Source organism: Triticum aestivum, chromosome 1D, assembly GCF_018294505.1.
Source record: "Triticum aestivum cultivar Chinese Spring chromosome 1D, IWGSC CS RefSeq v2.1, whole genome shotgun sequence".
NCBI classification, from domain to species: Eukaryota; Viridiplantae; Streptophyta; class Magnoliopsida; order Poales; family Poaceae; genus Triticum; species Triticum aestivum.
In genome coordinates this window covers 260,808,022-260,880,110 of record NC_057796.1, presented here as the reverse complement: position 1 = coordinate 260,880,110, position 72,089 = coordinate 260,808,022, and positions in this window count along the sequence as shown.

Sequence of the window (72,089 nt, the reverse complement as noted above, 5' to 3'; positions counted from 1 at the left end):
CAAGGTATCGGGATACCGACGATCGAATCTCGGGCAAGTAACATACCGATAGACAAAGGGAATTGCATACGGGATTGATTGAATCCCCGACATCGTGGTTCATCCGATGAGATCATCGTGGAACATGTGGGAGCCAACATGGGTATCCAGATCCCGCTGTTGGTTATTGACCGGAGAACGTCTCGGTCATGTCTGCATGGTTCCCGAACCCGTAGGGTCTACACACTTAAGGTTCAATGACGCTAGGGTTATAGGGAAAGTATGTACGTGGTTACCGAATGTTGTTCGGAGTCCCGGATGAGATCCCGGACATCACGAGGAGTTCCGGAATGGTCCGGAGGTAAAGATTTATATATGGGAAGTCCTGTTTTGGTCACCGGAAAAGTTTCGGGTGTTATCGGTAATGTACCGGGACCACCGGGAGGGTCCCGGGGTTCCACCAAGTGGGGCCACCGGCCCTAGAGGGCTGCATGGGCCAAGTGTGGGAGGGGACCAGCCCCAGGTGGGCTGGTGCCCCCCCACAAGAGGCCCAAGGCGCCTAGGGTTTGGGGAGGGGGCGCCTCCACCTTGCTTGGGGGGCAAGTTTCCCCCTCTCCCCTTTGGCCGCCGCCCTAGATGGGTTTTGGGGCTGCCGCACCCCTTGGGGTGGAAACCCTAGAGGGGGCGCAGCCCCCTCCCTCTCCCCTATATATAGTTGAGGTATTGGGGGCTGCAAACACGTGAGTTTTCCTCTCCCTAGCGCAGCCCTACCTCTCCCTCCTTCTCTCCCGCGGTGCTTGGCGAAGCCCTGCGGGATTGCCACGCTCCTCCACCACCACCACGCCGTCGTGCTGCTGCTGGACGGAGTCTTCCCCAACCTCTCCCTCTCTCCTTGCTGGATCAAGGCGTGGGAGACGTCACCGGGCTGCACGTGTGTTGAACGCGGAGGCACCGTTCTTCGGTGCTTAGATCGAAATCAACCGCGATCTGAATCGCTACGAGTACGACTCCTTCATCCGCGTTCTTGCAACGCTTCCGCATCCCGATCTACAATGGTATGTAGATGCACTCCCCTTCCCCTCGTTGCTAGATTACTCCATAGATTGATCTTGGTGATGCGTAGAATTTTTTTGAATTTCTGCTACGTTCCCCAACATAGGGGATATCATTCAAGACAGAGAAGCCAAAGGTCGGGTAGCCAAGTGGGCCATTGAGCTTGGGCCTCATGGTTTAAAGTATGTGCCTCGTACAACCATACAATCTCAAGCACTTGTGGATTTTATCAATGACTGGACAGAATTGCAGATGCCTGAGGAGAAGCCGGATAACACATATTGGACTATTCACTTTGATGGGTCCAGGCAGTTGGAAGGCTCGGGGGCTGGAGTTGTATTAACTTCCCCACGAGGTGATAAATTTTCTTATGTTCTCCGGCTGATGTTTCCTTGTACTAACAATGCAGCTGAGTATGAGGCCTTGCTCCATGGTCTTCGGATGGCTAAGGCGATGAGTTTAAGCCGGGTGAGGTGTTTCGGCGACTCAGATCTGGTGGCTCAGCAAGTTTCTTACACTTGGATTCCAAGGATCCACTCATGGCGGCTTATCGACGAGAGGTTGATGCTATCGCGGGTCACTTTAAGGGTTATCAAGTTGAGCATGTTGATCGCAGGAAAAATGAGGCGGCTGATGCTTTAAGCCGGTTAGGGTCTCAGCGTAAGCCGGTGCCACCTAACACTTTCCTGGATATTCTACATAACCCTTTTGTTAAATTGCCTACAGAGGAAGATCTGGCTATTCCTGACCCCGAAGCACAATTGGTGGCAGCTCTTCATGCGATTCCTAATTGGACAGTTCCATATTTGGCTTATATGACCCGGGGCGAGTTACCTGAGGATGAAACTTTGGCTAGGCAGATAACCCGGCGGTCCAAGTCAATGACTATCGTTCATGGGGAGTTGCATCACCGAAATGTCACAGGGGCGTTCCAACGTTGTGTTTCTTCAGAGGAGGGCCGTGAGACGGCGCGGAGACCAAGTTACACTGGAGATGTTGGCACCACGCCTGTGTTTAGTAACCGGTTTGTAAAGATGCTGTAAAATCAGTTCGACAAATGCCTTGATTTTCTCATTGTACGTCGAGGATGGGGTGCCTCTGGGTTACTTCTAGCATAGTTTCTAGCTTCCCAAATATGCCATAGTCAATGCCAGCACAGTACAATTCTAATCCGAGGATGAAAGTGCGTTATATCGACTAGAGGGGGGTGAATAGGAGATTTTTTATGAATTCTTCACTGAGGAATTTGCGGGTGAGGAAATTCCTTAGCGAATAACTACTTGCAGCGGAATAAGTACTCAAAAGTAAACATAACAGAACACAAGCATAGTCATCATGATGAAATGAAGACAAGCACAGAGTACATAAAGCGTAAGCACAGGATAACACAGGATGAAGACAAACAGACTGAAGAAATTGAACTGAGGAAATTGAGAAAGTCTTCAGTCAAGGTCTTCAAACACAGATATGAATAAGTGCACAACACATTTATGAGGAAATGAAAGAGTTGAGGAAATAGAACCAGTTGGCTTGGTGAAGACAATGATTTGGTAGACCAGTTCCAACTGCTGTCTCAGTTGTACATCTGGTTGGAGCGGCTAGGTATTTAAACCTGAGGACACACAGTCCCGGACACACAGTCCTCATAGTATTCTCCTTGAGCTAAGGTCACACAGACCTCGCCCAATCACTCGTGGTAAGTCTTCAGGTGACTTCCGAACCTTCACAAACTCGGTCACTCGGCGATCCACAATTCCTCTTGGATGCTCTAGACCATGACGCCTAACCGTCTGGAAGAAGCACAGTCTTCAAAGGTAACAAGCATCGGATCCACGCAGGATCAATCTCTTCAGTGATGCTCAATCACTTTGGGTTTGTAGGTGTTTGGGTTTGGGTTTTCCTCACTCGATGATTTTCGCTCAAAGTCCTCGGAGGATGGGATGCTCTCAAATGACAAGTGTCAGTTTCTCTCGGAGCAGCCAACCAGCTAGTGGTTGTAGGGGGCGGCTATTTATAGCCTAGGGAGCAGCCCGACATGATAAGACATAAATGCCCTTCAATGATATGACCGTTAGGTGGGTAGATATTTTGGGACAGCTGGCGCATAGCACAGCAACGGTCGGAAATTTGAGGCTCAAATTCCTCAGGGCTATCATGTTCCTCACTGTGTAGGCAATCCGCACTGGCGAATTCCTAACTCCTCAGTCAGAACAAATTCCTCAGAGACCAGAAGAACTTCGTCTCTGTCACTGAAGAATATGACTGAACTGTATGAGATTTCCAATGGCTTCACTCGAAGGGATTGGTAGGTGTAGGATTTTGAGTTGAGCATCACATGGAAATTTTTCCTTAGTATTTCCTCGACCCCCTTTAACAGTACGGTGTTTCCTATGACTCAAGAAAGAGAAAATGAAACTACGAAAACAAAAGTCTTCACGCTTCATGTTCCTCAAATGAATACCAAGTCTTCAAGGTCACACCAATTTCTTCACTTTCAAAGTCTTCAGAAAGTCTTCAGAAATCCAAAGTCTTCAGTCGAAGAACTTCATTTTTAGGGGTCGACTTTCTCTGTAAATATCAAACTCCTCATAGACTTATAGACCTGTGTACACTCATAAACACATTAGTCCCTTAACCTATAAGTCTTCAATACACCAAAATCACTAAGGGGCACTAGATGCACTTACAATCTCCCCCTTTTTGGTGATTGATGACAATATAGGTTAAGTTTTCAACGGGGATAAACATATGAAGTGTAAATACTGATATTGAGGAATTTGATTGCAAGATATAGAAGAACCCCCCTGAAGATGTGCACAGTGAGGAATTTGCTTTTGAAGCAATGCACACTTGAAGAGTTGAATCATGGAGATCTCCCCCTATATCTTGTAATTCATACACGCACAAGAATTTGAAATGCATGATGAAATATGGTGACTGATGTAATTCAGCATGCGTGCTATAACATTAACGAGGAATAAGCATGCAGAAGAACATAGCAAAAGTATCAGACCATCATCGGGTTTAAGTTTACAACTCGATCAGCAAAGTCATCAGAAGAACGAGAGTTGTAACTTAAAAAAACGCCCATATAAGATAGACCCGCTTGAAGACTAACTCAAATTTCTCCCCCTTTGTCATCGAATGACCAAAAGGATCGAAAATGAGGACTAACGCCCCTGAAGAATATCAAGTTGATGAAGGAGCGCCAGCGTTGTTGGGGTCGTTTGTCGATGTAGGGCCTGCTGCAGTGTCGTCCAAATCTTCATGCTCATCGGTGTCACGCGATGAAGAATAGGAGATGGCCACCAAGGAAGGAACCTTGACCTTCTTGTATTTCTTCGGTGGAGGTGCAGACCAGTCAAAATCCTCCTTGAGACCCATGTTCTTCAGATCTTCTTCACCATATACATGAGACAGAATAGCCCAGGTGCGATCGAAGACTTCATGGAGGTAGTAATGGTTTTTCTTCACTGCATTATGTGTAGCAGTCATGTTGTGAAGAATTGAACCAAACTGACGCTTAACCCATTTATGGTTTCGATCCACCTTCTGGTGAAGACTTAGCAGAAGCTCACGGTCAGTCATCACACGAGGAGCAGTGGCTTGAGGATTTGGCTTGGAGGCATGGGCAGCAGAATCATGAGTGGCAGAGTCATCATTGGTGGAATAAGATGCAGCTTTGCGAAACTGACCATCCAATGGACGAATGCCTTCATCAATAACAGCTGGTGCCTTGCCCTTTTCATCAGCTGAGGAATAGGTCCGCTTGAGGACTTCAATCGGGGGCAAGTAGCTGAGGTGATTCTGAAAATCAGCCTTGTAGTTGAGTGAAGACCTTGTCCTGAGGAATCTCATAATCCAAGGTGCATAAGGCTTCAGCTCAAACGGAGAAAGTGCAACATTTGCCAGAGTCCTCATGAAGAAATCATGATAGTTGACGGGTATGCCATGAATGATGTTGAATACCAGATTCTTCATGATGCCAACAATTTCCTCATCAGATGAGTCGTGGCCTTTGATTGGACTCATAGTCTTCGTCAGAATGCGATAGACTGTCCTTGGTACATACTGCAATTCCTTCACGAGGAATTTTGTCCTTGAGGCTTGACCAGGTTTCAATGGCTTCATCAGCACTTGCATATAGTGATCTGTAAGCTCAGGCTCTTGGTACATGCAACGAGCTCCTTCAGGTGGAGGACTGATGGGCAGGGCGTGAAGTAATTCAGAGGCCGGTGCTTTGTAGTGAGTGTTTTCGGTCATCCAGTCCAAAACCCAGGAGTTCACATCGTCAGCATCTCCTGTGATGTGCAGTGTTGCGTAGAATTGAAGAATGAGCTCTTCATTCCAATCAACTATGTCTGTGCAAAAGTTGAGGAGGCCTGTGTCATGAAGCACACTGAGGACAGGTGTGAAGCATGGCAGTGATTCCATGTCCACATGAGGAATATGCTCGTGGTCGAAGACTTTGTCCTTGTTGAAGAGCACTGAGGAATAGAAGTTGGCCTGGCTGGCGGTCCAGAAGCGCTTCCTTCTAAGACGAGCAGAATCATAGGGATTGTAGTCAGTGAAGAACACGTGCTCGCCGAAGAAATCATCAGCCTTGAATTTCTGCTTCTTTGAGAATGGATCCTTTGGCTTGGGCTGAGGAGTGTCAGTCAACTGCATAATCACCTCAGGAATCGCAATCTCAGGTTCTTCAGGCTGAGGAATTTCAGCTTCTTCTCCAGTGACAGTCTGGGTCTTCAATTCTTCATTTATATTTTCTTTAGCACTAGTGGCTGGAATTTCTTCATGGACAGACGGTGTGGCATGTGGTTCATCAGATCCCATTTGAACTGTAGTTACTGGGGACTGAGGAATTTGTTGCAATGGTGTGAAGAGTGGAGAGTTGGGGTGCTGACTTTCCCAAAAGTCATCATTTAGCACGGGTGTGGTACAACCAATGTCCACATCTTCATCTTCCATTTCTTCAACGCCGGCCTCTTCAGCAGTAAACTGAGGCATAGGCGAGGAAACAACTGGAGTTGAAGGGATTTCATCCACTTCAATTTCTTCATCCAACTGCTCTGACGAAGCATCAGAAGGATTTTCTTCATCGGATTCGCTAGGAATCACATATTCTTCATCATAAGGAACAATGTCCTTTGATGGCATGGTTGAGATAGGAACAACATCAATGGGGTTTGTAAATGAGCTGGTCAGAGACTTCATCTTCTTCGGAGCTGAGGAATCTGATGAAGTTGATGCCTTCCTTTTCTTCACTGCTGCACGCTCTGCAGCCTTAGTTTTCTTCACATCTGAAGCAGATGGAAGGATCGGAGTTGGGGTAGGCGCAGGAGGAGCAGAGGAATGTGGTTGATTTTCTTCAGGCACAACTGATGTAGTTGCCCTGACCTCTTCATTTTCTTCAGGCGCACCACTAGTGGATGCTCTGGCAATATCATCAGAGGCTGGAATGTAGTCATCAGCCCTGGAACTCACATTTTCTTCAGCAGCCTAAATGTCATCAGCGGTGCTGGCATGTTCTTCAGTCGGCTGAGCAGATGCTTCAGCCTGAGGAATTTCTAGTTGCGATGGAGCTGCAACATTTGGAGTGAACTTTTCTGTCAACTTCACAAAACGGACTTTGGCTCCAAGCCAGTCAGCGCGATATACGTCAAATTCATCACTGAGTTTCTTGATCTCAGATTGAATATTGACAAGTTCTTCAGTTGTCATAGAGACAACATGTTTCTTCAAAAACCGCTCCTTCTTGTACTGCGCTTTCTTGAGCTGCCTGGCCTTCTCATATTTCCATTTTTCTTCTTGGATGAAGGCAGTCAGCATATGACTTTGGCCAGGAGTCAACTTGAAATCAGGCATAGGAGTGTTTGGGTCCTTGTGCCAGAGATCAATGTAGTCGAGGATCAACTTTGGATCCAAAAGCAGGGGCACATTTGTGCCCTTGGCTCTAGCGGCCCTGACTTGCCTATCTCTGATGATTTCAACAAGTTACTCATCATCAGCTTCGTCTTCATCAGACGGCACTTGGAAGGCGACCTGCTTCTTGTGAGGACTTGGGCAAGAACCTCGTCCAGCAGTGGCCTTTGTCTTCAGCAGAGAGGGTCCCGTTGAAGAGTTTGGTGCAGCTGAGGAACTAGCAGAAGCTCCTGAGGCAATAGAGATGTCTGTAGTCCTTTGGCACGTGGCAAGATGCACAGGTGCTGAGGACTTGGTCAGAGCAGCTGAGGACTTTGGAGGAGGAGCTGAGGACTTTGGAGGAGTAGGAGCAGCGTGAGGAATTGGCCGTGAGGGCTTTGAGGATTCTGGCCGTGAGGGCTTTGAGGATTCTGGCCGTGAGGGCATAGCTGAGGAACTTGGCCTTGAGGACATTGATGGCGAAGCACTTGGCTTGTGCGCAGGCTTCTTTGACATGGCCTTCTTAGGCTCGACAGAGGCCTCAGCAGCAGCAGCAGAGTCTTCGTTGAATTTCCTCACTGCTTCTCTGGCTTGTCTAGCCAACTTGGCCTGGCGCTTGGCCCATTCATCAGGATAATCCTCACCACGCTTGAGGCTGGTGGGATCAGCTATTTGGCCAGGTGCCAATGGAGGTCTTGGGCATGGAGGATTGAGTGCGAATTTCTTCATGTATTTGGGAGTAACATATCTGTACTCCCTCCACTCTCTTGCCCATCTCCTCTCTATCCTCTGTATGCGCACCTTGCGCTGATTCTTGTCCTCCTTACCAAACTTGGCCTCATCAGGAGTGCAATAGTCTTTGTATATGTCATCAGGGATCTCAAAGGCAGTGTTGATTTCAGGCCTCTTTCCTCCTTTCTGTGGCTTCTTACCATCAGCCATTTTCTTCAGTTGAGGAATTTGAACAATTGAATTCTCTGAAGAAGTATGCAACTTTTCTTCGAGGAACGCTGCAAATGAGTTAAGTTGATGAGAACCTAGTGATTCAGCAGCGGACATGAGTACCTGTGAACAGAGTATAGTTGCGAGGAATTTAGAGAGGTCATATGCATTCTCAGAAGGTTTTGTAAAAAGAACAAGTTTGAGGAATTTGACCAGATGAGTCTTGAAGAATTTCACTAAGCGTTCTTTGTCTTAGGTTCCAGAGTTGTATAGATCGAAGATCCACACAATTGAGGAATCTTGAAGAAAAATTATTGCTTAGAGAAACGAATCAAGAACAGATGACATGTGAGGTGTTTAGTGTGTGAGGATTTGAAGAAAAACACCTTTGAAGATTTTGTAGTAATCATTTGAATCAAAGAGGGCAGTAAAAGTAACTTTTAATTACCCTGGACGAAGAACACGACGAACTGTGAGGTAGAGATGAGAAGTTTGTCTGTGCAGATCTTCCACACCCTAACTCGGCGGAGGAAGACAGCTACGGCGGCGGCAGAGGGAAGAAATCTGCGGCCGGCGCGAGTACGACGGCGACGAGGTCGAGGCAGTGAAGCTCTTCCTCACCGGCGACGATGAAGTAGCGGCGGCGCTAGGGTTTGAGAAGCTCGAGCTGGAGAGAGGTCGAGCGGAGTAAAGGAAGTGAGGAAGGGGAGGGGGGTATTTATAGCCACGGTGAAAAACTGTTCGCCCGAAGAATTTGGATGAATGTGCCCATGACCCTTCTCATTTGCTTGACATGTGTCACCCACGTACTGAGAAGTGGAGATCGTGGGTGAATAGATAAGTATTTCGTGGGATGCGGAACGGTTTGAGCGGCAATGCCAAAAATTTGGATAAGATAAGTTAAAAGTTCCGTTTGCAAATTCTTCAGCTGACAAGGACACAGTGAAGATTTTGAACGAGTTTCAAATAGAACGCACATGAAGAATTTGTGAATAGATTGGGTTGAGTTTAGCATAGAGGGGGAAGGGTCCGATCACATTCACTTAGCAGAAAAAGCAACTTGAAGAATTAGCCATAAGTGAATGCTGTAGAGGACATAAACTCATATATATATATATAGCCAATGAAGAAAAACGACGGAAACAGTGAAGACAATGCAAAGTTGAAGAAAATGAACAACTGAGGAATTTCAAAACTGAGGAAAAACTCAAATTGAAGATTTTCAACTTTTGGTGGTGGCATGTCCCACCGTATAAGAATGATGATTTCAGACACCACGTACAATTGTCGTAGGGTTTTGAGAATCAAATTCTTCGTTAATTTCTTCACACTTAGAGTGTTATTCTTCTTTCATTGAAGAAAAACGTTTCTTCATGTGTTGCACATCTAAGTCATCAATTTTGCATAAGTGTTAGGATGAGTGTCCTTTTCAAAGAACATTCGAAGATTCTAAGATATTTAGCTCACACCGCAACTTGCTAAATCTCTTCTCATCCAAGGGCTTTGTGAAGATATCGGCTAGCTGTTCTTCAGTCTTCACATGCTCAATAGAAATGTCGCCCTTCAACACATGATCACGAAGAAAATGATGACGAATCTGAATGTGCTTTGTCTTCGAGTGCTGAACTGGGTTGTGAGCAATCTTGATGGCACTCTCATTGTCACAGAAGAGAGGCACATTCTTCACGTTGACGCCGTAGTCCTTGAGAGTTTGCTTCATCCACAGCAATTGAGCACAGCAAGAACCAGCAGCAATGTACTCAGCTTCAGCAGTAGACAGTGATACGCAGTTCTGTTTCTTCGAGGACCAACAGACCAAAGATCGTCCGAGGAAATGACATGTACCAGATGTTGACTTGCGGTCCACACGATCACCAGCATAGTCAGAGTCAGAATATCCAATGAGATCAAAAGCCGAGCCCTTGGGGTACCATAATCCAAGTGTTGGTGTGTGAGCTAGATATCGAAGAATATGCTTCACAGCCTTATGGTGTGATTCCTTCGGTGTAGCTTGAAATCGGGCACACATGCAAACACTAAGCATTATATCTGGCCTAGATGCACATAAGTACAATAAAGAACCAATCATGGAGCGGTATACCTTATGATCGAAGTCAATACCATTTTCATCAGTGCACAGATGGCCATTTGTGGGCATAGGAATTTTGACGCCTTTGCAATCTTGCATGCCGAATTTCCTCAGTACATCCTTGAGGTATTTCTCCTGAGATATGAATATGCCATTGCGTTGTTGACGAATTTGAAGACCTAAGAAGAATTTCAATTCTCCCATCATAGACATTTGATATTCTTCACTCATCATATAGGCAAATTCATCACTATAACGTTGGTCAGTACAGCCAAAGATAATATCATCAACATATATTTGGCACACAAACAGTTCACCATCATAAGATTTAGTGAAAAGAGTAGGGTCGAGTGAACCGGGTTTGAAGCCTTTCTTCATGAGGAATTCCTTCAAAGTATCATACCACGCCCGAGGGGCCTGCTTGAGGCCATAGAGGGCCTTATTGAGTCTGAAGACTTTGTCAGGATGCTTTGGATCTTCAAAACCTGGGGGTTGAGCAACATATACTTCTTCCTCAAGCTTACCATTGAGGAATGCACTTTTCACATCCATTTGATATAAAGTGATATCATGATGGTTAGCATAAGCAAGTAATATGCGAATAGCCTCAAGTCTAGCAACAGGTGCAAAAGTTTCATCGAAATCAATTCCTTCAACCTGTGTGTAGCCTTGAGCTACAAGCCGTGCCTTATTCCTCACCACAAGGCCATTTTCATCTTGCTTGTTGCGGTAGATCCACTTTGTGCCAATGATATTGTGCTTGCGAGGATCTGGACGTTTGACCAGTTCCCAGACGTTGTTGAGCTCGAACTGATGTAATTCTTCTTGCATGGCCTGAATCCACTCAGGCTCCAGAAATGCTTCATCTACCTTAGTGGGCTCTGTGATAGAGACAAAAGCATAGTGCCCACAAAAGTTAGATAAATGTGAAGCTTTTGAGCGTGTGAGAGGACCTGGTGCTTCAATGTCATCGATGATCTTTTCAACTTGCACTTCTTTTGCAACGCGAGGATGAGCTGGTTGTCGTCGAGGAATTTGATCAGCATTTTCTTCAGCACCATTTTCTTCAGCATTTTCTTCAGGTGCATTAGCTCGACGTTCTTCACGTTCTGGAATGAATTCTTCAGCAGATTCTTCGGTAGGAATGACATCCTCAGTAGCCTTGAACTTGATAGTTTCCTCAGGTGCTGGTTCATCTATCACAGAAGGTAGGTGCTCTCTTTGCGAGCCATTAGTTTCATCGAACCGCACATCTACAGTTTCAACAACCTTGTGAAGAACGTTGTTGAAGACTCTGTAGGTGTGCGAGTCCTTTCCGTAACCAAGCATAAAACCTTCATGTGCTTTCGGTGCAAATTTAGAGTTGTGATGAGGATCTCTAATCCAACATTTAGCACCGAAGACTTTGAAATAACTCACATTGGGTTTCTTGTCAGTGAGGAGTTCATAGGCAGTCTTCTTGAAGAATTTGTGAAGATATACTCTGTTGATGATGTGGCACGCAGTATCAATTGCATCAATCCAGAAACGACGAGGCGTTTTGTATTCATCAAGCATAGTGCGAGCCATCTCAGCAAGAGTCCTGTTCTTGCGCTCCACGACGCCATTCTGCTGAGGAGTATAAGGAGCAGATAACTCATGAGTAATACCAAGTTCATCAAGATAGTCATCAAGACCAGAATTCTTGAACTCAGTTCCATTGTCACTTCTGATGTGCTTGATCTTCACACCAAAGTTGGTTGAAGCCCTCGAGGAAAATCGTTTGAAGACTTCCTGCACTTCATGTTTGTAAGTAACAATGTGTACCCATGTGTATCGAGAGTAATCATCAACAATAACAAAGCCATATTGAGATGCATCATTTGAAACTTCAGAATAATGGTTGGGACCGAAGAGATCCATGTGAAGCAATTCAAATGGTCGAGTAGTGGTCATGATAGTCTTCGCTGGATGCTTAGCCTTTGTCATCTTCCCAGCTTCACAGGCTCCGCATAAGTGATCCTTGAGGAATTTGACATTCTCAATGCCAATGACATGCTTCTTCTTCGCAAGCGTGTGCAAATTCCTCATGCCTGCATGACCAAGTCGTCGATGCCATAGCCAGCCTTCTGAAGCTTTTGCAAGTAGGCACACGGCTGGTTGTGGTCCTGTAGAGAAATCAACAATATACAAGTCTCCTCTCCTAAAGCCTTCGAAGACTTTGGAATTGTCAGCTTCCATAACCACAACACAATGATACTTGCCAAAGACAACAACCATATCAAGATCACAAAGCATTGAGACAGACATGAGGTTGTATCCTAAGGACTCGACAAGCATGACTTTGTCCATGTGTCGATCCTTTGTGATCGCAACCTTACCTAGACCTAATACCTGACTTTTGCCTTTGTCAGCGAAGATGATATGCTTCAGATGCGATGGAGATAAGGGAGCATCCATCAATAGATTCTTGTCACCAGTCATGTGATTTGTACATCCACTATCGAGGACCCACTCAGTGGCTTTGGGTTGATCATCCTGCAGATGAATTAGTGCAGCTTACGAACTCATATACTTCATCAGTGAAGAATATGACATCAATTCATCAGATCAATTTCATCAAGCAATAGAACAGATAAAGCAGTAGGAGGACGTGAGAAATGAAAGTTCATTTCTTCATGATTAGCCTGCGTCCTTTCAGGCACTTTTCAGGTCTCCAGCAAATTCTTCAGACGTTTACGCACGTCTGGAGACCTGACCCTGCAGAAGAGATTAGTTCTTTTTCTTCACCACCCACATCTGAAGGGGTGGCAAAGAGTTCATCACTCTGCGAGCTCCATACGAGAAAGGTGGCATAGAAGCCAATCCATTTCGTTTCACATAAGAGGAGTTAGGGTAAGCATATGAATAAGCAGAGAAATTCTTCGAGGACTTATGAACATAATGATTAGAAGAATAATGCTCATATTCATAGCCCTTAGCTCTTCCCTGCGAAACAGAGTTGTTAGCACGATGATATTCATATGAGGACTTTGATCCTTTTGAGGAATTTGATCCACGTGAGGAATTTGGTCCGTATGAGGACTTGGATCCATATGAAGAATTGGTCATGAAATTTGATCTGGGGTTCCTATTCTTCACAGGTGGTGTCATGAGGACATTCACCTGAAGACTTTCAAGGCACCTTTTGGGAACCCAGATTTTCTTCATAGGGGAACCGTTCCTGCAGTTAGTGCCAACATATCTAGCAAATACTTCACCATTCTGATTTTTGAACAGTTTATAGTTGGAGTCAAATGACTCATCAGAAGAATGAGAAGATTCACATGTAAAGCCAGATAAATTAGATGGATCAACTGGAGGTCCCTTTGCAGCAACCCATGAGGTTTTGGGGTACTGCTCAGGCTTCCAATATGTACCATCAGCATTGAGTTTCCTCTCAAAGGCAATACCCTCTTTCCTAGGGTTCCTGTTGAGGATCTGCTTTTTAAGCACATCACAAAGAGTCTGATGCCCTTTGAGGCTTTTGTACATGCCTGTCATGTACAATTCCTTCAGCCCTGCATCGTCAGTGATACTAGCAATGTCCTCAGATGAGGAATTAGTGATAGCAGAGGCAGGTGAAGAATTTGTAACATTAGAAGCATTTGAACATTCAGGTGAAGAATTAGCAGATTCACGTTCAATGCATTTCAAACATGGAGGAACAAATTCTTCCTGAGAAGCGCTGATTTGTTGAGCAAGTAATGAATCGCGCTCCTTCTGAAGATCTTCATAACTCACTCTTAGCTTTTCAAGATCTTGCTTTCTTTGAAGAAATTCATAAGAAAGCTTCTCATGATCAGATAAGAGAGTGTTATGATGACCTTGAAGGTTGTCAAACCTAGTCTGAAGTCTCTGAAGATTTTCAGTCAAGGTTTTAGTGCGATCCATTTCTTCACCCAACATATCATCACTTTTGTCTAGCATGTTTTGAACCTTTTCAAAAGCCCTTTGTTGTTTCACAGCAATCTTAGCAAGTTTAGAATAGCTGGGCTTGAGGTTTTCATCAGATTCATTCTCACTTGATTCAGAGGAGGTATATTTGAGTACCTTGGCACCCTTTGCCATGAAGCAATAGGTGGGAGCGTAGTCATCATTGCCTTCATCAGCCTTGTTGGTGAGGTCATTTTCTTCAGAGTTGAAGATAGATTTGCTGACGAATGCAGTAGCGAGAGCTAGGCTCGCCACACCGGATTCGGACTCCTCAAATGCCTCCTCTTCCTCATTTTCTTCAGATTCAGCTTCAGAGTCCATTTCCTTGCCAATGAATGCCCGAGCCTTCTTGGAGCTGCTCTTCTTGTGAGATGAAGACTTTGAGGATTTTGATGATGAAGACTTTGAGGATTTCTTCTTTTTCTTCGCATCATCAGAACTGTAATCCTTGTATTTCTTCTTCTTTGATTCCTTTTCCCACTGAGGACAATCTTGAATGTAGTGTCCAGGTTTCTTGCATCTGTGACAAAGCCTCTTCTTGTAGTCACTGGATGAGGAATCATTGCTCCTTGAGGGTCTTCCAAAGCGACCACGTCTTGAGAACTTCTGGAATTTCTTCACGAGCAGTGCTAGTTCATGGCTCAGTTCTTCAGGATCACCAAGGCTGCTGCCAGAGTCTTCATCTTCAGACTCAGAAACTGCCTTGGCCTTCAGTGCACGTGATCTGCCATAGCTCGAACCATAGAGATCTCTCTTTTCAGCAAGCTGGAACTCATGAGTATTTAGCCTCTCGAGGATATCAGCGGGATCAAGTGACTTGTAATCAGCACGTTCTTGTATCATCAATGCCAGAGTATCAAATGAGGAATCAAGCGATCTCAGCAATTTCTTCACCACCTCATGGTCGGTGATGTCAGTGGCACCAAGCGCTTGAAGCTCATTTGAGATGTCAGTGAGGCGATCGAAGGTTTGTTGAACATTTTCATTGTCGAGTCTTTTGAAGCGGTTGAAGAGATTGCGAAGAACATCAACTCGAGAGTCACGCTGTGTTGAGACTCCTTCATTCACTTTGGACAGCCTATCCCAGATAAGCTTAGCAGTTTCCAAAGCACTCACTCTTCCATACTGTCCTTTGCTCAGATGGCCACATATGATATTCTTCGCTTGAGAATCGAGTTGCTTGAATCTCTTCACATCAGCAGCATTCAGAGAAGGTGTGACTGAGGGAACACCATTTTCCACAACATACCAGAGATCGTTATCAATTGCCTCAAGATGCATTCGCATCTTATTCTTCCAGTAGGGGTAGTCCGTCCCATCGAAGGTAGGACACCCAGCAGAGACCTTGATCATACCTGCGGTCGACATAACTAAAACTCCAGGCGGTTAAACCAAAATCACACAGAACAAGGGAGTACCTTGCTCTGATACCAATTGAAAGTGCGTTATATCGACTAGAGGGGGGTGAATAGGCGATTTTTATGAATTCTTCACTGAGGAATTTGCGGGTGAGGAAATTCCTTAGCGAAGAACTACTTGCAGCGGAATAAGTACTCAAAGTAAACATAACAGAACACAAGCATGGTCATCATGATGAAATGAAGACAAGCACAGAGTACAGAAAGCGTAAACACAGGATAACACAGGATGAAGACAAACAGACTGAAGAAATTGAACTGAGGAAATTGAGAAAGTCTTCAGTCAAAGTCTTCAAACACAGATATGAACAAGCACACAACACAGTTATGAGGAAATGAAAGAGTTGAGGAAATAGAACCAGTAGGCTTGGTGAAGACAATGATTTGGTAGACCAGTTCCAACTGCTGTCTCAGTTGTACATCTGGTTGGAGCGGCTAGGTATTTAAACCTGAGGACACACAGTCCGGACACACAGTCCTCACCGTATTCTCCTTGAGCTAAGGTCACACAGACCTCGCCCAATCACTCGTGGTAAGTCTTCAGGTGACTTCCGAACCTTCACAAACTCGGTCACTCGGCGATCCACAATTCCTCTTGGATGCTCTAGACCATGACGCCTAACCGTCTGGAAGAAGCACAGTCTTCAAAGGTAACAAGCGTCGGATCCACGCAGGATCAATCTCTTCAGTGATGCTCAATCACTTTGGGTTTGTAGGTGTTTGGGTTTGGGTTTTCCTCACTCGATGATTTTCGCTCAAAGTCCTCGGAGGATGGGATGCTCTCAAATGACAAGTGTCAGTTTCTCTCGGAGCAGCCAACCAGCTAGTGGTTGTAGGGGGCGGCTATTTATAGCCTAGGGAGCAGCCCGACATGATAAGACATAAATGCCCTTCAATGATATGACCGTTAGGTGGGTAGATATTTTGGGACAGCTGGCGCATAGCACAGCAACGGTCGGAAATTTGAGTATCAAATTCCTCAGGGCTATCATGTTCCTCACTGTGTAGGCAATCCGCACTGGCGAATTCCTAACTCCTCAGTCAGAACAAATTCCTCAGAGACCAGAAGAACTTCGTCTCTGTCACTGAAGAATATGACTGAACTGTATGAGATTTCCAATGGCTTCACTCGAAGGGATTGGTAGGTGTAGGATTTTGAGTTGAGCATCACATGGAAATTTTTCCTTAGTATTTCCTCGACCCCCTTTAACAGTACGGTGTTTCCTATGACTCAAGAAAGAGAAAATGAAACTACGAAAACAAAAGTCTTCACGCTTCATGTTCCTCAAGTGAATACCAAGTCTTCAAGGTCACACCAATTTCTTCACTTTCAAAGTCTTCAGAAAGTCTTCAGAAATCCAAAGTCTTCAGTCGAAGAACTTCATTTTTAGGGGCGACTTTCTCTGTAAATATCAAACTCCTCATAGACATATAGACCTGTGTACACTTATAAACACATTAGTCCCTTAACCTATAAGTCTTCAATACACCAAAATCACTAAGGGGCACTAGATGCACTTACAGAGGATTGACCAATAAAATCAAAAAGACGTTCTTTAAAGGATATAAAATTATGGCGTTGTAAACAGATCCCATAAGTATCCTTGATTACATCTCAAACATCTCTAGTATGAGGACAAAAGAGAAGAGCATGCTACACAGATTCTAATCTATTGCAAAAGAGAGCAAAGTACTTAAAAAGAATGTAAGGTTCTTATTTTATCTTTCTTCCCACCACCCCTCTGTCCAAACTTTCATGTATATAATAATCAATCATCTTAATTTACTTACCTCTCGAGCCAATTTCACTTTAGTTTACTTACCAAACTTCTAACCAAAACATAATGTAATTCACGGTCAAAATTTGATAAACATTTATTTACACAAACACATTTTTTAGCACAGTACAGACGCAAGCGCTCAAACATACGCGCATACACTCACCCCTATGAACACACACACGCACACCCTACCCCTATGAGCACCTTTGAGAGACTGAGCCGGGATATCATCTTGAGATTTACGAAGTCACCGTAGGCACCTCGTCGTCGACGGGAACGTCTATTAACAGGTAAATCACAAGCTAACGTACTAGAATGTTTATATCCCATTGCAACGCACGGGCATTGTTCTAGTTTAAGTTATAAGGAAATCTGATCTAAAATACTAAGTCACATCAGGAAAATTTGATCAAGTTAAGAAATGTATGGTTCAAGACACGCCCAAGTTAAAATTCCATTCGTGAGAAATAAGGCTCCGTCATGCACATCAAAAATGGCAAAAATTCATAAGGTAGCCCACAATATTCCTAAGATATTAAGCACCTGAGATTATGCAAATATGGCAAAGATAACCTATGTTAAAAAGTTGTCAAACTATATCAACACGGGATCTATTTTCGAAGATAGCTCATGTGACGGTGCGACGGTGAAAACGATTTGTAGTATGATCACTCGGTCAAAAGATATTTTTATTTACTAGCAAGATGCCCGTGCATTGCACAGAACATCAAGATGCATTTTTTTTACAAAACACCTGTTGTGATTGACCCATGCGGGAGTAATCCCATGTGTAAAAACTAATGATATCTCGAGAAAGAGGAGAGATAAGGTGAGGAGGAGTGGGGCGTGGTGGTGATTGGTGGTCAGACTGAGTGGGGACATGAGGATGGACGACGCCGGCAGCGGCCACCATGCCAGATTGTTCCAGAGACTTCCCTTTTTAATTGCTCAACAATGAGGTTGTGGGAGATAAGTATGAACAAGGAAAGGTGATGTAGGGTGGAAACCCTAGGGCCGATCTTTCACGAAATGGAGGGGATCCTACGAAGAACACGAGGGAATTCACGAGGGGAAACAGGAGAAATCACTCAAACCAACAAGAACGATCACACATGCGCTAGATCCTCGAAACACAAAATGATACACGATCCACGATCAACAAGGGACGATACAAGCAGCAAGTTCTTCTCCGTGAGGAGGTCTTGAAGAGTCTTCCCGTTAGGGGTCTTGAATCCGCTTGGGGGATCTTCTCCAAAGAGGCCGTGGACTCCAATGGAGAAGTAACCAAGTGGATGAGCAAAGATCTATCTCTAAATGAGCTAAACATATGCTAAACCCTAAAAGAGGATGGTGGGGGAGTATTTATAGTCTATGTGGATGAAGGGGTACATGGGCCTCGAGCCAACTCACAGTCAACTCGCAGGCGTCGGACGTCCGACCGTTACTGGTCGTCCGGTGACTCACGGGGGCTCGGTCGTCTAGTACGTGTCAGACTTCCGATGTTTTGGTACTGATGTGCTTTGGTCGGACGTTCGGTCGGCATCGGTCATCCGGAGATCTCTATACTTTTGTTGTTTTGGTGTTGTGATGGTGGTGCCGGTCGTCCGGAGGGGCTCGGTCGTCCGGGCGCTGGAGGTGTCGGACATCCGGTCGCTGTCGGCCGTTCGGCTGCTGGAGCGTGTGCAGGCTGGGGCTTGGATGGCCGGCTGGTGCCTCCAGGCATCAGACGTCCGACGTGCCTTAGTCGTCCGGTGGCTGTAGTTTTTCTGGCAGCTCTTCTTCTTGTCCTTGGAACTTGGTGTCCACGTCGTCTTGTCCGTTGGAGATAGCTGTCCCCTGGCTTCCCTCCAAGTACCTGATCATGCATAGTGTTTCCGCTTGAGGTAGTAGCCATGTCTCATAGGTGGAAAGTGGTAGTTCGGAGAGGAGCGAGTTCACTTTAGTTTCAACAACCCTTGCTCGAGCTCTTGTCATTGGTCCAAGTGGTGTCGTGGGAGACGTAGGTAGGTCCATGGGGATGACCGTGGGATGCTCCGCATCATCTCCCTCCCTGGGAAAGATCCAACCTCAGATCGAAAGCCTCATCACCATGGTAGATAGAGGTCTTTGACGTTGAAGATGTCGCTAACGGAGTACTTGTCACGCGGGATGTCGATCTTGTAGGCGTTGTTGTTGTAGCATGCTAGCACCTTGAAGGGTCCGCCGGCTCGCGGTAGAAGTTTGGACTTGCGTTCGTTGGGGAAGCATTCCTTGCGAAGGTGTAGCCACACAAGATCTCCGATGTTGAACATCATGGGTTGCTTGTTGAGGTTGAGCTTGGTCGCGAGTCGTTGTACTTGGCGCTAGATGGTGTGCCTTGTATCTTCATGCATCTTCTTGAGGTAGCTCACTCATGCACTCGCGTCCATGTTGATGCGCTCTTGTAGTGGTAGAGGAAGAATGCCCAATGGGGACAACGGGTTGAAGCCGTAGACGACCTCGAAGGGGGACTTGCCGGTAGTCGAATGTCTTGCGCGGTTGTAGGCATACTCAGCGATGGGTAGACACTCCTCCCACTCCTTGATGTTCTTCTTTATCAACACACGTAGGAGAGTGGAGAGCATCCGGTTCGTGACCTCCGTTTGCCCTCGGTTTGTGGATGGTATGCCGAAGAGAACAAGAGCTTGATTTCAAGCTTGGCGCATAAGGTCTTCCAAAAGTAACTTAGGAACTTGACGTTGCGGTCTGAGACAATCGTCTTTGGCACTCCATGTAGGCGCAATATTTCCCTGCAAAAAAGATGTGCAACATGTGAAGCATCGTCTATCTTGTTGCATGCACTATTGCAGGATGCTGCTAACGCGACACTACGATCAGAGACCCTTTGACAAAACTGTGTGCGATGCATTAATCACAAACAGGGATGTAAAAAACCCATCAAAAAAGGTGCAAAACGTTTGCGATGGCGGAGCCATCAAACACGGTTCAGATTTTAGTTGCGTGTGCGATTTAGGGCACACAGTTAACCCGTTCGAACTGTTTGGGATGAGGCAGAACAATAGAAACGGGCAGCCATGTCAATGTGTGTGCGATATACGGCATATAGTTCGCTTCGATGAACTGTTTGCTATTAAGGTGTGTGTGATATAGGACATACGGTTCACTCGGATGAACTGTTTTCGATTAACGAACACAACAGAAACGGTTCAACTTAACAAGATGTGTGTGATACGTGGCAAACAATCAACTCGGATGAACTGTTTGCGATGAGAAATTACAACACAGACGGTTAATACAGTTAGTTCGTGTGCGATTCTGTGTGTACAAAAAACTTTGAAAAATGCAAACTAGTTGCTTGCGGTGGCTAGGAGTATCGCACACAATGCGTCTGCGAGTACTCGTGTGCGATGATTAGTAAGTTACACATACGCTTCCTTATGTTAACACTTGTGTGATAAATAACACGTGGCACCGGATATGGTATTTGGGTTGTGTGTGTGCTCCAGTTAGTCTTCCCGTGCTCCGCATGGGTGAATTGTAAAATCCACGCCTCTTCCCTCACCGGTTTCCCGCTACCAGCTAACGTCTTGCTACATATAACCCAGGCGGCACCGCACCGCCGCGACACTCTGTGCAGTTCTAGTCCTCACCCATCTACCATTAGTTATTCCAAGCATGCCAGGCAACGACCAAAGCTTCGACGTCGACGCCTACCTGCGTTACATCTTCGGCGAGGAGAACGAGTCGGAGCAGGTCGGGGAGCAAGAGCTTCATCGGCCGGTGCAGGCACCATGGCCCATCGGCAGCGATATCGGTGTGACAGTCCTTGGGAGCACAATCGACATATTGCAGAGGAGGTGTGATGAGCAGTTTGCCATCCACCGTGCAAAAGATCCAGAGCTGCTCGGCGGCATGATCGACGACCCACCCGAAGAGCCGCCGTCACCAGTGCTCATCGAGAGACTGATGCCCCGTAAGGAATGGGCAGAGGACCTCTGCGATTCAGTCAAGACACAGGCAGCCTGCGGCTTCATCATTGCACGCGGCGGCCGTGTCAACCTCGATCCCAATGATGTGGTGGCCAGGCTCGAGCGCATCCTTGGCGGAGTTGACGTCCCCGACGAAGTAGAACATCGCCAACGTGATATATTGAGGATGCAGGTGATGGACGGAATTTTCTACCAGGCCAGAGACATGGAAATGGAGCGGTTCCGCGGAGTTGTCATGCGCGCGATTGCACGCTGTCAAGCTCTTCTGGAAGAGGCCCAACAGCCCCAAGAGCTTCCCAGCGCCAGCAGCTCCGTAGGCGGAGGCGGGTCGGGACACTTGGAGTGAACGGCCACAAGGGTGCTATGTTGATCATGGAGTCCGAGAAGAGCATCATCGGTAGGCCGCCAGCTCAGCCTTTTAGCTTATATTTTATTATAATTGTTTGCATATGTAGGTCGTGAGTATTCTGGGCCTTGCCGCATGTGGCATTTTAAATTATCCTGAATATGTAAGACAATTATTAAGAATTATTAACCGTTGCCATTGTAAATTTGCCTCAACAGCGAGCAGAGCACGCGCAGGGACGCCAGAGCGGAGCGCGCCGCGGCCGCCTCAACGGCAAGCAACCACATGGTCAACCTTCTGCCATCAATAAATTTTGACCTTGTTTCTCATCACATTGCAGATTACAACGCAATAAGTAATTGCAAATCTGTTCAGACCTATCAAACTAATATGTGCTCACACTTAGCACCGGGCTATAAAAACTACCCACTCGAAAATTATTTCACAGTTCCTCTCCTCATCACCCACAAAACTGGTCTTTCTTGTCAAGTCGTTCCACCATGACCGGTAGGAGGAGTTTAGGGTGGAAATGTAATCAGGCAGCAAAGACCAAGGCCGCGGAAGTACTAGAGAGGTCCCGCCGTGAAGCCGCAGCCGCAGCTGAGATGTCCCGGCGCGCCGTGGAGCCCTCGAACGAGCTCTCACGGGCACGCGAGGGCTCTCACAAGCACATTCGCGGCGTCGGCCATCGCGACAAGCCGGTGTTCCTGAAGTCCTTCGCCGGTGATGACGACATTCTCGCTGGCGTCAGTACGCAGCAGGAGCTGGTCGACGGCTTGATGAAGCTGCTTAAGATCAACGATGCCTCGGTTGACAAGGCGACCGGCCTCGTCGAGCAACTCATGGGTGACAATGCGAAGCTCCTCAAGTTGGTCGCCGAGAAGGAGGAGGAGGCCGTCGGCTGGAAGACTGCATGAGCAGAGCAGTGCCTCAGAGATGACGCTGAAAGCGGTCGTCGAGGAACTGATGGGTGGCTTGAGGAAGCTCCGGATCGAGTGCGAGCAGGAGGTGGAGGAATCCATGGCTGCTTTCAAGCAAAGTCGTGAGGAATTGAAGAAGGAGCTGGAGTATTTCGTCGCCCGGCGATCTATCGACGAGTAGAGACAGTAGCGACCCAGATCGTTGTCTGCAATTTCCTTCTTCTCTTGCCCCCGTGTCTTCCGGACTTTGCCGCATGTGGCATTTTAAATTATCCGGAATATGTAAGACAATTATTATCTGCGCCATTATAAATTTGTCATCGTATTATCCATTGCCATTTTATTTGTGGTCGTATTATCCGTTGCCCTATGTGGCAATTTAAATTAGAGCGTAATACGAGTTGAAAACACGAACAAAGCAAATGCTGCCATGGGATCACAAGCAAACACCCTCCGTCCAGGTGCTTTAATTAACCCATTAATGGAGAAGTTGTGAGCGAGGCGGGCGGCGGCTGGTGCATGGAGGTCAAAGAGCTCGCTTCCCGGTGAGCATGGACGGCCTTGCTGCTCGCACGTGTCCCGTCGAGCCTGCGAGGTGGACAGGATGCACGCGTCCCGTCGAGCCTACACAGCGGACTGCTTGCACGCGTCCCATCGAACCTGCACGGCGGACTTCTCGCGCTCGTCCCATCTAATCAAACAGCTGCACGCACGCCACCGAGTATGGTTAAATTTCGACATGGTTAATATAATACAACCGTTTGCGATATTAATGTGTCAGCTTTTTGTTTCAAAGAGGACTTCGTTGGCTACTAATGTGTGCGCATCTTCTCAAACTGGACGATTTTTTTTACCACGACATATATGTGCCATGTCATGAAACCATGCCAAGTTTTATGTTTTTTGGGTGACTTTTTGATTTACTGGGATTTAAAAATCGAGATTTTCGATGTTTCAGGATGACGACAAGTTTGTAATTCATTCCCATTCCTTAAATGAGACCTAAACATGCACCCAATGGCACATGTACGATTTCCCACCCATTTTGCTTCACTGGAGCATGTGCTTGTAGTTCAAATTTGAATTATGGACTACATTCATAGAAAACTTAGTAATTAGTAATATATACAATGGCTAAACGAAACCCTGAACAGTTTCAAATTTCAGCCCGACACTCCTGTTATTCTATGTTGCCTGTAGAAAACAAAGTTCAAGGCGAGAAGAGGCAGCGATTATTGTTTTGCCCACAAGAGGGGCATGTTTCCCTACTGGAACCACTAGGGTTGCGACAGGCTCCGGTTTGTAAGAGGCTTGTAATATAGCTTCACCCAAATTGGACAATTATATGTACCATGTAGTGACACCATGCCAAGTTTCATGATTTCCTGGTGAGTTTTGGATTTATAGAGATTTAAAAACCGAGATTCGCAATGTTTGTGGCCAAGCCAGGACGGCGAGACGGTTGAATTCGTTCCCATTCGTTCCATGGGACCTAAACATGCACCCCAAGGAAGCATGTACGTTTTTTCAGCCATTTTGGTGCACTGGAGCATGTATTTGTAGTTCGGATTTGAATTATGGACATTAAATGCCTAGAAAACTCAATTAATGAATAAAAAAGGTCAAACGAACCCTGAATAATTTCAAAGTTCAGCGCGAATCTCCCGTTGTTTCGTGTTGCATGTAGAAGAAAATACGAGGCTAGAAGAGGGAGCGATTATCGTTTGGCCCACAAGGGGACACGTTTCCCTATCGAAACCACCAGGGTTCTTGCGATAGGCTCCGGTTTGTAAGAGGTTTGTAATAAAGCTTGGCCCAAATTGGCAATGTTTTTATCATGACATATATGTGCCATGACGTGACACCATGCCACCTTTGATGACTTTCTGGTGAGTTTTGGATTTATGGGGATTTAAAAACTGAGATTCAAAATGTTTGAGGTGTTGGGGATCGTAGCAGAATTTTAAAATTTCCTACGCATCACCAAGATCCATCTATGGAGTATACTAGCAACGAGGGGAAAGGAGTGCATCTACATACCCTTGTAGATCGCGAGCGGAAGCGTTCTAATGAACGGGGTTGATGGAGTCGTACTCGCCGTGATCCAAATCACCGATGACCGAGTGCCGAACGGACGGCACCTCCGCGTTCAACGCACGTATGGAGCAGCGACGTCTCCTCCTTCTTGATCCAGCAAGGGGGAAGGAGAGGTTGATGGAGATCCAGCAACACGACGGCGTGGTGGTGGAAGTAGCGGGATCCCGGCAGGGCTTCGCCAAGCACAAGCGGGAGGGAGAGGTGTTGCAGGGGGAGAGGGAGGCGCCATGGGCTAGGGTACAGCAGCCCTCCCTCCCCCCTTTATATAGGCCCCCTGGAGGGGGGGTGCCGGCCCTGGAACCCATCTACAAAGGGGGGCGGCGGCCAGGGGGGGAAACTCCCCCCCCAAGTCAAGTGGGGCGCCCCCCACCCCCAGGGTTTCCAACCCTAGGCGCAGGGGGAGGCCCATGGGGGGCGCCCCAGCCCACTAAAAGCTGGTTCCCTTCCCACTTCAGCCCATGGGGCCCTCCGGGATAGGTGGACCCACCCGGGACCCTTCCGGTGGTCCCGGTACAATACCGATAACCCCCGAAACTTTCCCGGTGGCCGAAACTGGACTTCCTATATATAATTCTTCACCTCCGGACCATTTCGGAACTCCTCGTGACGTCTGGGATCTCATCCGGGACTCCGAACAACTTTCGGGTATCCGCATACTAATATCTCTACAACCGTAGCGTCACCGAACCTTAAGTGTGTAGACCCTACGGGTTCGGGAGACATGCAGACATGACCGAGATGCCTCTCCGGTCAATAACCAACAGCGAGATCTGGATACTCATGTTGGCTCCCACATGTTCCACGATGATCTCATCGGATGAACCACGATGTCGAGGATTCAATCAATCCCGTATACAATTCCCTTTGTCAATCGGTATGTTACTTGCCCGAGATTCGATCGTCGGTATCCCAATACCTTGTTCAATCTCGTTACCGGCAAGTCTCTTTACTCGTACCGTAATGCATGATCCCGTGGCTAACTCCTTAGTCACACTGAGCTCATTACCGAGTGGGCCCAGAGATACCTCTCCGTCATACGGAGTGACAAATCCCAGTCTCGTTTCGTGCCAACTCAACAGACACTTTCGGAGATACCCGTAGTGTACCTTTATAGTCACCCAGTTACGTTGTGACGTTTGGCACACCCAAAGCACTCCTACGGTATCTGGGAGTTGCACGATCTCATGGTCTAAGGAAAAGATACTTTACATTGGAAAAGCTCTAGCAAACGAACTACACGATCTTTGAGCTATGCTTAGGATTGGGTCTTGTCCATCACATCATTCTCCTAATCATGTGATCCCGTTATCAATGACATCCAATGTCCATAGTCAGGAAACCATGACTATCTGTTGATCAACGAGCTAGTCAACTAGAGGTTTACTAGGGACACGTTGTGGTCTATGTATTCACACATGTATTACGAGTTCCGGATAACACAATTATAGCATGAACAATAGACAATTATCATGAACAAAGAAATATAATAATAACCATTTTTTATTGCCTCTAGGGCATATTTCCAACAGTCTCCCACTTGCACTAGAGTCAATAATCTAGTTACATTGTGATGAATCAAACACCCATAGCGTTCTGGTGTTGATCATGTTTTGCTCTAGGGAGAGGTTTAGCCAACGGATCTGCTACATTCAGGTCCGTATGTACTTTACAAATATCTATGTCTCCATTTTGAACACTTTCACGAATGGAGTTGAAGCGACACTTGATATGCCTGGTCTTCCTGTGAAACCTTGGCTCCTTGGCAAGGGCAATAGCTCCAGTGTTGTCACAGAAGAGAGTCATCGGCCCCGACGCATTGGGAATCACCCCTAGGTCGGTAATGAACTCCTTCATCCAGATTGCTTCTTGCGCTGCCTCTGAGGCTGCCATGTACTCCGCTTCACATGTAGATCCCGCCACGACGCTTTGCTTGCAACTGCACCAGCTTACTGCCCCTCCATTCAAAATATACACGTATCCGGTTTGTGACTTCGAGTCATCCAGATCTGTGTCGAAGCTAGCGTCGATGTAACCCTTTACGACGAGCTCTTCGTCACCTCCATAAACGAGAAACATATCCTTAGTCCTCTTCAGGTACTTCAGGATATTCTTGACCGCTGTCCAGTGTTCCATGCCGGGATTACTTTGGTACCTTCCTACCAAACTTACGGCAAGGTTTACATCAGGTCTGGTACACAGCATGGCATACATAATAGACCCTATGGCCGAGGCATAGGGGATGACACTCATCTTTTTCTCTATCTTCTGCCGTGGTCAGGCATTGAGCCGTGCTCAATTGCACACCTTGCAATACAGGCAAGAACCCCTTCTTGGACTGATCCATATTGAACTTCTTCAATATCTTGTCAAGGTACGTACTCTGTGAAAGACCAATGAGGCGTCTTGATCTATCTCTATAGATCTTGATGCCTAATATATAAGCAGCTTCTCCAAGGTCCTTCATTGAAAAACACTTATTCAAGTAGGCCTTTATACTTTCCAAGAATTCTATATCATTTCCCATCAATAGTATGTCATCCACATATAATAAGAGAAATGCTACAGAGCTCCCACTCACTTTCTTGTAAACACAGGCTTCTCCATAAGTCTGTGTAAACCCAAACGCTTTGATCATCTCATCAAAACGAATGTTCCAACTCCGAGATGCTTGCACCAGTCCATAGATGGAGCGCTGGAGCTTGCATACCTTGTTAGCATTCTTAGGATCGACAAAACCTTCCGGCTGCATCATATACAATTCTTCCTTAAGAAAGCCGTTAAGGAATGCCGTTTTGACGTCCATTTGCCATATCTCATAATCGAAGAATGCGGCAATTGCTAACATGATTCGGACGGACTTCAGCTTTGCTACGGGTGAGAAAGTCTCATCGTAGTCAACCCCTTGAACTTGTCGATAACCCTTAGCGACAAGTCGAGCCTTATAGATGGTCACATTACCATCCGCGTCTGTCTTCTTCTTAAAGATCCATTTATTTTCTATGGCTCGCCGATCATCGGGCAAGTCAGTCAAAGTCCATACTTCGTTTTCATACATGGATCCTATCTCGGATTTCATGGCTTCTAGCCATTTGTCGAAATCCGGGCCCGCCATCACTTCTTCATAGTTCAAAGGTTCACCATTGTCTAACAACATGATTTCCAGAACAGGGTTGCCGTACCACTCTGTTGCGGAACGTGTCCTTGTGGACCTACGAAGTTCAGCAGTAACTTGATCCGAAGCTTCATGATCATCATCACTAACTTCCTCCCCAGTCGGTGTAGGCACCACAGGAACATCTTCCCGCGCTGCGCTACTTTCCGGTTCGGAAGGGGTGACTATCACCTCATCAAGTTCCACTTTCCTCCCACTTAATTCTTTCGAGAGAAACTCTTTCTCCAGAAAGGACCCGTTCTTGGCAACAAAGATCTTGCCTTCGGATCTGAGGTAGAAGGTATACCCAATGGTTTCCTTAGGGTATCCTATGAAGACGCATTTTTCCGACTTGGGTTCGAGCTTTTCAGGTTGAAGTTTCTTGACATAAGCATCGCATCCCCAAACTTTTAGAAACGACAGCTTAGGTTTCTTCCCAAACCATAATTCATACGGTGTCGTCTCAACGGATTTCGACGGAGCCCTATTTAAAGTGAATGCGGCAGTCTCTAAAGCATAGCCCCAAAATGAGAGCGGTAGATCGGTAAGAGACATCATAGATCGCACCATATCCAATAGAGTGCGATTACGACGTTCAGACACACCATTTCGCTGAGGTGTTCCAGGCGGCGTGAGTTGTGAAACGATTCCACATTTCTTTAAGTGCGTACCAAATTCGTGACTTAAATATTCTCCACCACGATCTGATCGTAAGAACTTTATTTTCCTGTCACGTTGATTCTCAACCTCACTCTGAAATTCCTTGAACTTTTCAAAGGTTTCAGACTTGTGTTTCATTAGGTAGACATACCCATATCTACTTAAGTCATCAGTGAGAGTGAGAACATAACGATATCCTCCGCGAGCCTCAACACTCATTGGACCGCACACATCGGTATGTATGATTTCCAATAAATTGGTTGCTCGCTCCATTATTCCGGAGAACGGAGTCTTGGTCATCTTACCCATGAGGCATGGTTCGCACGTGTCAAATGATTCATAATAAAGAGACTCCAAAAGTCCATCTGCATGGAGCTTCTTCATGCGCTTGACACCAATGTGACCAAGGCGGCAGTGCCACAAGTATGTGGGACTATCGTTATCAACTTTACATCTTTTGGTATTCACACCATGAATATGTGTAACATCACGTTCGAGATTCATCAAGAATAAACCATTGACCAGCGGGGCATGACCATAAAACATATCTCTCATATAAATAGAACAACCATTATTCTCGGATTTAAATGAGTAGCCATCTCGAATTAAAGTAGATCCAGATACAATGTTCATGCTCAAAGCTGGCACTAAATAACAATTATTGAGGTTTAAAACTAATCCCGTAGGTAAATGCAGAGGTAGCGTGCCGACGGTGATCACATCGACCTTGGAACCATTCCCGACGCGCATCGCCACCTCGTCCTTCGCCAGTCTCCGTTTATTCCGCAGTTCCTGTTTTGAGTTACAAATATGAGCAACCGCACCGGTATCAAATACCCAGGAGCTACTACGAGTACTGGTAAGGTACACATCAATTACATGTATATCACATATACCTTTGGTGTTGCCGGCCTTCTTGTCCGCTAAGTATTTGGGGCAGTTCCGCTTCCAGTGACCACTTCCCTTGCAATAAAAGCACTCAGTCTCAGGCTTGGGTCCACTCTTCGACTTCTTCCCGGCAACTGGCTTACCGGGCGCAGCAACTCCCTTGCCGTCCTTCTTGAAGTTCTTCTTACCCTTGCCTTTCTTAAACTTAGTGGTTTTATTCACCATCAACACTTGATGTTCCTTTTTGATCTCCACCTCCGCTGATTTCAGCATTGAATATACCTCAGGAATGGTCCTTTCCATCCCCTGCATATTGAAGTTCATCACAAAGCTCTTGTAGCTTGGTGGAAGCGACTGAAGGATTCTGTCAATGACCGCGTCATCCGGGAGATTAACTCAGCTGAGACAAGTGGTTGTGTGACCCAGACATTCTGAGTATGTGCTCACTGACAGAACTATTTTCCTCCATTTTACAGCTGAAGAACTTGTCGGAGACTTCATATCTCTCGACCCGGGCATGAGCTTGGAAAACCATTTTCAGCTCTTCGAACATCTCGTATGCTCCATGTTTCTCAAAACGCTTTTGGAGCCCCGGTTCTAAGCTGTAAAGCATGCCGCACTGAATGAGGGAGTAATCATCAGCACGTGATTTCCAAGCGTTCATAACGTCTTGGTTCTCTGGGATGGGTGCTTCACCTAGCGGTGCTTCTAGGACATAATCTTTCTTGGCAGCTATGAGGATGATCCTCAGGTTCCGGACCCAGTCCGTGTAGTTGCTGCCATCATCTTTCAGCTTGGTTTTCTCTAGGAACGCGTTGAAGTTGAGGACAACGTGGGGCATTTGATCTACAAGACATATTGTAAAGATTTTAGACTAAGTTCATGATAATTAAGTTCATCTAATCAAATTATTCAATGAACTCCCACTCAGATAGACATCCCTCTAGTCATCTAAGTGAAACATGATCCGAGTTAACTAGGCCGTGTCCGATCATCACGTGAGACGGACTAGTCAAGATCGGTGAACATCTCCATGTTGATCGTATCTTCTATACGACTCATGCTCGACCTTTCGGTCCTCCGTGTTCCGAGGCCATGCCTGTACATGCTAGGCTCGTCAAATCAACCTAAGTGTATTGCGTGTGTTCCGAGGCCATGTCTGTACATGCTAGGCTCGTCAACACCCGTTGTATGCGAACGTTAGAATCTATCACACCCGATCATCACGTGGTGCTTCGAAACAACGAACCTTCGCAACGGTGCACAGTTAGGGGTAAAACTTTCTTGAAATTATTATAAGGGATCATCTTACTTACTACCGTCGTTCTAAGCAAATAAGATGCAAAACATGATAAACATCACATGCAATCAAATAGTGACATGATATGGCCAATATCATTTTGCTCCTTTGATCTCCATCTTCGGGGCACCATGATCATCTTCGTCACCGGCATGACACCATGATCTCCATCATCATGATCTCCATCATTGTGTCTTCATGAAGTTGTCACGCCAACGATTACTTCTACTTCTATGGCTAACGCGTTTAGCAATAAAGTAAAGTAATTTACATGGCGTTATTCAATGACACGCAGGTCATACAAAAAATAAAGACAACTCCCATGGCTCCTGCCGGTTGTCATACTCATCGACATGCAAGTCGTGATTCCTATTACAAGAATATGATCAATCTCATACATCACATATATCATTCATCACATCTTCTGGCCATATCACATCACAAGGCACATGCTGCAAAAACAAGTTATACGTCCTCTAATTGTTGTTGCAAGTTTTTACGTGGCTTCTATAGGTTTCTAGCAAGAACGTTTCTTACCTACGTAAGACCACAACGTGATATGCCAATTTCTATTTACCCTTCATAAGGACCCTTTTCATCGAATCCGTTCCGACTAAAGTGGGAGAGACAGACACCCGCTAGCCACCTTATGCAACTAGTGCATGTCAGTCGGTGGAACCTGTCTCACGTAAGCGTACGTGTAAGGTCGGTCCGGGCCGCTTCATCCCAAAATACCGCCGAAACAAGATAAGACTAGTAGTGGCAAGAAAAATTGACAACATCTACGCCCACAACTGCTTTGTGTTCTACTCGTGCATAGTAACTACGCATAAACCTGGCTCATGATGCCACTGTTGGGGATCGTAGAAGAAATTTAAAATTTCCTACGCACCACCAAGATCCATCTATGGAGTATACTAGCAACGAGGGGAAAGGAGTGCATCTACATACCCTTGTAGATCGCGAGCGGAAGCGTTCTAATGAACGGGGTTGATGGAGTCGTACTCGCCGTGATCCAAATCACCGATGACCGAGTGCCGAACGGACGGCACCTCCGCGTTCAACACACGTACGGAGCAGCGACGTCTCCTCCTTCTTGATCCAGCAAGGGGGAACGAGAGGTTGATGGAGATCCAGCAGCACGACGGCGTGGTGGTGGAAGTAGCGGGATCCCGGCAGGGCTTCGCCAAGCACAAGCGGGAGGGAGAGGTGTTGCAGGGGGAGAGGGAGGCGCCAGGGGCTAGGGTACAGCAGCCCTCCCTCCCCCCTTTATATAGGCCCGCTGGAGGGGGGCGCTGGCCCTGGAACCCATCTACAAAGGGGGGCGGCGGCCAGGGGGGAAACTTCCCCCCCCAAGTCAAGTGGGGCGCCCCCCACCCCCAGGGTTTCCAACCCTAGGCGCAGGGGGAGGCCCATGGGGGGCGCCCCAGCCCACTAAGGGCTGGTTCCCTTCCCACTTCAGCCCATGGGGCCCTCCGGGATAGGTGGACCCACCCGGTGGACCCCCGAGACCCTTCCGGTGGTCCCGGTACAATACCGATAACCCCCGAAACTTTCCCGGTGGCCGAAACTGGACTTCCTATATATAATTCTTCACCTCCGGACCATTCCGGAACTCCTCGTGACATCCGGGATCTCATCCGGGACTCCGAACAACTTTTGGGTATCCGCATACTAATATCTCTACAATCCTAGCGTCACCGAACCTTAAGTGTGTAGATCCTACGGGTTCGGGAGACATGCAGACATGACCGAGACGCCTCTCCGGTCAATAACCAACAGCGGGATCTGGATACCCATGTTGGCTCCCACATGTTCCATGATGATCTCATCGGATGAACCACGATGTCGAGGATTCAATCAATCCCGTATACAATTCCCTTTGTCAATTGGTATGTTACTTGCCCGAGATTCGATCGTCGGTATCCCAATACCTTGTTCAATCTCGTTACCGGCAAGTCTCTTTACTCGTACCGTAATGCATGATCCCGTGGCTAACTCCTTAGTCACATTGAGCTCATTATGATGATGCATTACCGAGTGGGCCCAGAGATACCTCTCCGTCATACGGAGTGACAAATCCCAGTCTCGATCCGTGCCAACGCAACAGACACTTTCGGAGATACCCGTAGTGTACCTTTATAGTCACCCAGTTACGTTGTGACGTTTGGCACACCCAAAGCACTCCTACGGTATCCGGGAGTTGCACGATCTCATGGTCTAAGGAAAAGATACTTGACACTGGAAAATCTCTAGCAAACGAACTACACGATCTTTGAGCTATGCTTAGGATTGGGTCTTGTCCATCACATCATTCTCCTAATGATGTGATCCCGTTATCAATGACATCCAATGTCCATAGTCAGGAAACCATGACTATCTGTTGATCAACGAGCTAGTCAACTAGAGGCTTACTAGGGACACGTTGTGGTCTATGTATTCACACATGTATTACGATTTCCGGATAACACAATTATAGCATGAACAATAGACAATTATCATGAACAAAGAAATATAATAATAACCATTTATTATTGCCTCTAGGGCATATTTCCAACATGAGGACGATCCAGGACACCGGTACGGTTGTAGTTCGTTCCCATTCCTGGCATGGGACCTAAACATTCACCCAAGGACACATCTATAATTTTTCTAGCCATTTTGGTGAACTGGAGCATGTATTTGTAGTTCAGATTTGAATTATGGACATTATATGCCTAGGAACCTCAATTAGTGTATAAAAAGGCCAAACGAACCCTGAATAAGTTTAAATTTCAGCACAGATATAATGTCGTTCCATGTTGCCCGTGGAAGAAAATACAAGGCAAAAAGAGGCAGTGATTACGTTTCGCCCACAACGGGAACACGTTTCCCTATCGGAACCACGAGGCTTCTTTGAGAGAAGCTCCGGTTTGTAACAGGTTTGTAATAAAGCTTGGCCCAAATTGGACAATGTTTTTACCACGACATATATGTGCCATGACGTGACACCATGCCACCTTTGATGACTTTCTGGTGAGTTTAGGATTTACGGGGATTTAAAAACCGAGATTCCAAATGTTTGAGGACGAGTCAGGATGCAGGTACGGTTGTAATTCGTTCCCATTCCCGGCATGGGAACTAAACATGCACCCAAGGACACATGAATAGTTTTTCTAGCCATTTTGGTGAACTGGAGCATGTATTTGAAGTTCAGATTTGAATTATGGACACTAAATGCCTAGGAAACTCAATTAATGTATGAAAGGCCAAACGATCCCTGAATAAGTTTAAATTTCAGCATGGATATCCTGTCGTTCCATGTTGCCCGTAGAAGAAAAAACAAGGCAAAAAGAGGCAGTGATTTGTTTCGCCCACAAGGGGGACACATTTCCCTATCGGGACCACGATGCTTATTTGAGAGAAGCTCCGGTTTGTAAGAGGCTTGTAATAAAACTTACGCCAAAATGGACAAAAGAATTCCTCGACATATATGTGCCATGTCGTGACACCATGCCAGGTTTCACGATTTTCAGGTTAGTTTTGGATTTACAAGGATTTAAAAACCGAGATTCTTCTCACGAAATGTTTTCAAATAGCACACGCTTCACTCACGAAAGCCGATATTCAATGAAAACTTTGTGGAAACCATATTTTAAAGTTTCATAAAAATCTGAAAAAAATGTGGGATGTTAAGAAGGTGATGTTTTATTGCAACACAAAATTTCAAGTTGAAAAACATTATGATATGTGAGCTATGAAAAAGACAAATTTAGCCCTCAATAGTGACATAACTATTCAGCACTATTCAACGCTGATTTTGTCTTTTTCATAGCTCACATCTCGTAATGTGTTTCAACTTGAAATTTTGTGTGGCAATAAAACATCATCCTCTTAACATCCCGCATTTAAAAAAAATTGAAACTTCAAAACATCTTTTTCTCGTGGTTTTCACCGGTTTCCACCGAATGTTGGTTTCCATATGATATTCTTCCCCCCTGCTGCGCGCGCGATCTGAGTCGTGCATTCTGATTGGCCAGAACCCAAACCCCACGGATCGTACGTGTGCACCGTTGGATGCTCCCAGATCGAACGGCAACCCTGAGCCCTTTCGACAGCACATGCAACACATGGGTAAGCACTGTGCGCATGCGTCGTGCTAGCTCACGCTTCCTTCTCTACTAGGTTTTCAAAATAGGCTACCGTTTCTCACCACTCCTCTCATCGGTTTCCCGCCTCTTCTCCCATCGTTTTCCCGTTACCGGTGTCAGTGCTATTGAAGGCTAGCGGCGACACACTGGCCATGTAAAATATCCCACACAGTTTCTAAAAGCACAAATGTGTGTGATAGGAGGGAGTAGGTCCCATAGGGTGACCAGCGTGAAACGCCTTAATGGCAAGGAGGCAATTCTTATCAGCAAGGGCCGGCTTCCCATCCGCTAGCCTAGTTGAATAAAACGCAAAAGTTAAGCATGCTCGGGCTGGAGTAGTCCAAGGATGGGTGACCCGGTGGGAAGTTACATATCTCAAGCTTCATTTAAATGCCATGACACGGTCATTATAGAGATATAATATATATTATATCTCTATAGTGACCTATCATGGCAATTATATAAACCTTGGGATCCTTGTTTTGCTAATTTGTAGACTATGTTTTTATGGGTTATTTTTTGCTCTAAAAAAATTAAAGAATGTCATTATAGAGATATATTATATCTCTATAGTGACCTATCATGGCAATTATGTAAACCTTGGGATCCTTGTTTTGCTAATTTGTAGACTATGTTTTTATGGGTTATTTTTTGCTCTAAAAAATTAAAGAATGATTGACTGGACCTGTCATGGCGATTATATAAACCTACTATGTTTTTATGGGTTATTTTTCCTCTAAAAATTAAAGAATGATTGACTTGACCTGTCATGGCGATTATATAAACCTTTTTCAGGTTGCATGCAGGGTATAGGGGGCAGGGTGTTCTTCTCGAGCATGTCTCCCTTATGCGGCTTATAGACGCGGCACATATCTGTGCGCTCCCCGAGGTATATATACCATCCTTTACCAACAATTAGGGGGCCCCGCACAATCTATCCCTTTGACCCAACAACGAGAAGGGTTTGACCATGATGGTTTCCTATTAATACTAGTAAGGTACACGTGCATTGCACGCATGAGATTTGGTAACCAAATTATGAATAAATACCACACTATATCATGTATGCTTTGAGTCATATATGCATGATGTAGATGTTCGTCTAATTCTTATAGTTCATCTCATCCAAAATCAATTAGTTTTATAAAAAAATCTATTTTAAGATTCATGGAATTGTGCATTGTAAAGGTAAAAACAAAAAGTGATAATTCATTTAGAAAAAAAGTTTGGGCAATTAAGATATGGAAGATTCTAAAGAACAATGGAGAAGTGCTTGTGTTTTGAGGTTTGTGCATTATGCTTAATTTCAACCATGGAGCCTTCTAGATTGTACATGTGACAGAATCTGGTGGAATGTAGGTGATATCCAACGGCCAGTAGTGCTTGGATTTGCCATCTCTGTACCGTCGGATTGGCTTCATCCAACGACCAACTTTCAAAGTTATTCACACACTATATATGTGTATAGATGTATAGATATATATAGATGTGTCCCATCTAGACCAAATAAAGTTTGAGCGCATGCGTGGGACGACCCCCCCCCCCCCCCGCCGCCTCGAAGTTGGGAAACTGACATCGTACATATTGAACCAGGCTTGGAGTCGGGTACGGTGTTCGGTTTGTAGTGTAGATGGTGGCTGCATTTGGGATTTAAACACATCACACACCACCATACCCATACATATTTTCGGGCCGCATGCAGTGTATACGGGGTCTTCTGATCGACCACGTCTCCCTTGTGAGTTTTTTTTGTGACGACACGCATATCTGTGGGCTCCCCGAGTGTATATGTATCATCCCTTTGACCGATAATGAGGGGTATGTGTTGGCCATGAATGGATTCCTCCTAGTTCGTGTTAGGGCCGGTCATGATGTCTACTACACAACCTTCTTCTTATAGACGTTGTTGGGCCTCCAAGTGCAGAGGTTTGTAGGACAGTAGCAAATTTCCCTCAAGTGGATGGCCTAAGGTTTATCAATCCGTGGGAGGCGTAGGATGAAGATGGTCTCTCTCAAACAACCCTGCAACCAAATAACAAAGAGTCTCTTGTGTCCCCAACACACCCAATACAATGGTAAATTGTATAGGTGCACTAGTTCGGTGAAGAGATGGTGATACAAGTGCAATGTGGATGGTAGATATGGGTATTTGTAATCTGAAAATATAAAAACTGCAAGGTAGCAAGCGATAAAAGTGAGCGTAAACGGTATTGCAATGCTAGGAAACAAGGCCTATGGTTCATACTTTCACTAGTGCAAGTTCTCTCAACAATGATAACATAATTAGATCATATAACAATCCCTCAACATGCAACAAAGAGTCACCCCAAAGTCACTAATAGCGGAGAACAAACGAAGAGATTATTGTAGGGTACGAAACCACCTCAATGTTATCCTTTCTGATCGATCTATTCAAGAGTCCGTAGTAAAATAACACGAAGCTATTCTTTCTGTTAATCGAGTTCATACTAGAATAACACCTTAAGATACAAATCAACCAAAACCCTAATGTCACCTAGATACTCCAATGTCACCTCAAGTATCCGTGGGTATGATTATACGATATGCATCACACAATCTCAGATTCATCTATTCAACCAACACAAAGAACTTCAAAGAGTGCCCCAAAGTTTCTACCGGAGAGTCAAGACGAAAACATGTGCCGACCCCTATGCATAAGTTCACAAGGTCACTGAACCCACAAGTTGATCACCAAAACATACATCAAGTAGATCACGTGAATATCCCATTGTCACCACAGATAAGCACATGCAAGACATACATCAAGTGTTCTCAAATCCTTAAAGACTCAATCCGATAAGATAACTTCAAAGGGAAAACTCAATCCATTACAAGAGAGTAGAGGGGGAGAAACATCATAAGGTCCAACTACAATAGCAAAACTCGCGATACATCAAGATCGTGCCAAATCAAGAACACGAGAGAGAGAGAGAGATCAAACACATAACTACTAGTACATACCCTCAGCCCCGAGGGTGGACTACTCCCTCCTCGTCATGGAGAGCGTTGGGATGATGAAGATGGCCATCGGTGAGGGATTCCCCCTCCGGCAGGGTGCCAAAACAGGGTCCCGATTGGTTTTTGGTTGCTACAGAGGCTTGCGGCGGCGGAACTCCCGATCTAGGCTATTTTCTAGAGGTTTCTGTATTTATAGGAATTTTTGGCGTCGGTCTCACGTCAGGGGGGTCTCCGAGTCGTCCATGAGATATGGGGGCGTGCCCAGGGGGGTAGGGCGCGCCCTCCACCCTCGTGGATGGCTCGGGACTCTTCTGGCCCAACTCTTTTACTCCGGAGGCTTCTTTTGGTCCATAAAAAATTGGCACGTCAATTGGACTCCGTTTGGTATTCCTTTTCTGTAAAACTCAAAAACAAGGAAAAAACAGAAAGTGGCACTGGGCTCTAGGTTAATAGATTAGTCCCAAAAATCATATAAAATAGCATATTAAAGCCCATTAAACATCCAAAATAGATAATATAATAGCATGGAACAATCAAAAATTATAGATACGTTGGAGACGTATCAGGCATCCCCAAGCTTAATTCATGCTCGTCCTCGAGTAGGTAAATGATAAAAACAGAATTTTTGATGTGGAATGCTACTGAACATATTTATCAATGTAATCTTCTCTATTGTGGCAAGAATATTCAGATCCATAAGATTCAAGACAAAAGTTTAATATTGACATAAAAATAATAATACTTCAAGCATACTAACAAAGTAATCATGTCTTCTCAAAATAACATGGCCAAAGAAAGTTCATCCCTACAAAATCATATAGTTTGGCTATGCTCCATCTTCGTCACACAAAATGTTCTAATCATGCACAACACTGATGACAAGCCAAGCAATTGTTTCATACTTTAGTATTCTCAAACTTTTTCAACTTTCACGCAATACATGAGCGTGAGCCATGGACATAGCACTATAGGTGGAATAGAATGGTGGTTGTGGAGAAGACAAAAAAGAAGAAGATGGTCTCACATCAACTAGGCATGTTAATGGTCTATGGAGATGCCCATCAATAGATATCAATGTGAGTGAGTAGGGATTGCCATGCAACGGATGCACTAGAGCTATAAATGTATGAAAGCTCAACAAAGCAAACTAAGTGGGTGTGCATCCAACTTGCTTGCTCACGAAGACCTAGGGAATTTTGAGGAAGCCCATCATTGGAATATACAAGCCAAGTTCTATAATGTAAAATTCCCAGTAGTATATGAAAGTGACAACATAGGAGACTCTCTATCATGAAGATCATGGTGCTACTTTGAAGCACAAGTGTGGAAAAAGGATAGTAGCATTGTTCCTTCTCTCTTTTTCTCTCTCTCTTTTCTTTGTTTGGCTTCTTTGGCCTCTTTTTGTTGGCCTCTTTTTTTATTTCCTCACACGAGACAATGCTATAATAATGATGATCATCACACTTCTATTTATTTACAACTCAAGGATTACAACTCGATACTTAGAACAAAATATGACTCTATATGAGTGCCTCCAGCGGTGTACCGGGATGTGCAATGAATCAAGAGTGACATGTATGAAAAATTATGACTGGTGGCTTTGCCACAAATACGATGTCAACTACATGATCATGCAAGGCAATATGACAGTGATGAAGCGTGTCATAATAAACGGAACGGTGGAAAGTTGCATGGCAATATATCTCGGAATGGCTATGAAAATGCCATAATAGGTAGGTATGGTGGCTGTTTTGAGGAAGGTAAATGGTGGGTTTATGGTACCGGCGAAAGTTGCGCGGTACTAGAGAGGCTATCAATGGTGAAAGGGTGAGAGTGCGTATAATCCATGGACTCAACATTAGTCATAAAGAACTCACATACTTATTGCAAAAATCTACAAGTCATCAAAACCAAGCATTACACGCATGCTCCTAGGGGGATAGATTGGTAGGAAAAGACCATCGCTCGTCCCCGACCGCCACTCATAAGGAAGACAATCAAAGAAACACCTCATGCTTCAAATTTGTTACACAACGGTTACCATACGTGCTACGGGACTTGCAAACCTCAACACAAGTATTTCTCAAATTCACAATTACTCAACTAGCATGACTCTAATATCACCATCTTCATATCTCAAAACAAGCATCAAGCATCAAACTTCTCATAGTATTCAATGCACTTATATGAAAGTTTTTATTATATCCCTCTTGGATGCCTATCATATTAGGACTAAATTCATAACCAAAACAAATTACCATGCTGTTATGAAAACACTCTTAAAATAATATAAGTGAAGCATGAGAGTTCATCTATTTCTTCAAAATAAAACCACCGTCGTGCTCTAAAAGATATCAGTGAAGCACTAGAGCAAACGACAAACTACTCCAAAAGATATAAGTGAAGATCAATGAGTAGTCGAATAATCATGCAACTATGTGAAGACTCTCTAACATTTAAGCATTTCAGATATTGGTATTTTATTCAAACAGCAATCAAAACAAAATAAAATAAAATGACGCTCCAAGAAAAACACATATCATGTGGTGAATAAAAATATAGCTCCAAGTAAAGTTACCGATGAACGAAGACGAAAGGGGGGATGCCATTCGGGGCATCCCCAAGCTTAGGCTCTTGTTTTTCCTTGAATATTACCTTGGGGTGCCTTGGTCATCCCAATCTTAGGCTCTTGCCACTCCTTATTCCATAGTCCATCAAATCTTTACCCAAAACTTGAAAAGTTCACAACACAAAACTCAACAGAAAACTCGTAAGCTCCGTTGGTATAAGAAAGTAAATCACCACTTTTGGCACTGTTGTGAACTCATTACATTTTTATATTTGTGTAATATCTACTGTATTCCAACTTCTCTATGGTTCATACCCTCCGATACTACTCATAGATTCATCAAAATAAGCAAACAGCATATAGAAAACAGAATCTGTCAAAAACAGAACAGTCTGTAGTAATCTGTATCATTCGAATACTTCTGTAACTCCAAAAATTCTGAAATAAATTGGTAGACGTTAGGAATTTGTCTATTAATCTTCTGAAAAAAGAATCAACTTAAAATCACTCTTATGTAAAAAAATGACAGCTAATCTCGTGAGCGCAAAGTTTCTGTTTTTTACAGCAAGATCACATTAACTTTCACCCAAGTCTTCCCAAAGGTTCTACTTGGCACAAACACTAATTAAAACATAAAACCACATCTAAACATAAGCTAGATGAATTATTTATTACTAAACAGGAGCAAAAATCAAACAACAAAAATAAAATTGGTTGCCTCCCAACAAGCGCTATCGTTTAACACCCCTAGCTAGGCATGATGATTTCAATGATGCTCGTATAAAAGATAAGAATTGAAACATAAAGAGAGCATCATGAAGCATATTACTAACACATTTAAGTTTAACCCACTTCCTATGCATAGGGATTTTGTGAGCAAACAACTTATGGGAACAATAATCAACTAGCATAGGAAGGCAAAACAAGCATAACTTCAAGATTTTAAGCACATAGAGAGGAAACTTGATATTATCGCAACTCCTACAAGCATATATTCCTCCCTCATAATAATTTTCAGTTGCATCATGAATGAATTAAACAATATAACTATCACATAAAGCACTATTTTCATGATGCACAAGCATAGAATTTTTATTACTCTCCACATAAGCAAACTTCTTCTCATGAATAGTAGTGGGAGCAAACTCAACAAAATAACTATCATGTGAGGCATAATCCAATTGAAAATTAAAATCATGATGACAAGTTTCATGGTTATCATTATTATTTATAGCATACATGTCATCACAATAATCATCATAGATAGCAACTTTGTTCTCATAATCAATTGGAACCTCTTCCGAAATAGTGGATTCATCACTAAATAAAGTCATGACCTCTCTAAATCCACTTTGATCAATATAATCATCATAAATAGGAGGCATGCTTTCATCATAATAAATTTGCTCATTGATAATCCCCAAGTGCAGGGAATCATCGTAGCAATTGCCAATGGTGGAAGTGATAAGTATGGAGTGTCGAACCCACAAGGAGCTAAAGGTAAGATCAATATTCTCTCAAATCCTATCTGCCACTGATACGACTCTACGTACACCGAACGTTTGCTTCCAACTAGAAACGAGAAATAAAACTACGTTGTGGGTATGAAGAGGATAACCTTGCATGATGTCGGAGAGCTAAAACATAAAAGTAGGTGTTGTTATCATAAAGTTAGAATATATTACTAAATATTATAAATAGCGAGTGTGGAATAATGATGGGTCGGTGTGCGGAATTATCCTAGGCAATTGTTAACAAGACCGGTAGTCGTCATTGCAATTTCATATGAGGGAGAGGCATAAGCTAACATATCTTGGATCATATGCACTTATGATTGGAACTCTAGCAAGCATCCGCAACTACTAAAGATCATTAAGGTAAAACCCAACCATAGCATTAAAGCATCAAGTCCCCTTTATCCCATACGCCACAACCCCCTAACTCGGGTTTATGCTTCTGTCACTCAAGCAACCCACTATAAGCGAATCATGAATGTATTGCAACACCCTACAGCGGGAATCCCTCACGCTTGCGCGACACGGAGGGCACAATAGGACAACACCAAAATAAAACATACAAGTCATACCAATCTAGATCATCAATCAACCCAAAGACAAAGGATATCTACTCAAAACATCATAGGATGGCAACACATCATTGGATCATAATATGTGGCATAAAGCACCATGTTCAAGTAGGGATTACAGCGGGGTGCGGGAGAGTGGACCGCGTAAAATAGATGAGAATGGTGATGATGATGGTGATGTTGATGAAGACGATCACCGCGTTGATGATTCCCTTCCCGATGGCACTCCGGCGCCACCGAGAGAGAGGAGAAGAGGTTCTCCCCCTTGTGCTTCCTCCTCCATGGCCTCCCCTTGGATGGGGAGAGGTTCTCCCTCTAGTCCTTGGCCTTCATGGCGATGATGGCCCCTCTGGATCCTCCTCCATGGCCACCGGTGATGATGGCCCCATTCGGCAGGGTCCAGAGAGGGCCTAGATTGATTTCTCGTGGCTACAGAGGCTTGCGGCGGCGGAACTTCCGATCTAGGTTTCTTTCTGGGGGTTTATGTATTTATCGGAATTTTTGGCGTCGGTTTCACGTCAGGGGGGTCTCCGAGTCATCCACGAGATAGGGGGGTGCGCCCAGGGGGGTAGGGTGCGCCCTCCACCCTCGTGGACGGCTCGGGACTCTTCTGGTCCATCTCCGATGCTCTGTGGGCTTCTTCTGGTCCATAAAAATCATCAAAAATTGGCACGTCAATTGGACTCCGTTTGGTATTCCTTTTCTGTAAAACTCAAAACAAGGAAAAAATAGAAACTGGCACTGGGCTCTAGGTTAATAGGTTAGTCCCCAAAATCATATAAAATAGCATATAAATGCATATAAAACATCTAAGATGGATAATATAATAGCATGAATACTTCATAAATTATAGATATGTTGGAGACGTATCAATCATCCCCAAGCTTAATTCCTGCTCGTCCTCGAGTAGGTAAATGATAAAATAAATAATTTATGAAGTGTGAATGCTAGCAGGTGCACAAGTTTGATCAATGATAATTTCAATCACCTTTTCTAGCATCATTATATGTCATAACAGTAGCTCATCTCATAAAACTTCTCATGATCAAGTAACAAGCTATTCACATGTCAAAGCATAGACCATAAACTTTGTTGAAAACTAACAAACTATGTTCTCAGTCATCAAACAATTGCAATTCATCTTATTTTTAGGAAGGGTCTATGTAAGAGCTTTGATTTAGCAAATCCCACATACTCAACTATCATATAGTCTTTCACAATTGCTAACACTCACGTGATATTTATGGGTTCAAAGTTTTAATCGGACACAGAAAGATAGGGGCTTATAGTTTCGCCTCCCAACCTTTTACCTCAAGGGTAATGTCAACAATAATACTTTATGAAAACCTACATCCAAGTGGATATATATATCCGGATCACTCCAACACAAAGTGCTTGCCAAAGGAAAAAGTGTAAAAAGGAAAGGTGAAAATCACCATGACTCTTGTATAAGGGTAGAAGGTAAAAGTAAAAGATAGGCCCTTCGCAGAGGGAAGCAGAGGTTGTCATGCGCTTTTATGGTTGGATGCACAGAATCTTAATGCAAAAGAACGTCACTTTATATTGCCGCTTGTGATAAAGACCTTTATTATGCAGTCCGTCACTTTTATTTCTTCCCTATCACAAGTTCGTATAAAGCTTATTTTCTTTGCACTAATAGATCATACATATTTAAGGAGCAATTTTTATTGCATGCACCGATGACAACTTACTTGAAGGATCTTACTCAATCCATAGGTAGGTATGGTGGACTCTCATGGCAAAACTGGGTTAAGGAATGTTTGGAAGCACAAGTAGTATCTCTACTTGGTGCAAAGAATTTGGCTAGCATGAGAGGGAAAGGCAAGCTCAACATGTTGGATGATCCAAGACAATATAATGTTTCAGATATAGGAAAACATAACCCATTAAGTTGTCTTCCTTGTCCAACATCAACTTTTTAGCAAGTCATATTTTAATGAGTGCTCACAATTACAAAAGATGTCCAAGATAGTATATTTATATGTGAAATCTCTCTTCCTTCAATATTCTTTCATGAATTGTTCAAGTGACCAATTCTGCGTTTGCTAACTTTCAATAAGTTTACTACCTATACTTATTATGTGTGAAGTCATTACTCCCCATGTTATAAGCATATGAAACGTATATAAATTCGGATTTATGATATTCAATTCATTCAACCATTTACTCATAGGATATACGTGAAGCACGTGAGTAAATGACAAACTACTCCAAAAAGATATAAGTGAATAACACTGAGTAGTCAAATAATTAACTAGCCATGGGAGGATTATTTTTAATTCAAGATTTCAGATCCAATGATTTTATTCAAACAGCAAGTAAAATTGAAAATACGCTCCAAGCAAAACACATATCATGTGACGAATAAAAACATAGCTCCGAGTAAGGTATACCGATAGTTTTAAAGATGAAAGAGGGGATGCCTTCCTTGAGTCTTCCTTGAATATTAACTTGGGGTGCCTTGGGCATCCTCAAGCTTAGGGTCTTTCCACTCCTTATTCTCCTCATATCAATATCTCACCCAAAGCTTGAAAACTTCAATCACACAAAACTTAACGGAACTTCGTGAGATAGGTTAGTATGATAAAGAGTAAACCATTCACTTTGGTACTGTCAAAGACAAGGTTCATAATTGTTCTCACACAATGCCTACTGTACCATATTTTTTCTACAATTTATATTGAGAAATATAAGCCATAGAAACTAGAAAACAAGCAAACTATGCAATGAAAACAGAATCTGTCAGAAAGAGAATAGTCTGTAATGATCTGAACAGAAACCATACTTATGCTACTCCAAAAATTATGAAATAAATTGGTGGACGTGAGGAATTTGTCTATTAATCTTCTTCAAAAAGAATCAACTCAAAATCACTCTTCTGTAAAAAATGACTGCTAATCTCGTGAGCGCAAAGTTTCTGTTTTTTACAGCAAGATCATATTAACTTTCACCCAAGTCTTCCCAAAGGTCTTACTTGGCACTTTATTGAAACAAAAGCTATAAAACATGATTAATAAAGTATATTAATCATGTAAATACACAAAAACAGTAAGGGTAAATATTGGGTTGTCTCCCAACAAGCGTTTTTCTTTAATGCCTTTTAGCTAGGCATGATGATTTCAATGATGCTCACATAAAAGATAAGAATTGAAACATAAAGAGAGTATCATGAAGAATATGACTAGCACATTTAAGTCTAACCCACTTCATATTCCTAGGGATTTTTTTATCACATAATTTATAGGAACAAGAATCAACTAGCATAGGAAGGCAAAACAAGTATAACTTCAAAACTTTAAGCACATAGAGAGGAAACCTAATATTATTGCAACTCCTAAAAGCATGTATTCCTCCCTCATAATAATTTTCAGTAGCATCATGAATGATTTCAACAATATCTCATAAAGCATTCTTTTCATGATCTACAAGCATAGAAATTTTACTACTCTCCACATAAGCAAAATTCTTCTCATTCGGAATAGTGGGAGCAAACTCGAAATAGTGGAATCATTACTAACTTAAGTCGACACTCTTCCAAATCCACTTTAGATGATAGTATTATTCATACTCCAAAAGGTATAAGTGAAGTTCATGGAGCATTCTACGATTAATATAGACCAACCAATATCCAAGCTCAAAATATATAAGTGAAGCCCACGAAGCATTCTATAAAACCATACTCAAAAGATTTAAGTGAAGCACAAAGAGCAATTCTATAAGATCATACTTAAAAGATATAAGTGAAGCACACGAAGCATTCTATAAATCAATGAATGGCTATATCATACTAGCATGGTTCTTAAAGGAAAAACAAAAACACAAAGGACACAAATCATGTGAACAAAACAAAAACCGAGGTATACCGATAATTGTTGAAGAAGAAAGATGGGATGCCAACCGGGGCATCCCCAAGCTTAGATGCTTGAGTATCCTTGGAATATTTAGTTGGGGTTCCTTGGGAATCCCCAAGCTTGAACTCTTGCCTCTCTTTATTCTTCTCACATCGGTAACTCCTCGTTCTTCGAACACTTCATCCACAAAAACTTAACAAAAACTTTGTGAGATCCGTTAGTATACTAAAGCAAATCACTACCTTTAGGTACTGTTGCAAACTCATTCCAATTTCATATTAGCACTTTACCTACTGTATTCCAACTTCACCATGGTTCATGCCCCCCGATACTACCCATAGATTCATCAAAATAAGCGATCAACACATAGAAAACTGAATCTGTGAAAAACAGGGCTGTCTGTAGTAATCTGGAAGTTTAGTATACTTCTGTAACTCCAAAAATTCTATAAAAAATATGAAAATTTTAAAACTTTGTACATAATTAATGTTAAAAACGTTTCAGACCCATTTGACTTTCCAGTAAAAAATGTAAATTCACGCACTACAGCCAAAGTTTCTGTTTTTGTACTGCACATAGTAAACAAGCAATCTAATCATCCTAAAACCAAAGCTTGGCACATTATTTTTATAATACAATGGATATATACAAGGAGATAATTATTTTCAGAGAAGCTTCCATGAATTGTTTTACATTGTTTCCATGAGCATGAACACAAGTGCTCGAGGTCGACCCTCACTTCTTCAATGCATAATCTTCCAATCACTTCTCTTATTGAAAAACTTTTTAGGCATGAAAGGCAAGTAATTTTTTTTGTATTTTCATTATTTTAATTTTTTTGTATGTTTCACCCACAACTAAACATAAACAAAAAGGAAAAACAAAATCTACTTAGTGAAGGAAGTAAACAAGCACACACGAGAATATCAACCCCACACTATTGCTCCCCGGCAACGGCGCCAGAAAAGAGCTTGATAATCCCCAAGTGCAGGGAATCATCGTAGCAATTCCCAATGGTGGAAGTGATAAGTATGGAGTGTCGAACCCACAAGGAGATAAAGGTAAGACCAATATTATCTCAAGTCCTATCTGCCACTGATACGACTCTATGTACACCAAACGTTTGCTTCCAACTAGAAACGAGAAATAAAACTACGTTGTGGGTATGAAGAGGATAACCTCGCATGATATCGGAGAGCTAAAACATAAAAGTAGGTGTTGTTATCATAAAGTTAGAATATATTACTAAATATTATAAATAGCGAGTGTGGAATAATGATGGGTCAGTGCGCAGAATTATCCTAGGCAATTGCTAACAAGACCGGTACTCGTCATTGCAATTTCATATGAGGGAGAGGCATAAGCTAACATACTTTCTCTTCTTGGATCATATGCACTTATGATTGGAACTCTAGCAAGCATCCGCAACTACTAAAGATCATTAAGGTAAAACCCAACCATAGCATTAAAGCATCAAGTCCCCTTTATCCCATACGCCACAACCCCCTTACTCGGGTTTATGCTTCTGTCACTCAAGCAATCCACTATAAGCGAATCATGAACGTATTGCAACACCCTACAGCGGTAATCCCTCACGCTTGCGCGACACGGAGGGCACAATAGGACATCACCAAAATAAAACATACAAGTCATACCAATCTAGATCATCAATCAACCCAAAGACAAAGGATATCTACTCAAAACATCATAGGATGGCAACACATCATTGGATCATAATATGTGGCATAAAGCACCATGTTCAAGTAGGGATTACAGCGGGGTGCGGGAGAGTGGACCGCGTAAAATAGATGAGGATGGTGATGATGATGGTGACGATCACCATAGTGATGATTCCCCTCCCGATGGCACTCCGGCGCCACCGAGAGAGAGGAGAAGAGGTTATCCCCCTTGTGCTTCCTCCTCCATGGCTCCCTCCTGGATGGGGAGAGGTTCTCCCTCTGGTCCTTGGCCTTCATGGCGATGATGGCCCCTCCGGGATCCTCCTCCATGGCCACCGGTGATGATGGCCCCCTCCGGCAGGGTGCCAGAGAGGGCCTAGATTGATTTCTCATGGCTATAGAGGCTTGCGGCGGTGGAACTTCTGATCTAGGTTTCTTTCTGGGGGTTTCTGTATTTATAGGAATTTTTGGCGTCAGTTTCATGTCAGGGGGGTCTCCGAGTCGTCCACAAGATAGGGGGGCGCGCACAGGGGGGTAGGCCGCGCCCTCCACCCTCGTGGACGGCTCGGGACTCTTCTGGTCCATCTCCGATGCTCTGTGGGCTTCTTCTGGTCCATAAAAAATCGTCAAAAATTGGCACGTCAATTGGACTCCATTTGGTATTCCTTTTCTGTAAAACTCAAAAACAAGGAAAAAAACAGAAACTGGCACTGGACTCTAGGTTAATAGGTTAGTCCCAAAAATCATATAAAATAGCATATAAATGCATATAAAACATCTAAGATGGATAATATAATAGCATTAATACTTCATAATTTATAGATACGTTGGAGACGTATCACTTATCAAAACTTGGGGGACAAAAAATATCATCTTCATCAAACATAGCTTCCCCAAGCTTGTGGCTTTGCATATCATTAGCATCATGGATATTCAAGGAATTCATACTAACAACATTGCAATATGCTCATCATACAAAGATTTAGTGCCAAACATTCTAATGCATTCTTCTTCTAGCACTTGAGCACAATTTTCCTTTCCATCATTTTCACAAAAGACATTAAAAAGATGAAGCATATGAGGCACCCTCAATTCCATTTTTTTGTAGTTTTCTTTTATAGACTAAACTAGTGATAAAACAAGAAACTAAAATATTCGATTGCAAGATCTAAAGATATACCTTCAAGCAGTCACCTCCCCGGCAACGGCGCCAGAAAAGAGCTTCGTTAACGGGGTGTTAGTGCCGCATAGCTAGCCTCCCCGGGAACGGCGCCAGAAATTGCTTGATGTCTACTACATAACCTTCTTATTGTAGACGTTGTTGGGCCTCCAAGTGCAGAGGTTTGTAGGACATTAGCAAATTTCCCTCAAGTGGATGACCTAAGGTTTATCAATCCGTGGGAGGCGTAGGATGAAGATGGTCTCTCTCAAGCAACCGTGCAACCAAATAACAAAGAGTCTCTTGTGTCCCCAACACACCCAATACAATGGTAAATTGTATAGGTGCACTAGTTCGGCGAAGAGATGGTGATACAAGTGCAATATGGATGGTAGATATGGGTATTTGTAATCTGAAAATATAAAAACAGCAAGGTAGCAAGCGATAAAAGTGAGCGTAAACGGTATTGCAATGCTAGGAAACAAGGCCTAGGGTTCATACTTTCACTAGTGCAAGTTCTCTCAACAATGATAACATAATTAGATCATATAACAATCCCTCAACATGCAACAAAGAGTCACTCCAAAGTCACTACTAGCGGAGACACAAACGAAGAGATTATTGTAGGGTACGAGACCACCTCAAAGTTATCCTTTCTGATCGATCTATTCAAGAGTCCGTAGTAAAATAACACGAAGCTATTCTTTCCGTTCGATCTATCATAGAGTTCGTACTAGAATTACACCATAAGATAAAAATCAACCAAAACCCTAATGTCACCTAGATACTCCAATGTCACCTCAAGTATCTGTGGGTATGATTATACGATATGCATCACACAATCTCAGATTCATCTATTCAACCAGCACAAAGAACTTCAAAGAGTGCCCCAAAGTTTCTATCGGAGAGTCAAGACGAAAACGTGTGCCAACCCCTATGCATAAGTTCACAAGGTCACTGAACCCGCAAGTTGATCACCAAAACATACATCAAGTAGATCACGTGAATATCCCATTGTCACCACAGATAAGCACATGCAAGACATACATCAAGTGTTCTCAAATCCTTAAAGACTCAATCCGATAAGATAATTTCAAAGGGAAAACTCAATCCATTACAAGAGAGTTTAGGGGGAGAAACATCATAAGGTCCAACTATAATAGCAAAGCTCGCGATACATCAAGGTCGTGCCAAATCAAGAACACGAGAGAGAGAGAGAGAGAGATCAAACACATAGCTAATGGTACATACCCTCAGCCCCGAGGGTGAACTACTCCCTCCTCGTCATGGAGAGCGCCGGGATGATGAAGATGGCCATCGGTGAGGGATTCCCCCTCCGGCAGGGTGCCGGAACAGGGTCCCGATTGGTTTTTGGTGGCTACAGAGGCTTGCGACGGCGGAACTCCCGATCTAGGTTACTTTCTGGAGGTTTCTGCATTTATAGGAATTTTTGGCGTCGGTCTCACGTCAGGGGGTCTCCAAGTCGTCCACGAGATAGGGGGCGCGCCCTCCACCCTCGTGGATGGCTCGGGACTCTTGTGGCCCAACTATTTTACTCCGGAGGCTTCTTTTGGTCCATAAAAAATCATGAAAAATTGGCACGTCAATTGGACTCCGTTTGGTATTCCTTTTCTGTAGAACTCAAAAACAAGGAAAAAACAGAAACTGGCACTGGGCTCTAGGTTAATAGGTTAGTCCCAAAAATCATATAAAATAGCATATTAAAGCCCATTAAACATCCAAAACAGATAATATAATAGCATGGAACAATAAAAAATTATAGATACGTTGGAGTCGTATCAGTCACCGTCACATGTCGCTCAACCAAAGCTCGAGCTCATGCGTTGTCAGGATTCCCTCCCACATGCTCGGATTGCTGGGTTGGACCTACATCGAACCGTGCGTATCTCGTCCTTAACTAACTTGCCTTCATGGTTGTTGTCTGTATCGAGAGGTAGGCACCACATCTAAATTGTACATTATTCTGTTGAAAACACACATCACCCGTTCCCAATGTACATCATTTTGGGCCGCATGCAAGAGGTGCTGATTTTGTAATCCCTCTCGTGCGATTTTTATGATGGTTCAATCTATTGGCCCAAGCGGTTTATCGACAACAACAACTGTCATTTGACGAAACGATAGATTCATTGGTCCGTCTTATGGTAGGTCATGGCGACTGTGACGCCCGGATAATTAGGCTACAGTAATCCCACCTTAATGTCGCCACGTCACCTCGGCTACTATTGCTAATCTCGCGTTAGTTCGAAACTGATTCAAATTCAAATTCAAATTCAAAGTCAAGCAAACCATACAAGTTTTTCAAATAATAAAACTAAAATGTTCGGAGTGAACCAAATATTGCATAGGTAATTTTGGTGAAGAAGCCACACTTTTATGAAAGTGTAAAATACTCTAAAATGTTTTAAAAAGTAGCAAAAACAATTAGTTGAATGCCTTTTACAACAAATTAAATATTAAACTATGTTAATTAGTTGCCCAAACTTATGTGGCAGTAGCCTATTTATTAACACTAAAGTAGGGACTACTTTTATAGTTTATAAAACTAAGATAAAGTGAAACTAAAAATAAAACAGTAATAGAAAGATTAAGAAAAACAAAATAACAAAAAAGGATAAAAAGGGAACCCCCCTACTGGGCCACGGCCCAACTGGCCGCCCACTAGGCCGGCCCAGCTCCCCCTCCCTGGCCTATAACCCCCCCAGCCAAACCCTAACCTAACCCGAACCCCACCCACTCTCCCCGATCCCCTCTCTCTCTCGCTCGCCCCCCGATTTGGATTGGGGGCGCACGTCGCTCGCCACCGACATCGTCACCGGACCGCCCCGCCTCACGCCCGCGCCCCGCCGCCACATCGACGTCGCCGCCACCAGATCGCCCTCGCTGTCGTTCGCCGGGTCGCCCGCGACCTTGCCGGCGCCGCCTCCCCGCCGGACTACGTCGTCCTCACCCCCGCCGCGCCGGACTTCCCCGTCCCTGCCTCTCCTTTGCCGGTCCTCCCCGCGCCTCGCCGCCATCTTCTCTTCAACGGGGGTGAGTGATACGTCTCCAACGTATCTATAATTTTTGATTGTTCCATGCTATATTATATTCTGTTTTGGACATTATTGGGCTTTATTATACACTTTTATATTATTTTTGGGACTAACCTATTAACCGGAGGCCCAGCCCAGAATTGCTTTTTTTTTGCCTATTTCAGAGTTTCGCAGAAAAAGAATATCAAACGGAGTCCAAACGGAATGAAACCTTTGAGAACGTGATTTTCGGAAGGAACGTGATCCAGAGGACTTGGACCCTATGTAAAGACATCAACCAGGAAGGCACGAGGTAGGGGGGCGCGCCTACCCCCCAGGGCGCGCCCTCCACCCTCGTGGGCCCCATGTTGCTCCACCGACGTACTTCCTCCTCCTATATATACCTACGTACCCCGAAACTACCAGATACAGAGCCAAAAACCTAATTCCACCGCCGCAACCTTCTGTACCCGTGAGATCCCATCTTGGGGCCTGTTCCGGAGCTCCGCCGGAGGGGGCATCGATCACGGAGGGCTTCTACATCAACACCATAGCCTCTCCGATGAAGTGTGAGTAGTTTACCTCAGACCTTCGGGTCCATAGTTATTAGCTAGATGGCTTCTTCTCTCTTTTTGGATCTCAATACAATGTTCTCCCCCTCTCTTGTGGAGATCTATTCGATGTAATCTTCTTTTGTGGTGTGTTTGTTGAGACCGATGAATTGTGGGTTTATGATCAAGTTTATCTATGAACAATACTTGAATCATCTCTGAATTCTTTTATGTATGATTGGTTATCTTTGCAAGTCTCTTCGAATTATCAGTTTGGTTTGGCCTACTAGATTGATCTTTCTTGCAATGGGAGAAGTGCTTAGCTTTGGGTTCAATCTTGCGGTGTCCTTTCCCAGTGACAGTAGGGGCAGCAAGGCACGTATTGTATTGTTGCCATCGAGGATAACAAGATGGGGTTTATATCATATTTCATGAGTTTATCCCTCTACATCATGTCATCTTGCTTAAAGCGTTACCCTGTTCTTATGAACTTAATACTCTAGATGCATGCTGGATAGTGATCGATGTGTGGAGTAATAGTAGTAGATGCAGGCAGGAGTCGGTCTACTTGTCTCAGACGTGATGCCTATATACATGATCATACCTAGATATTCTCATAACTATGCTCAATTCTGTCAATTGCTCAACAGTAATTTATTCACCCACCATAATACTTATGCTCTTGAGAGAAGCCACTAGTGAAACCTATGGCCCCCGGGTCTATTTTCTATCATATTAATCTTCCAACACTTAGCTATTTTTATTACCTTTTATTTTACTTTGCATCTTTATCATAAAAACACCAAAAATATTATCCTATCATATCTATCAGATTTCACTCTCGTAAGTGACCGTGAAGGGATTGACAACCCCTTTATTGCGTTGGTTGTGAGGATTTATTTGTTTGTGTAGGTGCGAGGGACTTGCGCGTGGCCTCCTACTGGATTGATACCTTGGTTCTCAAAAACTAAGGGAAATACTTACGCTACTTTGCTGCATCACCCTTTCCTATTCAAGGGAAAACCAACGCAGTGCTCAAGAGGTAGCAAGAAGGATTTCTGGCGCCGTTGCCGGGGAGGCTTACGCCAAGTCAAGTCAAGATTTGACTCCCGACAACGAGCCATTTCTGGCGCCGTTGCCGGGGAGTCTACGCAAAAGTCAACATACCAAGTACCCATCACAAACCCTTATCTCCCGCATTACATTATTTGCCATTTGCCTCTCGTTTTCCTCTCCCCCACTTCATCCTTGCCGTTTTATTCGCCCTCTCTTTTCCGTCCGCCTCTTTTCCGTTTGCTTGTCGTTATGGCTAGTCCCTTATCTACTCCGTTGTCCCCTGAGTTTGAAGTCTTTCACTTCAAGCAAAGACAAGGAGAAAACTTAAAAGATGTCTGGTCTAGAATGACGGAGTCTTACCGAAATTGCACCTTTGAAGTGAACCTTAGAATTTTGCTTCGCAATTTTTATGTTGGATTGAATATGTCGCATAGACAACTCTTAGATTGCGTTGCCAAAGGCAATTTTATTGAAATTGATCCCCATATTGCGCATGAAGTTATAGAAGGTATAGTGGGAACACTACCTCAACAAAAGGGGCCTCATCATACCCAGGAAGAAACACAAGTTTTTGAGAAAATTTGCGAAGTAACAATTTTTTTACAAAAAGCTCTTGAACCCCTTAAGGGTATTAGTGGCAATCTTCACCGCATGAACATGTTGACTACTCTCTGCAATAAGCGGTTGGATTCTTTAGATCTGAAAATATCGGGATATGAAGGGAAGCGTAAAGAACCTCCCGGATTCGAGCATAACTCGGTTAAGAAATTAAAAACCCAAGATGGCAATACCTAGATCTATCCTTGTATTTATGCCTAGCTAGGGGCGTTAAATGATAGCGCTTGTTGGGAGGCAACCCAATTTTATTTTTTAGTTTTTTTTGATTTTTGCTTCTGTTTAGGAACACATATTTGATCTAGCCTCTGGCTAGACTTGTTTTTATGTTTTAATTAGCGTTTGTGCCAAGTTAAACCTATAGGATCTTCTTGGATGATAGTTATTTGATCTTGCTGTAAATTCCAGAAACTTTCTGTTCACGATAATAATTGTTAAAAATCACCAGAACGTGATAAAATATTGATTCCAATTGCTTCTGATCAATAAACAAATTGTCTAGGTCGTCCTATTTTGGCTGAAGTTTTGGAGTTCTAGAAGTTTGCGTTAGTTACAGATTACTACAGACTGTTCTGTTTTTGACAGATTCTGTTTTTCGTGTGTTGTTTGCTTATTTTGATGAATCTATGGCTAGTAAAATAGTTTATAAACCATAGAGAAGTTGGAATACAGTAGGTTTAACACCAATATAAATAAATAATGAGTTCATTACAGTACCTTGAAGTGGTGTTTTGTTTTCTTTCGCTAACGGAGCTCACGAGATTTTCCGTTAAGTTTTGTGTTGTGAAGTTTTCAAGTTTTGGGTGAAAGATTTGATGGATTATGGAACAAGGAGTGGCAAGAGCCTAAGCTTGGGGATTCCCATGGCACCCCAAGATAATCTAAGGACACCAAAAAGCCAAAGCTTGGGGATGCCCCGGAAGGCATCCCCTCTTTCGTCTACTTCCATCGGTAACTTTACTTGGAGCTATATTTTTATTCACCACATGATATGTGTTTTGCTTGGAGCGTCTTGTATGATTTGAGTCTTTGCTTTTTAGTTTACCACAATCATCCTTGCTGTACACACCTTTTGAGAGAGACACACATGATTCGGAAATTATTAGAATACTCTATGTGCTTCACTTATATCTTTTGAGTTATATAGTTTTTGCTCTAGTACTTCACTTATATCTTTTAGAGCACGGTGGTGGCTTTGTTTTATAGAAACTATTATTCTCTCATGCTTCACTTAGATTATTTTGAGAGTCTTAAAACAGCATGGTAATTTTCTTAAATAATCCTAATATGCTAGGTATTCAAGACTAGTAAAAACTTTCTTACGAGTGTGTTGAATACTAAGAGAAGTTTGATGATTGATGATTGTTTTGAGACATGGAGGTAGTGATATCAAAGTTGTGCTAGTTGAGTAGTTGTGAATTTGAGAAATACTTGTGTTGAAGTTTGCAAGTCCCGTAGCATGCACGTATGGTAAACGTTATGTAACAAATTTGAAACATGAGGTGTTCTTTGATTGTCCTCATTATGAGTGGCGGTCGGGGACGAGCGATGGTCTTTTCCTACCAATCTATCCCCCTAGGAGCATGCGCGTAGTGCTTGGTTTTTGATGACTTGTAGATTTTTGCAATAAGTATATGAGCTCTTTATGACTAATGTTGAGTCCATGGATTATACACACTCTCACCTTTCCATCATTGCTAGCCTCTTCGGTACCGTGCATTGCCCTTTCTCATATTGAGAGTTGGTGCAAACTTCGCCGGTGCATCCAAACCCCGTGATATGATACGCTCTTTCACATATAAACCTCCTTATTTCCATAGCCATTCCGAGATATATTGCCATGCAACTTTCCACCGTTCCGTTTATCATGACACGTTCATCATTGTCATATTGCTTTGCATGATCATGTAGTTGACATAGTATTTGTGGCAAAGCCACCATTCATAATTCTTTCATACATGTAACTCTTGTTCATTGCATATCCCGGTACACCGCCGGAGGCATTCATATAGAGTCATACTTTGTTCTAGTATCGAGTTGTAATCATTGAGTTGTAAATAAATAGAAGTGTGATGATCATCATTTTCTAGAGCATTGTCCCAAGTGAGGAAAAAAAGGAGAAAGGCCATAAAAAAGAGAAGGCCCAAAGAAATAGAGAAAAAGAGAGAAGGGACAATGTTACTATCCTTTTTACCACACTTGTGCTTCAAAGTAGCACCATAATCTTCATGATAGAGAGTCTCTTGTTTTGTCACTTTCATATACTAGTGGGAACTTTTCATTATAGAACTTGGCTTGTATATTCCAACAATGGGCTTCCTCAAATGCCCCAGGTCTTCGTGAGCAAGCAAGTTGGATGCACACCCACTTAGTTTCTTTTGTTGAGCTTTCATATATTTATAGCTCTAGTGCATCCGTTGCATGGCAATCCCTACTCCTTGCATTAACATCAATCGATGGGCATCTCCATAGCTCATTGATTAGCCTCGTTGATGTGAGACTTTCTCCTTTTTTTGTCTTCTCCACATAACCCCCATCATTATATTCTATTCCACCCATAGTGCTATATCCATGGCTCACGCTCATGTATTGCGTGAAGGTTGAAAAAGTTTGAGATTACTAAAGTATGAAACAATTGCTTGGCTTGTCATCGGGGTTGTGCATGATGAGAGCATTCTTGTGTGACGAAAATGGAGCATGACTAAACTATATGATTTTGTAGGGATGAACTTTCTTTGGCCATGTTATTTTGAGAGGACATAATTGCTTAGTTAGTATGCTTGAAGTATTATTATTTTTATGTCAATATTGAACTTTTATCTTGAATATTTCGGATCTGAAATATTCATACCACAATTAAGAAGAATTACATTGAAATTATGCCAAGTAGCATTCCACATCAAAAATTCTGTTTTTATCATTTACCTACTCGAGGACGAGCAGGAATTAAGCTTGGGGATGCTTGATACGTCTCCAATGTATCTATAATTTTTGATTGTTCCATGCTATATCATATTCTGTTTTGGACATTATTGGGCTTTATTATGCACTTTTATATTATTTTTGGGACTAACCTATTAACCGGAGGCCCAGCCCAGAATTGCTGTTTTTTTTGCCTATTTCAGAGTTTCGCAGAAAAAGAATATCAAACGGAGTCCAAACTGAATGAAACCTTCGGGAACGTGATTTTCGGAAGGAACGTGATCCAGAGGACTTGGACCCTACGTCAAGACATCAACCAGGAAGGCACGAGGTAGGGGGCGCGCCTACCCCCTAGGGCGCGCCCTCCACCCTCATGGGCCCCATGTTGCTCCACCGACGTACTTCTTCCTCCTATATATACCTACGTGCCCCCAAACTACCAGATACGGAGCCAAAACCTAATTCCACCGCCGCAACCTTCTGTACCCGTGAGATCCCATCTTGGGGCCTGTTCCGGAGCTCCGCCGGAGGGGCATCGATCACGGAGGGCTTCTACATCAACACCATAGCCTCTCCGATGAAGTGTGAGTAGTTTACCTCAGACCTTCGGGTCCATAGTTATTAGCTAGATGGCTTCTTCTCTCTTTTTGGATCTCAATACAATGTTCTCCCCCTCTCTTGTGGAGATCTATTCGATGTAATCTTCTTTTGTGGTGTGTTTGTTGATACCGATGAATTGTGGGTTTATGATCAAGTTTATCTGTGAACAATATTTGAATCTTCTCTGAATTCTTTTATGTATGATTGGTTATCTTTGCAAGTCTCTTCGAATTATCAGTTTGGTTTGGCCTACTAGATTGATCTTTCTTGCAATGGGAGAAGTGCTTAGCTTTGGGTTCAATCTTGCGGTGTCCTTTCCCAGTGACAGTAGGGGCAACAAGGCACGTATTGTATTGTTGCCATCGAGGATAACAATATGGGGTTTATATCATATTTCATGAGTTTATCCTTCTACATCATGTCATCTTGCTTAAAGCATTACTCTGTTCTTATGAACTTAATACTCTAGATGCATGCTGGATAGCGGTCGATGTGTGGAGTAATAGTAGTAGATGCAGGCAGGAGTCGGTCTACTTGTCTCGGACGTGATGCCTATATACATGATCATACCTAGATATTCTCATAAATATGCTCAATTCTGTCAATTGCTCAACAGTAATTTGTTCACCCACCGTAATACTTATGCTCTTGAGAGAAGCCACTAGTGAAACCTATGGCCCCCGGGTCTATTTTCTATCATATTAATCTTCCAACACTTAGCTATTTTTATTACCTTTTATTTTACTTTGCATCTTTATCATAAAAATACCAAAATATTATCCTATCATATCTATCAGATTTCACTCTCGTAAGTGACTGTGAAGGGATTGACAACCCCTTTATTGCATTGGTTGCGAGGATTTATTTGTTTGTGTAGGTGCGAGGGACTTGCGCGTGGCCTCCGACTGGATTGATACCTTGGTTCTCAAAAACTGAGGGAAATCCTTACGCTACTTTGCTGCATCACCCTTTCCTATTCAAGAGAAAACCAACGCAGTGCTCAAGAGGTAGCAGTGAGCTCCCCGTCGGGCCCCGTCCGTCTCCCCCCTTCTAACGCTGCGCCCCCACGCCGTCCCGTCGCCGCGCCTGCCTCTGCGTGGCGGCGCCACGTCGCGGCTTCCGCATGCCCGCGCGCGCCCAGGGCGCGCCTCGCCCCTCTGCACCCGCCGCATGGGCCGGCTCCCACCAGCTGGTGCTCCGCCGCTATGCTGCTACTGCTGCTTTCACCGTTGCCGCACGACTCGTCTTGGCCATCGTCTCCGGCCCCCACGGGCTTGCCTAGATGCGAGCGAGCAAGGGCAACCTTCTGGTGCCCTTGACTCATCCCACTGCTGCCTCCAGCACTGCTCCGGCGAGCCTCCACCGCACATGGTGGCCGTTGCCGTTTAGCTGCCGGCTAATCCATTGATTAGCCACTAATAACACTGCTAATTACCTCGCTGTGCCTATGACTAATGGAGCCCACGGTTAATTAATCTGGACATTCATAGATAAATAAAACTGGTTTATAAACTACAGTCAATGCCATGTGGGGCCCCCCTGTTACTATTCAAACCGATAGGATGAGTCCAGTCAGCAGCCTGCTGACTAAGCTCCCTGGCCCCACCAGTCAGCCTCTGCTGACTGGGTAGTTGACCCAGTCAACTGGGTCCACATGTCAGCCTGTGTTGTGCATTTCTGGGTACACTTCTGTGTACCCACAACATTTAGTATTTAATATAATTTCGAATTTAGTAAATTCTAGAAATTCAGAAAATGATTTAAAACTTTGAAAATTAATATAAAATAATCCGTAGCTCGGATGAAAATACTTTGTACATGAAAGTTGCTCAGAACGACGAGACGAATCCGAATACGCAGCCCGTTCATCCGGCACACATCCCTAGCATAGCAAACACGCAACTTTCCCCCTCCGGTTCATCTGTTCGAAAATGCGAAACACCGGGGATACTTTCCCGGATGTTTCCCCCCTTCGCCGGTATCACCTCCTACCGCGTTAGGGCACATCTAGCACCACGTTTGTCATGTTATGCTTTGTGATGCTTTGATTGCTCTGTTATTTATTGTGTTCCCCCTCCGTTACTTCTTTCCGGTAGACCCTGAGACCGATGCCGGTACCCGTGTGATCGACTACATCGACGACGAACCCTTCTTGCCAGAGCAACCAGGCAAGCCCCCCCCTTGATCACTAGATATCGCCTATTCCTTCTCTCTGCTGCTTGCATTAGAGTAGTGTAGCATGTTACTGCTTTCGGTTAATCCTATTCTGCTGCATAGCCTGTCATTGTTGCTACAGTTGTTACCCTTACCTGCAATCCTAAATGCTTAGTATAGGTTGCTAGTACTTCATCAGTGGCCCTACATTCTTGTCCGTCTGCCATGCTATACTATCGGGCCGTGACCACTCGGGAGGTGATCACGAGTATATACTTACATACATATTATATGATACATGTGGTGACTAAAGTCGGGCAGCTCATAGAGTACCCGCAAGTGATTCCGATGTGGGGGCTGAAAGGACAGGTGGCTCCATCCCGGTAGTGGTGGGCCTGGGTTCCTGACGGCCCCCGACTGTTACTTTGTGGCGGAGCGACAGGGCAGGTTGAGACCACCTAGGTGAGAGGTGGGCCTGGCCCTGGTCGGCGTCCGCGGTTACTTCATAATAACACGCTTAACGAGATCTTGGTATTTGATTTGAGTTGGGTCATTGACCTTATACGCACTAACCGCCACGTGGGACAAGATATGGGCAACCGGCGTCGTGGTATCAGCCGAAGCTCTTTTTGACGTCAGCGACTGAGTGGCGCACGCCGCCTTGGACCGTAAGCCCGCGTTTGTATTAAGGGGGCTAGGTCTGCTTTCGTCCGCGTTCGCGACGTGCACGTGAGCAACGGGCGATGGGCCGAGACCCCTACACGCATAGGATTTAAACCGGCGTGCTGACCTCTCTGTTGAGCCTAGGTAGGGCTGCGACGTGTTGATCTCCCGAGGCCGGACATGACCTAGGAAAGTGTGCCCGGCCAGAGGGATCGAGCGTGTCGGGTAATGTGGTGCACCCCTGCAGGGAAGTTGATCTATTCGAATAGCCGTGTCCACGGTAACAGGCGACCCGGAGTTGTACCTTGACCTTATGACAACTAGAACCGGATACTTAATAAAACACACCCTTCCAAGTGCCAGATATAACCTGGTGATCGCTCTCACACAGGGCGATGAGGGGAGGATCGCCGGGTAGGATTATGCTATGCGATGCTACTTGTTGAACTTACCATCTACTCTCTTCTACATGTTGCAAGATGGAGGCTGCCAGAAGCATAGTCTTCGACAGGATTAGCTATCCCCCTCTTATTCTGGCATTCTGCAGTTCAGTCCACCGATATTGCCCCTTTACACAGATACCCATGCATATGTAGTGCAGATCCTTGCTTGCGAGTACTTTGGATGAGTACTCACGGTTGCTTTTCTCCCTCTTTTCCCCCTTTCCTTTTTACCTGGTTGTCGCAACCAGATGCTGGAGTCCAGGAGCCAGAGGATCCCGAGGATGATTCTACGTGGAGTTCGACTTCGAGGAGTAGTTAGGAGGTCCCAGGCAAGGAGGCCTTTCCATTTCGATCGTTGCTACTTTTGTGCTAGCCTTCTTAAGGCAATCTTGTTTAACTTATGTCTGTACTCAGATATTGTTGCTTCCGCTGACTCGTCTATGATCGAGCACTTGTATTCGAGCCCTCGAGGCCCCTGGCTTGTATTATGATGCTTGTATGAGTTATTTACTTTTAGAGTTGTGTTGTGATATCTTCCCGTGAGTCCCTGATCTTGACCGTACACATTTGCGTGTATGATTAGTGTACGATTGAATCAGGGGCGTCACAAGTTGGTATCAGAGCCGACTGCCTGTAGGAATCCCCCTTCCACACTCCTTGGCCGAAGTCGAGTCTAGACTTTATAAAACTTTTACTAACATGGTTGTGTGCCTTACGGGCCCACGTCGCCATCGGGTGGTATTAGGATCTTTTATTCCTCGTCCATACTCTGGGAATCTGATCTCTCTTCTATTCGGGTTAAATGACTTTGAAAAAAAACTAACTTTAGGTTCTCGAAAATACTTCTCCCGGAGAGCCCCTCAGTCCAGATGATCGCCTGCTGCACCAGAAAATTTTAAAGATACTCTCTGATGTTTCCCCGAGACCCTTGTGCCATTCGGCCTTGCAATTCCATACCACCGATAAATCCTTATGGAAAGCTACATACACTTGTCGTCCATAACTTCATTTCCAATTTGATCTTGTGATTACAAGATACCCTGAAATACTTCGGATATTCTGAGGATTCTTTGTGTTTGATGCCTTGCAGCTCCTTTTCCTCATGAATACACCTGCAAATAATTCCTCACACTTACCGAGTATCCGCTCATTCCCAGTTGTTCATGTGTTTCAGAAAGGTCTTCGAAATACTATTCAACCTTCCAAAAAATCCTCAGTAGCTTATTGCTCTTGAAATTTTTGCTTGCTTGCATTATGGATAATCCCATAAGTCTGGTAATCTTATTGGCATCCTTTGTCATTATCATCTTGAGTCCGTTGATTCAATATGTTGCGAATGCCAGCAATCCTCAATCAGATCCTAGAATTCATCCTTCTAGCTCAGACGTCATTTTGGACAGGAGCTGGTTCTTGACCAATCAAATTGCCGTCGATTGTACCCCTAAGGCTATTCAACTTATCCATCCCTAATCAGAGCATTGCTTCTGATCCCTTGTCTTGGAATTCATAATTACTTTGCATTTGAGCTTTGAGTTAGTCAGTTGTTTCTATAATCCAATGCACTTGCATTCCTTCTTCCTTTGATAGAGTACCGATACTCACATCAGCTCCGTTGTAGACCACCACACCTCTTGCTGGATTATTATCCGGCAGTGTCCTCCATATTCAAATAACCTTGTTAGCCTTTCCATGGATATATAAAGCCTTTGGTAAATTGTATCCTTTGCTTTCTGAACCATGCTCTGTTTTCGAGCTGGTGGTAAGCTTGTGGTATATGTTTCCACGATACCCTGACGGGTTGAACCTATGCCTTCCTTAATATGTGTGAACTCGAAAGTTTTCGCGAGTCATACTCTTCTGGTATTTTGCTAGATAAAATTTCAACACTACAGCTTCTTCGAAAGTGAGAGGTGAATGGAAGGTTATACATTCAAGAAGTGGGAGTCGACCTTGAACTTTGTGTTCATGCCCATGGACACGATGTAGATCCTACCATAGAAGCTTCTTGTAATAATAACTATTTCGTTGATATAATATCATCTGGTATTTGTGAATTGATCCTTTGCAATCGTGGTTCCGACCATATGTTCTTCTTAGATCCCATTTCTCGGGCAAGTTTAAGCACTTGTCTTCTGTGGATCAATACACCAGTCCAACCTTTACTTTGATCTTTCGTCGAGTATTACCCCCCTGGTATCTCGAGATTATCTTGGAACTGCATAACTTCTTATGAGTTCTTCATTAAGTACTACATTCTCACTGATTACAATTTTGCACGGGCTCTGAGTTATTAAACACTCAAAGACACCGATAACTGAACCGAGTCCGCACCACGGTTCAACAAATCTAGTAATCTTACTTAAGTACGATTTTGTACCCGATCACGCCATTTCTAGCCTGATCGGCTATATCATTACCACGTTAAATTTTAACTTTGCTACCTGGTCCTTCTTCCCGGAGCACAATTATTTGACGATGAGCTAAGCTTACGTTGATCTTCCTCATCATATCATTTTGCTTTGGACAACAAGCTTGGTTTGGAGTTTGTGTCATACCCTTGGATCCATTAACCTTTCGCTCCATCATTCCTTTGACTTGATGTCATCGCCGATAGATTACATCTTCGTGGAGCCTCTCGACAAAATTGTCGTGATCTTCTTTGACAATTGGACTCTTTCCGGGATATCAATCGAATTCATGATGATAAGTACCAACCTCGTCCCTTGGTAATCTGAGTTACCATTGACAACATCCTTACCTTCTTTTGTCACAACTTGTTCATGTCATGGATGCAACTTGCTATCCAACTTATATTATGTTCTACCTTGAAGTATTACTGTCTTTTATGTCAAGGATGTTGTGAGGACTGCTCCACCTCTTAAAGAATTCTTGGTACAAGTGATACATCCCGCCATCTACATTCATCTCTTGGTCCCCATGTTGTTTCCAACCGGAATACCGATGATTGAACTGTGAGGTGTAAAATTGAAAATTACTAGCAACCTTATTGCTTGTAAGATAATGAACGATAGTTTCATTCTTTGTGTATTGGTTATTGGGTCATCATTCTGAACATTGATTATGTTACCTAAGCCCATATTTCGGGCGCACCTTTCAACCAATGTTTAAATTGTGTATGTTTTCCTCGAGCATACATCATTATATCATTTGATCCGACAAATGTTATTTCCTTGTTCACATAATTGTGGAAATTCATCCTTTGGAAATCTCGATGATTTGTCGCTGAGCCTATCAGCCACCTCCTCATCCTCTCCTTGGTTTACTGATGAACTCTTGTTTCAGAACTCACTTCCATAGTTCATTTCCTGAGAATCTTATGACGTCTTCTCGTCAATTCGTGTCGCACCTTTTTATCTCAGGATACTGAGTCTGAGGTATCCTGACACCAATCAGATCTGAATATCGGTCAGATATGATGGTTGGAACATATTTCCAAGAGTTATAACATTGGTCTTTATATGACCCGATAAGGTAATGTCATGCCTAGCACACCTGGCCGGAGGACCTATTGTTATAGTTTCCTTTTTAGCAAGCTTAGCGATTCTTCCATGAGGAAATCGCCAGACTTATTTTATAAGTTGTTCCTGATGAATCCTTTGTGTATGCAAAGTCTAACCTTTTCTTGAAAACCACGTCAATGCTATCTCGAAGCATGTATCTGGTACTCCTATCATCAATAAGAACATTTGTAGCACAATGCTAAATTTTCCTTATCAATTATCCAAACACCTTTGTATGGGTAATATCATGAAATTTCTCTCCTCTTACCTAAAGGGTTTTCTATGTTATATCCTGTCATGGAAATCATGCTCTGGTTTTCCTTGGGAAGGATATACCTCTGAAATATGTGTTTAAACACATTTTCCTTTCCATTGATTTGTTTAACCTTTCTGGTGATCTATATGATCTAAGCAGTAATATTCTTGTGCTTATGTAAACACCTAGGTGTACAATCATGTCAGTAAGACCCTATTACTATTGTTGATGACATTCCGGTAGCCACCGATGGACGAGAACTTTGCCTATTTGTCCGCCTCGTTCAACGAGCAGGAAAATGGTTCTCTTCGTCCCTCGCCCTTGGTACCGATGTTGTTGCCGACATAACTGACAAGCTATCCTCTGACATGCCTTCCTTACATGATCGTGCAAGACGTTACCGCCCTTCCTACTTTTAACCCACATGGTGGGCCCACAACCCATAGTTCAACATGATCGAAACCTGACTCTCCTGTACACCCTGTTGTCAAAGTTATTCCTCGCGCTTGACTTTGTAAGTAATTCACGGGCCACCTGCCTAGTGATCTATTATGGTATCTGATGCAATGCTTATTCACATTGCTCTAAACCCCTTCAACACTTCGTTTCAGGCAACGAACGGTTGCCTATGTGATTGAAACTTGTATTTTGCACCTTCTTACTTTGCTCTCGATAATTTCTTAAGTTTCAATTCGAGAGTTACTTTCCGCCACCTTCCCCGATGTTATCGACCAGATAGTCAACCTTACAGAGGTCTGTTCTCCCGGAATACCCACCCTTTATCCTTTCGTAAGTACGATGGAGTTCCCGAAGGAATGATGACGACTTCATCAGGATGACCTGAATCAGAGAAATGAAGGCATCAACGAAAGAGATCAACGTCTTCGGGAAGAGCAACCAAGACCGACAACACTCGTTAGAATTCATAACCAATTCTTTCCCCTTAACTCTACCTCTTAAATGCTAGGCTGGCGCGGTGGTGGAACCTTCACGAAGGTCACATGCCACCACACAGGTGCTTGCTGAATCGGTGTGGAGGCCGCCCGTCGCCACACAGGTGCCTGCCCAGCTGGTTGAGCTAGCAGCTGCTTGGGGATGGCGGTGGAGTCTTGGCAGGTGTTGGCCTGGCTGTGGCCCCGCTGATGCCCTCGGCAAGGGTCTTGTCGGGGGGCCGGCAAGGGTCTTGCCGTGGCGTTGCAGTCATCCCCGGCAAGCGTCGTCTTCTGGTCCTCATCTGATCTTGTATATTTATGATCTTCACAAAGATCTGCATGCCACCATGAAGGTTCCTCCCAAGCCTTTGTCCCAACGTGGTTGATTATGTTGGAAGCTATGGGCTCAAGGGTGGCGCGCTCCGCTGGTGTTGGGCGAGCTGCCCCGGCAAGGGTCTTGCCGGGGGAGCCTGCTTCGGCCCTCTGCTCTTTGTGTCTCTGGTCTTGGCATTGCCTCGGTTGTCTCGTGCTTTGGCTTCTCTCCGGCTTCCCTCCTCTGCCCTGCTAAGTGTGGTCATGGCGCGCGGCTCTGACTGCCCGTGCACAAGTAAAGGGGTCAAAAGGAGAGCCCCTACTTTTGTACACTGACAGGAGCCCCCGGGCCTGGGCCACACATAAGCGCGACGCGTTGTTGGGCCAGGCCCAGAACGGTGCATGGGCAGGTGGGGCGGATTTCACTGCGGCAACTTCTCGCCCGTTGTGCTTCTCCACGACCCGCGTTGAACGTGCGACGTGGAGAGTCGTGTGTGACATGGGGGTCATGCGTGGGGTGGTTCCCGCACGCATGCGTCACATCGCAGTTAATGGGAAAAGAGGCAGCCCGCGCCTTCCCCGTCGCCTCCTTGGGCGGCTGGCGTAGGAGGGCCAGAGAAGGCGAAGAAGGCGGGTGGCGGCCGTCAAATTGGAGTACGCGGGCACCGACACCTTCGTCGTGTATTGGCGGGCCGCTGCCTCATCTTCCAGCTCCTCTCTCGGCACCGAGATGCTCTCTTGGTGCCTTCTGCTTCTCGCAGCTCGCCTAGGTGCTCCTTTCGCCCTCCTGCTACCTTGTTCCATCTTCTGAGGAGAGGGACAAGAAAGGGATTACATGCATCTTATCTTTTTTTAGTTTGTAAGCCTGCGGGAACTTGTTAGATTTAAAACTTGTAATCCCCTTGCTCATGTTTTTTTATTCCGTACGAACTGTACCTGTATGGGACGTTTTTAATGAAAAAGGGTGCTTGCCGGGTTCTTTGCGCGTGAGCGAGGCCCATGCCAAGGAACGAATCCTTGTTATTTTTAAGATAAACATTGTCGCCCGGCAACAGGCCTTGCCGTCCCCCCACTTCAGCCGACCATTCTCACGCTCTTGGCGGAGGCAGGGCGAAGTAGAGTTAGGCCCCTCGTTCATTTTCTTGCCACCGCGACTACGACCAAGTTCTGACCCAGGGGATAGCTCTTGGGTACAGGAAAAGGGGAGCACGGTGGTTTAAGAATATAAACGAGGTTTCACAAGTCCCAGTTCCATACGGAAATGCATAATAGGGGATGAAAGACTTATCTGAATCCGCGGCCCCCGGCAACCTTGGCTTGCCGTGGTTGGATCTTTGTGTCTTCAGCCCCCGGCAGTCTTGGCTTGCCGGGGCCGGAGCGCCGGTTCGTTCTCTTTATTCCAAGTGGCTCAGCATAAGTGTCCACGTGCCCTGCGAACCAAAGAGGATAGAAAGACGCACACTCGACCTCTAGGCCAGGGGTTAGTCGCCGCTAAGAACTATCAACCCTAACCGAGGGAGAGACTTAACCTAGCATGCATGCTATAACTTAGGGCACCAGCGCTTCATTTATTTATGCTCAGGTCTGCCCCTGGCTTTGTACAGAGGGTTACATGCCTTGCCGGCAAATCTTGTACAAAAGGTGGCTTGCCGGGAGGCCTGGCAACCTCGCCTTATGGGTAAAACTTGCGAAGATGTTCGATGTTCCAGGAGTTGCTCACTAGGACAACATCTTCGGTCTCCAGGCGAACTACGCCGGGCCTGGTGACTCGTATTACCCGATAAGGGCCTTCCCACTTCAGCGTCAACTTGTTGGAATTCTTGGCCGATTGAACGCGCCGAAGAACAAGGTCGCCTTCCTCAAAACTTTGGGCATGAACCCTGCGGCTATGCTAGCGGCGCAAGGCTTGCTGGTAGCGTGCTTCTCTCACAGCCGCCCGAAGACGATCTTCCTCAAGGAGCGGTGCGTCATCTTGCCGCAATTGCTCTTGCTCAAGCTCGTCGTAAGCAAGCACTCGAGGTGACCCGTATATGAGTTCCGTGGGGAGAACTGCTTCTGCCCCATATACCAGGGCAAAGGGTGTTTGGCCGGTGGCTCGATTTGGCGTCGTCCTGATCGACCAAAGAACCGTTGGCAACTCATCAATCCTGCGCCTTTCGCTCTTGTGCAGCCTGTCAAAAGTCTTTGTCCTCAGGCCTCGTAACACTTTAGCATTTGCCCTCTCCGCCTGACCGTTGCTCCGTGGGTGTGCCACGGAAGCGAAACAGACCTTGCTGCCGAGGTCTTGGATGTATTGCATGAAGGTGTGGCTTGTGAACTGCATGCCGTTGTCGGTGGTGACTCTGTTTGGCACACCAAAACGACACACTAGCCCCTTGAAGAACTTGACGGCTGGCTGTGCTGTCACCTTCCTCACTGCTTCCACCTCCGGCCACTTTGTGAACTTGTCCATCGCAATGTACAAGTATGCAAAGCCCCCGACAACGCGGGGGAAAGGGCCCAGGATGTCGAGCCCCAGACCGAGAATGGCCAGGAAAGAGGAATTGTTTGAAGGGCTTGAGCTGGTTGATGAAGCTTCTTCGAATGGAACTGACACGCTTCACACTTGGTTACTAGAGCCGTTGCATCCCGGAGGGCAGTGGGCCAGAAGAAACCCTACCAGAACGCCTTGCCGGCAAGGGCCCTCGACCCTATGTGGGAGCCACATATGCCTCCATGTATCTCCGCCAACAACTCCAGTCCTTCCTCCCGGGAATGCACTTCAATTTCATACCGTTCGGTCTCTTCCTGTACAGGACGTCATCGACGAACTGATACATAGCAGACCGACGGGCTACTTTCTCCACTTCTTCCTGCTCCTCAGGAAGCTCCCCTGTTTGGAGGAATCGGACAGTATGCTGTGCCCATGCCGGAGCCTGGGGCTCGATGACAAGGACCAAAGGCATTTCTTCTGCCATGGGAGAGGCCGTCTCTACGGCCAGGGATTGATGGCCTGCCGGAGTCTGTCGCTCCTCGGCAGGCTCAGAATCCACGGCAACACCCTTGCCGGCGGCCCTTGGGGGCTCAGCGGGAAAGTACTTGCCGGGGCCTGATTTCCTCCGTTTGTTCTGCTCCGTTGATGGTTCGACGGATGGTTGAGTCAACCAAAGCAAAAAAGTACCTGGTTCCACAGGTAGCTTGAATGCAGCGCGTTTTGACAGGTAATCGGCGATGTCGTTCTCCGCTCGGGGAACGTGCTCCGCTTGTATATCGTCAAAGTGCTCCTCCAGCTTCCTCACCTCATCTACGTAGGCCTCCATCAACGGGCTCTGATAATCTTTGTTGACTTGTCTGACGACAAGCTGCGAATCACCCCTAACGATGAGCTTCTTAACCTCGAGGTCTGCCACGATCCTGAGACCGGCAAGCAACCCCTCGTACTCAGCAGTGTTGTTGGTGGACATCTCCCTGGGAAAGTGCATCTGGATTACATACTTGAGGTGTTCTCCGGTGGGTGCGACGAGCAGCACACCAGCACCGGCGCCTTGCAGCAAGAAAGCCCCGTCAAAGTACATGATCCAGTTGTGACTTGCTTCCTTGCCGGGGAGAGTGGTCTCCTGGCTTGTCGGCAACCGCCAAGGCCCGACAAGCGGCACACCCAGCAATCTCCTTGCCGGGGTCGTCTGCCTTGGCCTTCTTGGTAGTGCCGGTGTCATTGGATCCTCGACAGCAAGCACGGTCTTGCCCTTGCGTTTCTTGTTGCGGCGCTGACCCTTCTTCATCAGGGCAGCGACATCTTCGTCGGTACAGTCGGTTTCTGCGCCGTCATCTTCGTCGGGGTACTTCCTCCCTTCTTCAGCTCGAGCACATCTATCCGCTAGAACGTAAAGTTCGGCCACATCCCTGACCTTGTTCATTGCCAACTCTTCACGCATCTTGCGGTTGCGCATATTCTGATGGAATGCGCTAATCACGGTGGCAGGATGAACATCTGGGATGTTGTATTGCACTCGGCTGAACCTCTGTATGTACTTGCGCAGGTTTTCACCTTCCTTATGGGGAGTGATATGCAAATCACTCGCCTGGCCATGAGCTTGGTGGCCTCCAGTGAAGGCACCAACGAACTCATGACACAGGTCCGACCAAGAAGAAATGGAATCCGCCGGCAAGTGCATCAACCAAGACATGACATTGGGTTTCAGGGCCAACGGGAAGTAATTGGCAAGCACCTTGTCGTCGCGAGCTCCAGCGGCTTGCATCGCGATGGTGTAGATGCTATGGAACTCCGACGGGTAGGTATTGCCGTTGTACTTCTTGCCGACGTCGGGCTTGAACGTACGGTGGGACGGCCACTGGAACTGCCGCAGCTCACGGGTAAAGGCCGGGCAACCCACCTCGTAAGGTAGGCCGCCGGAGCCTCCCGGTGCTGGGTGGTTCATAGCGGGCCCCGCCCGCCTATCTGACTGGTGGCGTGTATCGCACCGACGCTCGATGGTGGTTCGAGCGTCTTCATGGGCTCGCTCCCGAAGAACTTGGCGCTGGTCACGGTGGGTCCGTGGGTCGGACGACGCTATGAAAATTTTATCACAAGCGTCATCATGATGGATCGACACCTGCGGTGGCTGGCGCGGAGGAGGAGAGTGCACCGTGGCCGGATCACCTCCGGCCCCTCCACCGCTGGCATGTGGTGGTTCGACGAAGCGCCGGCCTGAGGGCCTCGCTGGCCGTGGCTCGTCTTGATTGGCGACGCCGACAAGGCTTCGGATGGTGGCCCTCCACTCATCGAGCTTTTCCGCCGCAGGAGGGAAGTTGAGGAGTAGCTGCGCGCGCCAAAGCTTCTGCTGGCGTGGGTGGCGGCGAGAGCTGCGTGGACCGTGGTGCGCTTCGACTTCTAACCACGTTAGAAGGAGCTCTATCACGGCCCAGCGGCTGCGTGCCATTTTTGCCCGCACTTTGGCGGGCATGCTGCCTCCTTCGTCCCGCAGATGATGCACATGACTCTTCCCACGGCGGCGTCCGGGGTCTCCAGCGTGGTGGCACTGCTCGTCGCGCACACCCTGGGAAGAGCGCGCTATGGGCGCCAGCATAGGCGTCTTGGAGGTTGCTGCGGCGCCCGTAGGTGGCACAACAACACCCCTGGAGGGCCCCTGCCGCCTGCGGGGGCCCAGCCCCGTCTTTCAATTTGGCGGCGTGCGGCCCGTCATCTGGCGCGCGAACGACGCCGCTCGCCAGGCTCTGACTGCCAGAGCAATGCTGGTGCTCGCGGGCCGCGGCTCGGGTTCTGTCCGCGACCGGCCCGCTGCTCGCCCGCACGGGCACGGGCCGTTCTACTCCTGACGAGCCGATCGCCGTGATCGTCTTCTTCTTGGGAGCCATGGCGATGAAGAATTGCTAGGCTAACTGCTAGGCCAGATTCTCACAACTGCGCCCCCTACCTGGCGCGCCAAAGATGTCGGGGAAACGACACCTATGGGATCAAAGCAATCCCTACTACGGTTGGCGGGGCGCGGGGTTGTGAGAAGAGCAGGTTTAGAAGTCAACACAGAGATCGTTTTCCCAGGTTCGGGCCGCAAGGATGCGTAATACCCTAATCATGCTTTGGTGTGTATTTGAGAGTGTTCTTGAACTCTCGAACTAGCTATGGAGGCTGTGTAGTTCAAAAGAGCCGAATCCTTCTCCTGGTCGCCTCGGGCCTCCTTTTATAGTAGAAAGGGGCTGCCACAGTGGCACACAGGAGGTGGAAAGGTAAACAGTAGATGAGTCTATCCTCTGGCACCGTCGGACAAACGCATTTAATGCGCTGCCGACGTGCCCCCTCACTTTATCGGGGACGGCAAGGAAGCACGTCCCAGCTGTCGCCGCCTCGCCCGGTTCCAACGCGTGTCCAAGCTGACAAGGCGTTGCTGCGCCACGTTGGCCAGCTGCTAGGCTGGCGCGGTGGTGGAGCCTTCACGAAGGGTCGCATGCCACCACGCAGGTGCTTGCTGAGTCGGTGTGGAGGCCGCCCGTCGCCACGCAGGTGCCTGCCTAGCTGGTTGAGCTAGCAGCTACTTGGGGACGGCGGTGGAGTCTTGGCAGGCGCGGGCCTGGTGTGGCCCCGCTGATGCCCTCGGCAAGGGTCTTGCTGGG